At 38.9% G+C, this 72,089-nt stretch overlaps 1 long non-coding RNA gene across 1 annotated transcript; it reads left to right on the forward strand.

The window, feature by feature from the left end:
* Positions 1–20,015: 20,015 nt before the first annotated feature.
* On the forward strand, positions 20,016–33,872 carry LOC132605100 (uncharacterized). Its single transcript, XR_009569032.1, has 3 exons — positions 20,016–20,255; positions 27,286–27,334; positions 33,566–33,872. It is a non-coding gene; the product is annotated as an uncharacterized LOC132605100 (long non-coding RNA).
* The last annotated feature ends 38,217 nt before the right edge of the window (positions 33,873–72,089 follow it).

A 72,089-nucleotide genomic window follows, 5' to 3' on the forward strand; every position in this document is an offset into this window, starting at 1 on the left:
TATATGAAGCTCCCTCGCGGGTTTGAAAGTCCAGATCCTACGTTGGTGTGTTGTTTGCGCAAATCGCTGTATGGGTTGAAACAGGCCCCTAGATGTTGGTTTGCAAAATTGGTGACTGCTTTGAAAGGGTACAGTTTCCTTCAATCTTATTCTGATTATTCTCTTTTTACATTTACTAGAGGGAATATTCAGATTAATATCTTGGTTTATGTTGATGATCTTATTATTTCTGGGAATGATTCCGCTGCACTTGCACCTTTCAAAGCCTATTTGAGTGATTGTTTCAAAATGAAAGACCTTGGGTCTCTCAAATATTTTTTGGGTATTGAAGTAGCTCATATTTCATCAGAGTTGTTTTTGTGTCAACGCAAGTATACTCTTGATATTATCTCTGAAGCATGATTGTTAGGTGCAAAGCCAAGTGGGTTCCCTATTGAGCAAAATCATAAACTTGGCCTTGCAAATGGAGATTTGTTGTCGGATCCGGAGGTCTACCGTAGATTAGTCGGGCGTTTGATTTATTTGGGGGTCACTCGATCGGACTTGGCATATTCTATTCATATTTTGTCTCAATTCATGCAAGAACCCCGGATTGAACTTTGGGAAGCGGCCTTACGAGTGGTCCGTTATTTGAAAGGCACACCAGGACATGGTATTTTGTTACGTGCCGACAGTGAGTTGACTTTGCAGGGATGGTGTGATTTTGATTGGACGGCTTGTCCGCTTACTCGTCGTTCGTTGACAGGTTGGCTAGTATTTCTAGGTCAATCTCCCATCTCTTGGAAGACAAAGAAGCAGCACACAGTTTCTAGATCTTCTGCAGAGGCTGAATTTAGGTCCATGGCTGCGCTCACTTGTGAGTTGAAGTGGCTGAGAGGTCTGTTGTTGAGTTTAGGTATACAACATCCCAAGGCGATCAAATTGTTTTGTGATAGTCAGTCCGCTTTGCACATCGCAAAAAATCCAGTTTTCCATGAACGAACAAAGCACATTGAGGTAGATTGTCACTTTGTTCGTGATGCAATTAATGAAGGTTTGATTTCTCCATCACACGTTTCAACATCTTCACAATTGGCAGACATTTTTACCAAAGCTCTCGGCAAAACTCAGTTTGACTTCTTGCTTTCCAAGTTGGGCATTTTTTATTCCCATGCTCCAACTTGAGGGGGGTATTGCGATATAATATCTTTATATTATTTGATATTATTTGGTAGCATATTTGTAGGGATAAAATTACCATATATTAGTTAGTTTCCTTGTTTCACTAGGATCTTAGTTTCCTTGTTTCACTAGGATCTTAGTTTCCTTGTTTCACTAGGGTTCAAGATTGTATCCTATATATATTTTCTCTTGGTGAATGAATGGAACAAGTCAATATTGTATAGTTTCTACATTGATGTTGGAGTCTTTGCTTCATTGAACTATATGTGTCCAGCCCACAACTTGCTGAAACAAATCATGTGATGGTTTGATCAGTGTTTGTGAACAAAGAGTTGAGAAGATGAATAATACTTGTACTTACATGTATAAAAATAATCTGGAAAATAATCTCTATTCTGCATTAGCCTCTGAGTATTGAGAGACGAGCAAAGAAAATAGATGAACAAGAAAATTAATTTGCAAGAGATCTGGATTTGTCTTGTTACAATGGAAACCTAAGGTAGCAAAAAGGTACAGGGATTTCAATAGCAAAATTAAGAAAAAAAGTATTAATCCAGATTACGTACCTGATAATGTATGGGAAAGTTGGGTGCAACTTTGTGGATTTATTGTAGTATGATGGTAAGGTTTATATTCAAATTTGCTTGCAAAGCTGTCTTTTGACTGCTTTTCAAGAATAATTTTTGGGTTTATTCTAGTGTATCTATAAAGCTTCTGTTTTGTTGGTTTAAAGAAGTACCATCTCTTTTCCATCTGTTTGGTGCTTGTTATTGCTATTGTTGATAGTGTTATGGTCAAAGGTTGGATCTTTTTTCATTTCTTTAGGGACTTTAAAGTTATATCATCTATATGTAAGAACTTCATTAGAATTTGCTTGCAAAGCTACCAGCTTTTGACTGCTTTCAAGAAAGTTTAGGCTTATTCTGGTTTGGTTTTTTCTATGAATCTTCTTTTTTCTTGGTTTAAAGAACTCTGTCTTGCTAATTGGGGGATTTACTTGAGTTGGGATTTTTTTTTTTTGTTTCATACATTTTCTCAAAGCAAATCTTCAGTCTCGAAAGTCTTGATATTTCTGCTATTTTTTGAACTATAACTACTGCTTTTCTAAATGCATATCAGTTGTCTTTGAAAATGGGGACCTTGATTGACTATAGTGCACTCATTTAAGATGAATTAATGGACCCCTCTATCTATTGATTTGTTACTATTTAAGAAAATTATCGTTTTGTGGACCAACAAGAAATCTTCTATATCTGTCTCTTTGGACTTAATTTTTCTTGTTTTTCTCAAATTTCAAATGAAATCAGTAAAAAAAGATATCTGCACCAATTCTTGGCATTCATACTACTTTGCCTTTTCATAGAAATATACCTCTCCAGCTGGATCCTCTCCCAATTTTTGTTATCATCTTTTGAGAAATAAGACTGCTATACTATGCTGAAGGTACTCATTTGGTTTGTGCCTATACCTTTATTCCATCTTCCTTTTGCATTTCCATGTCATTTAAGAAAGATGGTCCCATGCTGCATCAAAGGATTTAAGTTCAGTACATTTACCAAAAATTATTTTTACTTTAAAAATCAACTACATGTACATATCTTAATAAATCTTGATACAATAATGTATAAAAGGAATTAATGTAGTTTCGAGACCATTTAATATAAGAAAATTGATATTTTTGTAACATTCTTGGCACTGTAATTTAGTCAACAGTTGGTCCAGGAAATTTTAAGGCAGGTTTGTTTTCTGTTGGCTATGTGAATTTACTTTTGGGATGGCCCAAATATGATTGCTTTAGATGATTTTGACCTATCATTTTGACTTTAAGATCTAATATCTCTAAATGCTACTGAAACTACCAAGTGGACTACTGTGCCCTTGTTATTGTATGTTCCATCTTCAGTGATAGGAGATATTGTAAATTTAATAACTAAATTTCCTTTTATGATCTGATGTATACCTCTTAAATAACTGATCGTCCATTCTATGTCCTTAAATTTCCATTTTATTAACCTTTCGCCAGCATTTACCAGATACTCTTAAATTTTAGTCTTCTGAAAGGAACATAGAGCGTTATCATGCTAACAGCTTAGTGAAACTCAAGCAGTGATCTAGGAGTGTCATAGCCTACGTCTGTCAAATAAATGTCTTGCTTACAAAATTTTACCTATAATATTCTTGAGAGAATCGAAACAGTAATATTTCTTTCTGAATGCCGGAGCTGGGGAATAATTTCCTTAACTATAGCTTATTTCTGGCAACTCTATACTTTATGTATCCTTGTTCAGCTGCATGAAGCAGTTCCCGGGAAGAGATACAATAGATATGTGGAACTTGCACAAGCAGCTTTTGGTAAGAAAATCAAGTTATAAATTTTTTAGCTACCAACTATTCAAAGTTGCCTGTCCAATCTAATTATCTCGTTCTGTTATCTCTGCTCAATTTATATCCTATTTAAGCATCTCAAACCTCACTTATCCGATACGTCAAACTCCATGTCTTTCAATTTATATGACAACCTTACCATCATAATGTTTAACACCATTTCATTTCCATCCAACTTCCACGAACTCAAAAACATTAAATTATTCATATTCTAAACTTTTATGTGAGGTTTTTCTCTTAATCTTTTTTTTACTAGTCCCTCCGTCCCAATTTATGTGAAGGTGTTTGACTAGCCACGGAGCTTAAGGATGAAATCAAGATTTTTGAAATTTGTGGTCTAAAATAAGCAATAGATATTTGTGTGGCTATAAATCATCTCATTGAGGATAAAATGGCAAGTATAAAGTTAGATTGTTACTAAATATAGAAAGGTGACATTCTATTTGTGACTGACTAAAAATAAAAGAGTGTCACATAAATTGGGACGGAGGGAGTATTTTCATTCACTACCACTATTAGAATACTTAAGTCCAAATGAATATCTTAGACTCTGTGACCAGTCAAACGGTGTCCCGATTAAATGTATGAAATGATGATAGAGTTATTTAAATCCTACTTGTTATTTAAGCGTAAGGAAATGAACATAGTTTCACTTTGCTTGCTAACATTGTCAAAATTGTATTCACTTGCACTTTCAGGTGAAAGACTTGGGGTTTGGCTTGCTCTCGTCCCTACTGATTACCTATCTGCAGGGACTGCGATAGCTTTGATTCTCGTAGGAGGTGAAACCATGAAGATGTTCTTTCAAATTGTTTGTGGTCCGCTCTGTTCATCGAATCCTTTAACAACTGTTGAGTGGTATTTGGTTTTCACTTTCCTCTGCATTGTTCTATCCCAACTCCCGAACCTGAACTCCATCGCTGGACTCTCCCTCGTTGGAGCAGTGACAACAATCACATACGCCACTATGGTGTGGGTCCTCTCTGTAAGCCAACCAAGACCGCCTTCAATTTCATACGAACCCTCTAAATGAAGAGGATAAATTCACTAACACCTTTGAACATCCTTGTTCTCTATTATGTCTGGTTTGATGGTTGAAGAAAGGGAAAAAGACTGAATTGGATTGAAATATACTACAAGAAGTGGTGTAAAAAGAGAGGAAAATATAAAGTGAGGATTTTGGATCAATGGGTATTAAGACTGAAGAGACACAAGACTTATCTTTTGTTGTGGGATAGAAATTCAAGTCTTATCATTCTAATGAGTTCTGTTGCAGGCATTGTTTTATAGATAAATGCAATTGCAGTGATCCATAAATTTGGTCACATTGTATTGACTGATATAGAAGAACTGTAATGTCTATGTCTTATTTCTCATTATTGTTGATAGCAAGTGCAACTGTGGCCTTTAAGTTAGTTTTTGCGCAACTGTTGGAATCATTTCTTGTTATGGAAATATCTCTGAAAAGAAGAGAATATAATTCTTGTTTTATATGTGTTGTAATAGTAGCTTATTGTTTTATGTATTTATTTTGGTGTATTGTTGGCAGCTATTTGGGCTCGTTTTAGTTGAAAGTAAAATTATTTTCATCTTGACAGGGAGGCAGCTGGAGTAACAGCTAGGTGCTACAATATTTTTTGCAGAATACCAACCTCATGAGGTCGGTTATGGGCAAAATTTACCCAGAAACTGCTAATTACCGACCTCATGAGGTCGATTTTCTGAAAATTTTTCCCAGAAATTGCAAATTACCGACCTCATGAGGTCGGTTTTCTGCAAAATTATCCAACATATGGAAAATTACCGACCTCAAGAGGTCGGTTTTCTGCAAAATATTCCCAGAAATTGCAAATTACCGACCTCATGAGGTCGGTTTTCTGCAAAATTATCTAGAAATTGCAAATTACCGACCTCATGAGGTCGGTTTTATGCATAATATTTCCAGAAATTGCAAATTACCGACCTCATGAGGTCGGTTTTATGCAAAATATATCATATATTCATATAAATTACCGACCTCAGGAGGTCGATAAACTCATATCATTATATTATTAATATAAGTTACCGACCTAATGAGGTCGGTATTTTATTTAATTAATACCCGGCTAAAAACACTTTACCGACCTCATGAGGTCGGTTTTTTGCGACCTCATGAGGTCGGTAATAATTCCGACCCACTGTTTTCCGACCTGATTTTGAGGTCGGTTTTTGACCAAAACCGACCTCATGAGGTCGGAAATAGTCATTTTTTGAGATCGATAAAACCTGTTTTTTTAGTAGTGATTTCTCCTGAGCACTACACTCCAGCTATTGCCACATCTATTCTGTGCAATTGTGGAGTTTTTGTCTCGAGCAATCTGAAACATGCTTGTTGGGTAGACTTCCATGAGAGTTTTTCTTCTTAAACGTGGACTTCTCTAAAAGAAGCTTCTTCTTGTGAATTAAATCGATTTATCTTTAGCATATACATCTCTAATAAAATCCTATTAAAATATCAAATTTAATAAACTTCATGTATTTGGAATAACATACTCCTTCCGTCCCAATTTATGTGATATAGTTTGACTAGGTACGGAGTTTAAGAAAGAACTAATACTTTTGAAACTTGTGGTCTAAAACAAGTTATAGATATTTGTGTGGCTAGAAATCATTTCATTAACGGTAAAAGGAGAAATTTCAACTTAAATTATTTCTAAATATAGAAGCGTATCATTCTTTTAGGGACAGACTAAAAACGAAAGTGTATCTCATAAATTGGAACAAAGGAAGTAATATTTTCATGATAATATATGTTTTATATGAGTTTTCGTTTTCGTGTATCGAAACATATTAGCTTTGTTAATAAAATTGTTTTATAAAGTTATTTTGAAACTAAATTTACGTAGTACTTCCAAACACCTCCTTCAGTTTATGGAATGAGAAAAGTAATTATGTAACTGCAAAGCATATCTAACGTAAGATAACAGATAAACCAAAAAGGAAGGGAACTAAGTATAAAGATATACTATTACATTTATAATTATAGTTTACAATGTATCTAATTTTTTAGGAATAATTAATCTATTTAGAGTTTGACATCGTAAAAATTACTCCTATACAATTTTGTGTACGTTATACCAGATTAATTTAATTTTCCTCTTGTGTATTATTATCGTTGGGCCCGCGCTGGCACGGGCATTATGTACCTAGTATCAGGGGCGTATCTAGCCTATTAAATGGGGGTTCAATTGAATCCCTAACTTTTGACACAGAGCATAAATTTATGTGTAAGTAATTATTAAAATTGTAATATATAGTAGATATGAACCCCCCAACACTTCGGATTATAATGTATCTATGTATATGTTGTTGTGTTTAGATAGTGATAATATATATACATATATATATGTACTATGTTCAAAATACGATTAATATAACATTATAGTTTGTGTTTCGTATCTAAAACTTTATTTTATTCGTGTTTACTACGAAAATTTATTAATATTTTTTAAAAGAGAAGACTTGTTTAAAAGAAAACTATTTTCCTCTCTTTGAGATAAAATAATAACAATATTTAAGCATCAGTTGATACTTTCAATTTTAATTCGATTAATTTAAAAGTGTAAAAAACTTATTATTTTTTATCAAATTTTGATTTGGATAATTGTAATTCAAATTATTAAATTAATTTTACATGTTTTTTTTTAGTAAATTTCACTAGGTTTGTGGCCTAGGGCTGCTTTTATATATTTTATCAAAAACAAAGCAAGGTAATGTCTTTACAAAGGTGGTCATATAGACCAATAGAAAGCATGATTAATCTAATGACCAGCTTAAGTCTAAAATGATGGCTTAAGTTGGTACTACAAATGACTCAAATAACAAAATAGTAAAAAAACTAAAATTTGAAGTAGAAATCTGCTAATCCAATCCTGTAAGCCAATGTGAATGATAATCTCCTGCCTGTCAACCAATTTGTGTCCCAAGTTTGAAACCTTAATGCACAACTTGGTCATCAGTCCATGTATATCAGCAGTATATTTGTGTATACCAGCATGATACATGTGTATATCAGCCCCTACAATCTTGCCCAACCTCATGTCTGCAATTATGTAACCTTTAACTAACAATAACTCATGTATGGCACTCAAAAAACCAGCTGATATACTGCAATATACACATGATATACTGCAGAATATTAGAGTGGTCCTATTGATCTGAGTGTTGATGAACAGCCTCCAAGGTTCCTTGTGTGACTTTACACCCTGTAAGACATGCACACACAACCTGTCATCTGTAAATGCAGAAAAACCAATTCTGCATGGCCATATAGCTGCTACTGATGTAGTTGTGTCCCAAGTTTGTCCTTTGCTTGTTGTTCTTCTGTTGTTCCTTGTTACCTTCCTGCAATTATGTATGCAGCAATGTAGGTGTATTCTTAATGCATAAATCCCTTTGATGCAGCCAAGGCAGTCTCCATTAGATGACAATTCTTCTGCAGATTGAGCACAAAGTGCTGATACCACTGTATGAAGTTTTGCCAACATATAAAGACTGGTTGACCAGCTGCCTGTACTTGAATTATCAATATCTATCCTCCTGCATTCAAAACGTTCATGAATCTCACCACACTCCCTCCTTGATACCAAAAATGCATTGGAATGAGCACCAAGTGCTAATACCACACACTGTAGCCTTGATACCAAAGAGTTCATGTGTGTGCAATGTTTCTGCACTTTCCATACTGCAATTATCAAAGGTGTCAGGTTCTCCAGGATATCCACATGTGAATCCATGAAAAACCAGCAACCTTGGCCCTTGGTACACTGATAAAAATGCATACTTATCATATTTTGTGCAAGAATCAAAGTAGCATTGATCTCTTCTCCATTGAACCACTTCTGTTCCATATCATGACAGATATGATTCAAAGTCTGAATCTTACTAATGCCTTGTACCTTGTTCCCTCTGCTAAGTTTGTAACCTGCAAAAAAGAACACCTGGTTAGAAATAAAACATCTCATCTTACTCTCCCCCAAATGGACTTGAGTAAAATAAGACATGATGGATTCCACATCAGACTCCATCCTTAATATTTCCTTTTTGTTCTGATTCTTAAATAGGGACACTGCAGCTTGTCACTATTAAGAATCTTTCTTCCCTTTGAATCCAGTTCTGAAAATGAGTTGGCCTCTACCTCTCCATGATCAAGGGAATAGTTAGCAAGATGATCAGCTAACTGGTTACCCTCTCTCATAATATGCAAAACCTGTACCTCTGCATGGTCCATGATATCTAGCAGCTCCTGCACCTCAAATGTAATGTTCCATGGAGGTTTCCACTCTTTATCCAAGATATTCTTTAATAATAAAGAATCAGTTTCCAGAATGAAGGAATAGACATGTTTAGACAAGAAATATCTTGTAGCCTGCAGCAGTGCTTTAGTCTCAGATTCAGTATTTGTACACTCTCCCATTTTCCTAGCCTCTACATATATCAGATCCCCTGATGCATTTCTCACACAAAAGGCAAAGGAACTTATGCCTGGATTACCTCTACTTGCCCCATCTGTGTTGCACTTCCAAACACCCCCATTTGGAAATTTCCATATGACCTTGGTGACTTGTAATTTTGGCACAAACTGTTCCAAAATCTTCAGAATGTCATGCCACCTATGTGGAATTGTTTTTATTCCAGGCTTCCTACTTCTCACCAACTGCTGAACATCAGTAGAAGCCTGATAAACAACTCTGCTAGTTGACACCTTGTCCCTATGCTTATCTCCATTTCTTTTCTTCCAAAGCTGCCAAACTATGATAGATGGGACAGCATAGAAGATATTCTGAAGTCTGGCTGGAACATCAGTTGTCCACCATTGCATAATCACTTGATGCAAGTGCATACCATCAACATTTATTCCAGCTGCTGCACAAAAATATTTCCATGTTGCTTGTGCAGTGGTACTTCTCCAGAATATATGAGGGACAGTCTCTTCCTTTGGTTCTACACAACAAAAGCACCTGGAAGGCATATGATATCCCCAGCTCTTTACTACCTCATCATGAGGAATTTTAAAGTGCCATACTCTCCACATCAGAAAAGCTATCTTGAATGGCAATCCCTTGACCCAAATTTTCTTGTACACCTCCTTCTTTTCACCTCTGCTCCTTAAATATTTCCATGCAGATTTGACAGTAAATTCTCCATTTTGCTCCAACATCCACCAAGGCTTGTCAATCTCTCCAGGTTTAGCAGGTGGCTTTACCTCATGCAAGATGTATTCAGCCAAATCCTCAGGAAAATTATTTCTGATGGCAAGCACATGTCACCTACCATCAGTAACTACATCAAAAACATTCTCTATGGCTTCATTACATTGAAATTCAGGAGGGACAATGAAATATAATGGACCTAGCCCAGTCCAGTTATCAACCCAGAATAATGAAGAGCCCATTCTCAGCTGCCACCAAATTTGATGATCCATCAGGTCCCTAGCCTACAACATTTTCCTCCATACATGAGACCCTTGTTTCCAAGGGACAAGAATTGAGTTATTTTTCTTTAAATATTTGTTTCTCATGAAAACACTCCATAGGGATTGTTTAGTCCTGGAATTCCATCATAACTTAGCAAACAAGGCCATTGACATGTCTGCAATTGATCTAAATCCCAAACCTCCCTCCTGCACAGGCAGACAGACCTTTTTCCATTTTGCCCAATGCCTGCCACTCTCTCTTATATTATTACTCCAGTAAAACTGAGCAAAGATCTTGTGCATCTTGTCTATTACAAAAGATGGAGGATCCACAGCTGCCAATAGGTGCATAGGCATTGCCTGCAGCACATGTTGTAGGAGTACTGCCCTTCCTCCAAAGGACAAAAGTTTTCCTTTCCAACTCTGCAACCTGTTTCTTACCTTTGCCAGCAGTTCTGAGTAGAATGCCATCTTACTCCTGCTGTAATATATAGGGCAGCCAAGGTATATCAGAGGAAACTCCTTCCTAGAAATACCAGTTACCCTTTCCACCTTTTGAAATATCTCCTCTTCTACCCTATCATGTAAGTACACAGAACTCTTTTCTTTGTTGATCAACTGTCCTGAGGCTGCTTCATACTCACTCAAGACCCTCATGATCAAGCCAAGTGAAATCTCACATGATGATGTGAAAATGATGGTATCATCTGCATAGGCAAGACGATTGATTTTTGGACTCCACTTAGGCAAGCCAAAACCAGTAAACCACAAGTTATTATGCAGTGAGTTTAAGGCCTTTGACAGAACTTCAGCTGTTATGATGAATAGTGTAGGAGACAAAGGATCACCCTACTTAACACCCCTAGTTGAGTTAAAGAAACCATGTGGTTGGCCATTGATAAGCACAGAATACCAGTTATTCCCAACTAGTTCATATAAGAAACTTATGAACATCTCACAAAATCCCATTTTCCTCATCACGTTTGTGAGAAATATCCATGACAGCCTATCATAGGCTTTTGTCATGTCTAGTTTCATCACTACATTAGGTACAACCTGATTCCTTTTCTTGGTTCTGAGTCTAATATCAGTAATAATCTCCTATGTCAACAAGATATTCTCTACTATACTCCTACCCTTCACAAAACCTGCTTGATTCTGAGAAATTAAATCAGGCAGTAGGTGAACCATCCTTTCATGTATAACTCTAGAGAAAATCTTATTAACAAAGTTGCTCAAGCTTATTGGTCTCATGTCACCAATGGTCTGCACATTCTGCTTCTTAGGCAACAGCACCAGATTTGTGTGAGTTATGTACCTTGGAAGTTCATGTCCTCTGAAAAAATCCCACACCATGCTGAATATATCCCCTCCAACAATTTCCCAACATGCTTGAAAGAACATGCCTATAAAACCATCAGGCCCTCCAGCACTTGTATTATTCAAGCCAAAAACTGCATGCTTGACTTCTTCCATAGTATGATCAGCAGTCAATTCTTCATTCTGTTCATCTGTGACCATGCAAGGGACATGCTTCAAAATGTCAAACTGAGTAGGAACTACTGTTTCATGGAATTGAGCTTGATAGAACCTAACAGCCTCCTCAGCAATTTGGTGTTCATTTTCAAGCCATTGACCTTGAGAATCCTGTATTCTTTTCAACTGCAGCCTTTTCCTCCTTCCTTTAACATATGCCTGAAAGAATTTATAATTTTTATCTCCTTCTTGGAACCATGTCATGCCAGATTTCTGTTTCCAATATTCCTCATCTATATGCAATGCTCTTGTCATCTCAGCTTGCACTTTTTGAAGTTTCTCCCTATTGGTATTTGAAGGATCTGCCTCAAACAATGCCTCATGAGCTTTGATGACTTCTTCAAGATTAGTGATATTCTGGAAGAAATCACCATATGTTATTTTACTCCACGAAGACAACACCTTCTTCAGCTTCTTAAGCTTGACATTAAAGGTCATGAAAGAATTGACCACCACATCTGTCTGCCAATTGTCCTTCACAAGCTGTAGAAAATCTGCATGCTTTGTCCAGAAATTTAAGAACTTAAAAGATTTCTTAAATTGCTGCACCTCCTGTTTACATTCTACTAGAAGTGGAGAGTGATCAGACCCCAACTTGATTAAGTGGCTAACATCCAGACCTGGAAATTGCTGTTGCAGTTCAAAATTTCCAAGGCATCTATCTAGCCTCTTGAACACACATTCATCTGCAACCCTTCCATTCCACCAGGTGAAAATGCTTCCTTTATAACCCAAGTCACTAAGATTACAGGACTGAATACAATGTCTGAAGTCCTCTACTTCATTCAAAGTTACAGGTAAGCCAACATATTTCTCCTCCTCCTCTACAATGACATTGAAATCTCCACCAACCAGCCAAGGGAGAGTCATGTCTGATGCAAGATTATACATGGAATCCCATAGTTCAATTCTCTCACTTCTATCACACTTAGCATAAACTAGAGTGACTATCATATCAAAATCAGTATTCCAATTGAATAATTTCAAAGTAAGCTGCTGGTCAGTGTCCATTAACACTGTGACTTCATACTCCTCATCAATGAAAGCCCATATTTTTCCAGATACATTGTTCATAGCAGTCTTAATTCCCAGCCTTCTCCTATAAGATTCTAACTTATAAGCCTTTTGAAATGGTTCCATCAAACCTATAAGAAAGAACTTATATTTTGTATGCATTGTTAAAAGCCTCTTAAAAGCTTTTTTAGTGTTTACTGATCTTATGTTCCAAATTAGTGCATTCATCACTAAAGTTGGGATTTAGATGCAGTTCTTCTTGTGTGCACCCCAATGATATGAGATGCATGATTCTCTTTGACAGGTTTCCTCCTTCCTTTTCCAATAAACTTCTCTACCTTCTTGGGAGATAAATCCCCCTCCCTTGCAACATTCATAAAGTTCTGAGCAATTGACTCCTCATCTAAGTCTATTTTGGGCTCTTCCCCTCCAACTGTTGCTACTTGCAAGTTACCAACCTTAGGAATAATAGGCCCTTCTGATATTTGTACTGCCAATTGATTCTGCTTTCCACCTATATTATCTTGGCTTTGTTGATGATTAAGAACTTCAGCATTGTCCTGTCCACCATACATAGACTGATTAGAGGCATAAGCCTGTCTCTTTGCACTTTTCTTAGCTTCATGCACTACATCTGTATGCATGACTTGTTGGTTTTTGGTTGGGCCTTTTAATGGAATTTGAGTGGCCTGTGTATTTTCTACATGGCTCAGCTGCATTGCTGCAGATTGCTCAACTTGAATTTGTCCCTTTGTCCCATCATGATTTTGATCCAGCTGCTTCTGATTGACATTGCTTTCCTCCACAGCATCATCCATCCTGTCAACCATCTTGTGGATTTCTTGGGAGGATGAAATAGAGTCAATAGACTGTATAACATCGGCTTTTCCTCCTACTATTTCACCTTCCTCCCCATCTTCCTCTACCTGATTAATGGTGACCTTATCTACTCCTGATTGAAAAACTGTTTCAACCCATTCTTTAGTCTTAATAGGTAAAGAATGTGGCTTACTAGGAGTAAATACAGCTGCATTGGTATTCAATACCCTCTCTGCCCCATCAGCTGCCACCCCATTAACCCCAGGTGCAACAACCAACTGTTTCTGAGTATCTACTGCATTTGCATGCTCTTGTTGTACTTGTATCTCATCCAAGGCCATAACAACATCTGCTTGTATACCATAATCATTTTCTAATGCTGCAAACTTGTTGATGGTTTGCACAGCATTAGATTTATGTACTTCACTTGCTTTCTTTGCACCACCATTCTCCTTTGCTATTGTCAAAGCTGCCTGGTTTTGAGCATTGCTGCCAATCTCAACCTGCTTCTTTCCATTCTGAGTCTTCCATTTATACACATTCTGCACATTACCAACTACCTTGCCACTCTCCAACACCTTAATTACTTGTCTGGGATTTTTATTATCTGCATGGTGTGACTGCTTGTTATTAACCTGTTTTACCTTTTTTGCCATCTTGTTTGGTTCCTTAACATTGTTAGGGCCTGCAGCATGCTTCCCTTTATTTCCATTAACACCATTAACTTCCTCCTCACTCTCCTTCTCTAGTAACAAATCAGGATGCAACTTCCAACATCCTTCTTCATCATAGCCTTGCAAACAGCATTCCTTACAATATTTAGGCATGAAATCATAGTGAATTTTCACCCACCTTGATTTAGTTTCTCCAGTTTTGCTATCCACAGCCTGTATTTGCACTCTTTTAGGATGTTCAACCAACAAATCCACTTCAACTTGCACACGAGCACAGCTTGGCCTTGTTTTATTTTTGGTTGCCACATCCAAAGTCAATGGCTTGCCTACTGCTGAGGCCATAGAGAACAGCTGCGACTGACCAAAATAGTTTGGTGCTAGTGTAGGAAACGAGATCCAAGCAATGGCAATGGAAGTCTCCTCTTCAGGATTAAACCATGGATCCCATTTGAGTGTCCTCATGGGATAATATCCTCCACTCTCCTTGATCCAAAAGGCTGGTTTCGACAATAATGTTACATAATCTTCGAACAACTCACACCTGATCAGAACATGTCTATTGCATAGCAGTCCTATGGTGGCAATACTCTTTAGTTCACATTGTTGTGGAATCAACATACGTAATGCATGCAGATCTGGCAGCCCATAGCTAAATTTCCCCACTACTGCATATTGTAGTTTCTCATGAATTATCATCCTGTCTATTTCTTCCATGGTATATTGTATTGTTGGTTCACCATGGTGATACACAATAGGTTTCATAGGAATAGGTAAAACAGTCATGGTAGTCGGCTGTTTTGAATCAGTAGCATTCAAAGTTGAAGGTTTCAATAGTTTGGCATAGTCTAGGGTTTGCATGGGATGTGTTGAAGGCAATGTAGGTTGCGCAGCCTCTTGTGGAGGCTGCATGGTGGCCGGAGAGGCCATGAATGGCCTGAAAGTTGTCCTCTCTCACTAGGTCAACAATCGCCTAAAGAGAGAAGCTCTAGGGTTTTTACTTATTTTTACATGTTTGAAACGAAACAAAGTAGAAATTAATTTTCTATTTAAACGAAGAAATGCTATTTTTAAATTTTTGGTAAATATTCTCGGTTTAACTCATTTTACTTGTCATGTTGTCTTTTGCATAGTTTTTTAAGGAAACGTGAATTAGAATTATAATTTGACTAATTTACCTTATTCAATATTTGATCTTCATTTGATATTAATCTCTTTTCACATTTATTAGAGTAAGAATAAAAATAAAAAAGTAATTAAATTGTATCTTATTTTTTAAATATATATATTTTAAGTATATTTATTTTAGTAAACATAACAAATAAATGACATGGCGGAATAGCAAATACAACAATTAAATATTTTGAAGAAAAGTAATAATATGAGGTCCATGTTTTTTGCTGTGCAATAATTTCATTTGCTCTCACTAATGGGTTAATATGCATGTGGCAATGAATCCACTATTATTGACTTGATGGGGATACTTTGGGAATTACATGAATATTGTTTGATTTTTTAGTATATGGGGTGCAGGTTTTTTTTTTTTTTTTGACGCTGCCTTTTTTTTTTTTTTAATATTGGGTCCATCTTTTTTTTTTTCATGAGTTTGGGGAGGGTGGGGTCCAGGTGTTTTTTTTAAGAGTGACTGTCGACGAAGCATGGGTAAACCGATGCTTCTATATAGTAAAAAAATAGAAATATAATAAAGTATTTCTATCTACTTTTTAGAAGAGTTGGTAATATAAAGTATAAAATGACATTTTTTGGCCCTTAAATAAAAAAGTGGGTGGGACCACAAAGGAATTTTTTACTCTTAAATAAAAAAGTAGGACCGAACACGGACGACGATCTTGCCTCTATAAACCGGCTCTTCCATATAGTAGTAATAGTGAAGTAATACATATAATTTTTTTTGTCAAATTGTGATTTGGAATTCTAATTCAAATTATTATATTAATTTTACATGTTTAAGATGAAACAAAGTAGAAATTTGATTTTTTATCTAAATGAAGAACTTCTATTTTTTAATTTTTAGTAAATATTTTTTGTTTAACTCATTTTACTTGTCATGTTGTTTTTTACACGATTTTTTAAGGAAACGTCAATTAGAATTATAATTTCACTAATTTACCTTTTTAATTATTTGATCTACATTTAATATTATTTTTTCTTTTATGACATTAATTTCTGTTTGCATTTATTAGAGTAAGGAAAAAATGAAAAAGTAATTAAATTCTATCTTATTTTAATATATAAGTATTTTAAGTATGTTGTTGTACAATAATTTCATTTGCTCCCACTAATGGGTTGATACGCATGTGGCAATGAATCCATCATTATTGATTTAATTGTTTGATTTTCTAAGCATTTTTTTTAACATTGTTTGTTTTTTTAATATGGGATTCCTTTTTTTTTTTTTTTTTTAATATTGCTTGCTTTTGTTAATATGGGGTCCACTTTTTTCCATGAGTTTGGATGTGGTGGATTCCACTTTTTTTTTTTTTAAATACTGGTTGGTGTTTAATATGGGGCCATGAAGAACTTCTATTTTTTAATTTTTAGTAAATATTTTTTGTTTAACTCATTTTACTTGTCATGTTGTTTTTTACACAATTTTTTAAGGAAACGTTAATTAGAATTATAATTTCACTAATTTAGCTTATTAATTATTTGATCTCCATTTAATATTATTTTTTCTTTTATGACATTAATCTCTTTTCACATTTATTTGAGTAAGGAAAAAATGAAAAAGTAATTAAATTCTATCTTATTTTTATATATAAGTATTTTAAGTATGTTGTTGTACAATAATTTCATTTGCTCCCACTAATGAGTTGATACACACGTGGCAATGAGTCCATCATTATTGATTTAATTGTTTGATTTTCTAAGCATTTGTTTTTTAACATTATTTGTTTTATTAATATGGGATTCACTTTTTTTTTTTTTAATATTGCTTGCTTCTGTTAATATAGAGTCCACTTTTTTTTTCCCGTGAGTTTGGATGTGGCGGGTTCCACTTTTTTTTTTCTTCTCTTTTTTTTTTAATACTGGTTGGTGTTTAATATGGGGCCCACAATTTTTTTTTTAACATTGTTTTTTTAATATAGGATTCACTTTTTTTTTTTAATATTGCTTGATTTTGTTAATATGGGGTCCATTTTTTTTTCCCGTGAGTTTGGATGTGATGGGTTCCACTTTTTTTCTTTTAATACTGGTTGGTGTTTAATATGGAGCCCATAATTTTTTTTAAATATTAGTTGTTGTTTAATATATATGGGGCTCACAATTTTTTTTGCTTGATTCTGTTAATATGGGGTTCAGTTTTTTTTTTTCCCGTGAGTTTGGATGTGGTGTGTTCCACTTTTTTTTCTTCTCCTTTTTTTTTTAATACTGGTTCAATTTTTTTTAATATGGGATTCACTTTTTTTTTAATATTGCTTGATTTTGTTAATATGGGGTCCACTTTTTTTTCCCGTGAGTTTGGATGTGGTGGGTTCCATCGATTTTTTTTTAATACTGGTTGGTGTTTAATATGGGGCCCACAATTTTTTTTTTATAATTTGTTTTTAATTTTTTATGGGCCTGTTTAATATGGGGCCCAATATATATATTTTTTTGGGATGACGACGGACGAGTGAACGACGAAGAGTGAGTAACAACTCACTCTTCTAAATAGTAGTAATAAAGGATTCAATACTAAAAATCTTAAAATTGAACCCACAAGATTTAAATTCTGGATTCGCCTCTGCCTTGTATAGTCATAAAAAGATTAAATTAGCATTCTCTTACACGCTTCATCTATCAACTAGTATAGTCATAAAAAGATTAAATATAATTGAAAATTTGAAATCATAAATTATGTGTAAAATATTTGACGGAAAGAATTTGATAAACACATTATAGGTTAAATAACATGAAGAGAGTGAGAAAATCAGTAGTTAGAAAGAGGAAAAAATTGATGATTTCTCTGAATCCCTAAAACACTCTTGGATATGTTGGATTTCATCACGTCCAATTACAAAATGCTACAAGACTGTTGGATTTCATCACATCTCAATTACAAAATACTGCAAAACCAGTCCACTCTCTGAAGTTTTAGGATAAGCAAGATGACATGCTATGACTCTCCATTTTCTTCGTTTACTATAATTCGTTGTTACATTTTTAACGTCTCTCATTGCCCTTATCTATACAACAATATTATATTTACTATACATTGAATTCACAAAAATGAATTAAAATTATCGTTGGTCAATTGACGAATTAATTAACATCCATCATATGGATGGAAAAGAAAAAAATTTACAACAATATTTGGAAGCCTGTATAGTCTTTTAAAGGCTATAGTAAAGATAGAAATTCAAGACATTATGTGTGTAGATTTTAGTGTTACTTAAGCTTATAATGAAGGATTTGTAATTCAAATTTCTTGAAAATTTTATATTTACACATTTTTATTTAGAGGAAGAAGGAAGAGAAATGCCAAAAAAAAAAAAAAAAAACAATGGGAAAAAAAAATTGTGTTTCTTGCTAAAGAAAGGCGGTTCATCACCTTCCTCATTCCCAGATTTTTTTTATATATCTCCGCTATCTCGTAATAAGTTTTCCTTAACCCGCTCTTAGGAAGCAAAGTCATGATCACGTATTTGCTAGATTACGTATGAGTATATTTAACTAAAATATCGAATGAAGCTAATAATTTATAGATAATAAATTTAAATATACAAGTGACAACCAACTAACTCTTCCGACCATATTGTGATTACTGTTTATATATCCGCACAACAAAGTGCAAAGTCTCATCATCATAATTTCCCCAACATCGAGACTACAAGTCTGAAAAAGTTACTTTGAGTCATAACTTGTATAATAGTTAATCACTTTTGAAATGAAATTGAAACAGGAAGAAGCAATTCATATCAATATTCAAACTAACCAAAGACGAAATTTCTGTCAAAAAATCTTTTGTCCGTCTCTCTATTCTCATATTGTCGCTAGCCTTTTTCTTTTCTTTGTTGTCCTGCGGGAAGTTTACCACAGATTTAGCGCCAACTTATCTAAATTTGTATTGCTGGAAATTACTCCAACTTGATTAAGAAAGAGTAAAAATACTCAAAAACTGGACAGAATATGCTATCCAAAGAGAGAAAATCAAGCTTATTTATGGAGAGGGAAATATGAAGAATGAGGCGGAATTAATCCTCCATTATCTCCACATTCAAAGATATATTAAAATCATATTAATTTATTTGAGGTCACATAACCTTCCATTTCTTTCATTCTAATCATTCACCATTACTCATTCTATATTAATCAGCCGTTTTAGCCATTGTTGATACTCTTAATAGCTTCACAAGTATTTAATTAAGAGACATGACTTTTGAGATCAGAAAGTTAAAGAAATGATATTTTAGTTTCCTAAGATATTATATTTTACATAATTAAGAGAGTTATGACTTTTGAGGTTCTTGAACATCGCACATAAATGAGAAAATAATAGAGAAAATATCAAGAAAAAGGAGAAAAAAGACAGGATCTTTGGCCAAAGAAAGATGTCACATCATCTTTCTATTGCCTAACTTTATATTATATATAGATATAGATAAGATTGAAGGAGGAATATTAAATTCCAATATACTAAATGAAAACAGCAGTAATCAATGACAAATATGTTGAACAAAAAGAATTGTGAACACTAATTGGGATACTATATATCCTAGAGCCAAATTTTAAGCCTTGCTCCACTCTTGTAGAAAAAGAAAATATTGCTTGCGGTTTCCTATAATGCCCATTTATTTCCCGTCCCCATTTGTTTATGGTTTTTATGTAAATGATCCTTCAAATCAAACATTGAGGAGAAGGATCGCTCATTGTAATGTATAGTTAGTACATTTTTTTTAAAAGCAAATCGTCAAGGGCTATTTTATTAATTATTTAACAAAGAAACTAGTCTTACTTTAAATAAAGATAAAACAAAAGACTAATCTAGAAAGGTAAAGGTCAAACGGGATTAGGAAAACCCTCATATTGGAAAGTGTAGAGCGGGAGCTCCAGCTAGGAGTTATGATCTTTCCTTCTCTCCGCCACTTACTCTCATAGATCTTGTTCCTGAAGCAATTGAGATTCTCCATTTGAAGTTGAATGGCACGAATGCTAGGCTTGCAAGTCCAATCGAATATCGTCCACACCCACCATTGATTTGGGTTTTTCAGGTACGATCTTTGATTTCTTTGTTGCTAAGTGTGTGGTTTCTTCAGATTTCCGCATTGTGTGAAGCTCTGTACTGTTTGTTTGGCCTGTATATGTCGTTTTTGGTGTCGATTTATCTTCTCCACTGTTAATTTCTTTTGAACTGTGCTTTCATTTTTAATTTATTTTGAACTGGGCGTTCATTTTATGATGTTGAAACTTGACAATCTGCCTTGCTGTCCTTCTAGTGATAAAACTCTGTGGTTGCTACACATTCAGTCCATCTAATTTTTGCTCAATAGATTGAGCACCATATGGTGCTAATACCATACAAAGAGCAATTACCAGAGAGTAAAAAATGTTGCATCTCACAGAGTTGTGTCCCTGTCTTGATGTCAATACTTGCTCCATAAAACTGAAATGTTTGTATGTGTTATGAATCTGGCTTGTTGCTCTTCTGCTGATTGTATGTTCCTGTCACGACCCGACTAGGGGTCGCGACGGGTACCCGGGGCTAACCACCGAGCACCACTCGTTCTATTGCTCATCTGCTCTCATTCATGCATCTTATGCTCATAACCATGGTAACTATTATCATTTGGAACATATTTACTTTATATACATGATCCTTTCGGCTATCAAAATAATATGCATACATATATACAATGAGGAAACTTGTGAGACCATACTACTCACATTACGCATCTACGAGCCTCTACTAGAGTACTAGACATATGGACGGGACAGGACCCTCATCGTGCCCAAACATACATATACATATATACCAAAAGAATAATCAATGGCACCTCCGGAGAATGGAGTGCTCTTCAAATCAGCTAATAGCTCCTACGAGTTTGGGTCGCCTCCCTGTCTACCTGTGAGCATGAACATAGCGTCCAAAGAAAACGGACGTCAGTACGAACATTGTACTGAGTATGTAAGGCATAAACAATAATGAAACATCAATGAAATGAGGAGGCATCAAATGAGGAGCAATCTGTAACTGACTGTGAATCATAAAAGAAATAATGCATGCTGGCTTACTTTCATAATCATCATCATCATCATCATCTCATGTATGCGTAAATATATATAAGTGTATAAGTATATAAATGTATGAGCTGCCTGTCCATATAGGTACGGTGTGATAATGTATAAGCTGCCCGTCCATATAGGTACGGTGTGATAATGTATAAGCTGCCCGTCCATATAGGTACGGTGTGATAATGTATAAGCTGCCCATCCATATAGGTATGGTGTGATAATGTATAACCTGCGTCTAGGCCTCCCACGTCCGGGATGTAAGCTGCCCACTAGTGGTGTGTTCATATATAAAAAGAACATATACTCATCATAATGCATGTATAATAACTCAAAGATAGCTATAGTTTATCTAGGTGACCTAAGGTCGTGAACCCCCGATTCCATTATCGAACATTTACAAGTATTCTGCCTCACCTTGAAGGAAATAGTAGATAAGGTGAGTGTATACAATAAACGACATCATTAACTTTATGATATTCTGCCTCACCTTGAAGGAAATAATATATATAAGGTGAGTGTATACAATAGACGACATCTTTAACTTTATGGTATTCTGCCTCACCTTGAAGGAAATAATATGTAAGGTGAGTGGATACAATGAAGGACATCATTAACTTAATGGTATTCTGCCTCACCTTGAAGGGAATAGTATATGAGGTGAGTTTATACATCATACGACATCATTAGCGTTATAGGAACATCATATCATGAACTCTAGAATCTTTATACTTAACTCATCATCATCATAATTGAACTCATAATGTATCTCTTATCTCATGTAGCTATTCATGGACATAGACTCTTAGGTTTTCGGGATATAGAAGATTCATAGAGAAGAAGGAAAATCATACCATAGGATTCATGCCATAGAAAGAACGGACTAGCCTCACATACCTTTTCCGTTTAACTAATCTATCGCTTGCTTGTTCTCCTTCAATACCCACGTTTCTACCTTCAAGAGAATTCACATTAACATTAGTTAATCGACTATAAGAACATGTTACTATTTCTAGGGAAAATTGGGAAGCATTTCCTTTGCTTATATGAGTTCCTCCATATTCCATATCAACTCCCAAACATCCGTAACATTATTCATAATATCATAAATAACAATCATCATTTATCTACATTATCCACATTTCACAATTTCCCTATAATCATGGTCATAATTCACTTTTACGTTCTTTCACGTATAATGCTCATTCCATTCTCTAAATGACATTCATAATCTACTTACAATCACAACATATCCATATTCATGATTCATTCCAAATTACTACTCAACAATAGCACTATTCCCACATTTATGACCCATTTTCTATATTCTTCATCAATCCAAGTGTTTTAACTTCTCAATATCTTAAACATCATGAAAATATCATAAAACTTACCATAGATATTTTAGGAATAAGCCTTGAGTAGCAATACTCTTCTTGCACCAAAAACCCTAACTCACTTCCTTTGAAATTTCTTGGCTTAGATGACTTTAATGGGTTTCATACTCTTGATCCTTGTTGGTTTGATGAAGTTGATCATCAATTTCCTTTGAATTCTTGTGGATGAAATGTATGGAACCTTCTAGAGGTCTTGAGAGATGAAGAAGTGTGTGGGAAATGAAATAAATGAAGTGGGATCACATATATATAATTGAACTTACTCAGCCCGTCGGGATTTCCACGGACACTTGTACGGTCCGTGGAATATTGTACGGCTCGTACATCTGGTCGTGGATCACCACCAGGAAACCATCATCCCTGCTGGGTATTCTACGGACCAGTATACGGTCCATGGAAAGTTTCACGGTCCGTGAAACATGGTCGTGGAACTCACAACTTTTTCCGAAGTTGTCCGCGTCTTTTCGTTTGATCTCCAATTCTTATACATCCTTCTTAACACTTGTCTAATACTTCATTAATGATCTAAACATCCCTATAACTCGTCCTCAAGACCTTACCAAACAATTCTTAACGCAATAATTTACGAAACCTTTCCTAAACCTCACTTTTACTCCACTTATCTTTATCAATCCTTATTCCATCAATTCATATAGCTTCAAGATCTTAACGTACGCATTCTAAGATCACCAAATACTCGTCTTATAGTCTTAAGAACTTCCTGTTATCCTTAAGCTCGCATTGGTTCATTCACTATGCGACGACATGAAATTTCCAAGGTGTAACAGTTCCATTGACCTGGTGATAAAACTCTCTGTCTGTCTCACATTTCTTCCATCTGGTTTTTGCTCAATATCTTGAGCAAGCACCAGTTGGTTGAGAATATTGTAAATCACAGAGTTGTCCCTGTATCCAGAATTTGCTCCTTGGAAGTGCAGTGTTTGTGTGAGTGTTGATGGAATTGTGTTTTCCTCTGCAAAAACTTATTTGACTCCTGATTGCTCTTTATAGGTTTTAAACCTGCAAAATGAACAAACCAATTATAAAATTCTTCATGCTCTCCTTCCACAGGATTTAAGCATAAAGAACACAGTAACTCCCTTCCATATTTATCTTTTGCATGGTCTCCTTCTCAAGTATGTAAACTATAACTTGTCATTATTTATCAACCTCATTCCTTCCACTTCTATTTTCTGAAAAGAGCTGTGACATACTGCCTCCTTATCTAAGGCTACATTTGCTAGATAATCAACAACTTTATTTCCTTCCCTAAGGATATGAGTCGCAGTGACTGTTAAGATCTTCATTAGGTCCCAAATCTCCTCTATCACTGTCACTATCTGCCATGGTATTTTTCAGGTTTTGTGCAATACTTTCTCAAGCAGTAGAGAATCTGTCTCTATGATCACCTGCTTGATATGTCTGCTTCTCAGATATCTCAATGCCTTTAGAATAGCCATAACTTCAACCTGGGTATTTGTGCTATAAGCATCTTCCATTTCCCTCTGCTTGAGCATGTATGATATCACCTTTGTCATCCCTAACACAAAAACCCCCATAAACGTCTTCCTGGATTACCCAGTGAAGCACCATCTGTATTACATTTGATCCATCCTATTTCAGGAGGTTTCCACTGTCTGATCTTATATATAGGGGAATAAGCTTGTAGTACAGGTACCAACTCCTTCCATTTATAAGGGGTATATTTAAAGTTTCCCCTTCTCTCCCTCATAAACAAAATAATGGTATGCATAATCTGATACATCAGCTTAGCATGAGACATCTTCCCTCCATGTTTGATAGCATTCCTCCTTTTCCATAATTCCCATAAAATAATTGCTGGAATAGCTTTAAAAACGTACACAGGGGAATCCCACCATAGATTAATCACTTGAATGATCTGTATGCCCTGTATGTTAAGTCTCACTAGTTCACAAAATTTCGTCCATATATACTGGGCTGCTGGAGAATGTAGGAAAGATATGATGAAAGTTTTCAATCTCTAGAACCTGGCAACAATAGCATCTAGAGGCAAATTGGAAACCTCGTGTCTTAACCACATCATCCAGTGGAAGTTCAAACTTCCAGAATCTCCACAAGAAAAAGGAAATTTTGCTAGGCAGCCCCTTAATGCATATATTCTTGTACAATATATTACTTCCTGCCTCTGTCTCACCAGTTGGAAGGTAGATCCAACTGTGAATTTTCCTCTAGACTCTGGCTTCCAGAATAGTTTACCAGTGACTTCCTGATTCACTGGGGCTGATACACTACTCACAATATGCTCCACTATTATATTTGGAAGTAATTCCCTTAACATTGATTCATTCCATCTCCCTGCTTCCACTGCCTCCTGAACTTGCACTACAGTTCTATCACAGTCAAAGTCTGCACCAGTAGCATGATATAATACCCCTAAACCAGTCCAGTTATCCAGCTAAAAAAGAGACATACCCTATTTTTGTTGCCACCAAATCTCATGCTCCACATGTTCTGTCATCTGTAACATCTTCTTCTAGACATAAGTACCCTTTTTCCAAGCTACTAGAACAACATTCTCCTTCTTGGTACTTATTGCTTAAGTACATTCTCCAGAGAGACTGTTTGTTCTGAAGTTCCACCAGAGCTTAGCAAATAAGGCTTTTGAGACATCTTGAAGACTTATAAACCTTATTCCACCTTCTTCATAAGGATAGCATAACACAGTCCAAGATGTCCAGTGCTTTCTAGAGTTTCCTACTGAATTACTCCAGAAAAATTTAGCAAACATTCTGTGAAGATTAGAAATTACCCCAGCAGGGGGGTCACATGCTGATAGAAGGTGAATGGGCATGCTTTGAAGAACATATTTTATCAGTGTGATTCTGCCTCCAATAGAAAGTAATTTCCCAGTCCAAGAGAACAACTTGTTACTCACCTTGTCAGTGATCTCTTTATAATGTGCAATCATTCTTCTGCTGTAGTAAATAGGCACCCCTAAATAAGTGAATGGGAACTCTTTTATAGGGATCTTTGTGATATTATTCACAAGATTGACAGCCACATTAGATGCCTTTTCATGGATATATACTGCACTCTTTGCCTAATTAATCAACTAACCACTAGCCTTTTTATATTCAGTTAGAGTCTACATCAGCAACCTCAATGAGTAATTATCTGCAGAAATGAAAATGATAGTGTCATCTACATATGCTAAATGGTTGATATAAGGACTCCATTCTGGCATTCCAAATCCTTTAAACCCCTCCTTCCGGTGTAAGGCATTTAGTGCTCTAGACATGCATTCAACAGCTAAAATGAATAAGGTTGGGGAGAGAGGATCTCCTTTCTTCACCCTCTTGTGTATTTAAAGAAACCCTGAGGCTGACCATTAATAAGAATGGAGTACCAATTATTTGAGACAATCCTGTATAGCATATCCATTATCATTTCACCAAAGCCCATTGTTACACTCGAGAATTTTTGCGTCGTTTGCGTTGTGAGTAAACTAACGTAAGCTCAGAGAGGTTATGAAACACTTATAAGGTTAAGGAATACTCTTAACAAGTGCTAAGCAAGTGTCTAAAGGTTCCGAGATTAAGCAAATCAAAGAAAATAAGTTTGTAAAAAATTGGCAGAATTTTGGACATAAATTTTGGGTCAACTTTAAAGAGGTATATCTCCTAGAATACGGGGAGTTATGGAATGCATAACCTATTTAAATTGAAGTTCAGCGAGTCTTCTTTCCAATGCAACTGACAGATCACAAATCCGAGACATACAGTGGAAGATACAGCCCGTACAAAATTGTACGATTTCTCTTGTAATTCGATGGTTGCACATTGACGAACCGTCGACATGTTGACGGTCCGTCAATGCTATCGTCGAATTGAGGCGGTGGAGATTTATTTCTTGATTAAAAATAAGAGGAGCACGACCTTGGTTTATTTTATCACCAAAATCAGATCTTCTAGACCCTTCCAACTCTCTCCCAACCATCTTAAACCTTCCATAAACATCCTAAGTTATTTCAAGAGAAGATCAAGCTTCAAATCCACAACGAGATTATAAAAGGTGATTGTTCTTGCTTATACTTGGAGTTGTGATGAACTTGGTCTTGAAACAAGTTGTGGGAGTTGAAGTTCTTCAAGTATAAGGTATGTTCTTCATCTTGTCTCTTATGTTGGGTTGTTTTGAAAGTTTAGCAAGTCTTAAAAGTGAGAATAGTTATGGAGGAAAGGTCATAAAGTGTTGTGTTGTAATTTTTAAGTTCATGGACAATTTTGAGCATATTGTGGCTATGTTATTGAGCTAATTTCCATGCATATAGATAGTATCTAATGTTGTTGGTATTGATGAGATTATGCTCCTTCATTTGGAAGAAAGAAAGAGTATATTGTTATTGTATATCGGTATACTTTGGGTTGTTTGGTGTATATTCTTTGTAAGGGCAGTGAGAGGAGTATTTTAGGACATTTGTAAACTTGCTATTGTTATTGTGGGTTGTTGTATATGTTGAGGTGATTGGAGAGTAAGGGGAAATGCTGCCCAAATTTTGTTAACTTACTTAATATCTTGGTTTGACCTCATAAGCATTTCACCGAATTAACCTTGGTGCGAATTATCTTGAATGTAGATTTGCAAGTTCGGGAGGATAAGCGTTAAGTAGTTAAGGAGACGACAAGGTATGTTAAGGCTAACCCTTTCTTTCTTAAGGCATGATTCCTTTGTTGTAAACCTATACGTGATATCCATAATATCCCTATTCCTAAAAATGTTAGAAACTCATGATCCACAAGGTTTTTATGATATTGTTGATAAATGTTCTCCATGATGATGATTCTATTTCCAAAGATACCAAAGCTTATAGTTCTTGATGTTCTCATGATATTATTGAGCTTGTTCCATGATTATTGATTTTATTCATTGTTGTTGATGATAGCAATGAGGTTAGGGAGATCCCAAATTCATAATTAAAATATAAGAAGTGCGGACGCAAATATAGAAAAGAATCTAAAAACTAGAAAATAAAAGATATGGGAAATTCGAAGGAACAATCCACGAATTTCCAAGAACATAAGTTCTAAAGTCTTGACAACATCCAAGTAACAACGTATAGATTTATAGGAAGAAATCTAACGCCTTTACTTGAGATAACAAATCAAAAATAGTAGATTCGGATCCTGACCGCTTTGTGAGTAACTTAAGACAACAATTAGTATTTAGAACTAATCGCCTTCGAAAGAATACCAAAAAGAAATCAAAGTTATCAAAGAAGAAATTATCTTACTACCTTGAACTAAGAACTAGTTAGGTTGAAAGATAAATCCTAAAGTAATGCTACAAAGGCTCAAAAGAACTCTCAATATAATATATTCTTCAAAATTTGAATTACAATGAAAGAACATGCTCCCCTTTATATAGTAGTAAAGAAGGAGCTAGTCAAGACTTCAATAAATGGGAATTATATTCCCTAGAAACATAGAAGACTACCCACACTTAGACCAATGTAGTCAACATGCACATAGACCAATGCAAGTCAACATAGATTAAAACAACTATTATATATATATTCTAGAAACTAATATTTGGGCTGCTGGAAATTTCTTATTTTGGGGATGATTTGGGCCTCATTACATCTCATTTTGGACTTTAATTTGGGCCTCCAAATAGATGTAAGATTTGAGCAAAATATCTTGATTGGGCTGGACCTATTCTTCCATCACAAGACACTTTTTAATTGCTAATTGAAGCCCAATGATCTTGGCATAAAAATGTTCTTGCCTTCAATGGAGTTGAGCTTCCATGACTGCTGTCATTCTCCCCCTCTTAAAGAAGATTCGTCCTCAAATCTTTGCATTGACCTACAACCAACATGATAGTCATAATAAGTAGGAAGTAAACAAAGGAAACAGAGCATGCATTTGGTAAACATAACACAAGGTAGTGACCATGCAACCACTTAACCCACTTAATTCTTTTATGCACAAACTCCTTTTAAATATCCAAGAATAACATCATCTAATAGAAAAATGTGATTACCAACACAGCCACTAAAAACACAATTCATAAGCTCTTTTAACAGTAGAGGATCATCCAGACCAAAAGCATATGAATACCAAGAAAACATACCATATTTGCTCTTTCTAAACAACTTAACCTCACCATTGGATATACCATAGTCAAGATATGGATCAAAAGTAATTTTCACTAGAAATGGCTTGGAATGAACCTGCAAAAAATGATCTACAAAACAAGATAAAGATATTGCGAGGTTAGCAACATGTGAGCACTTTTCTTTTTCCACACTTGAACTACAACATTTTGCATTTAGCTCAACTTCCTCAAAATCTATGGCGTCAAAATCTTCATGTGTCTCATTATCTTCATTGGGAACTTCATCATCTTTTCTTCCTTCAATGGTATCCCAAAGTGGACAAAATGGACTGTAAACTCATCTTTAGTATCCCACAATGGGTTATCACACAGTTTAAAACTTTGACCAATTAGATTTTCTTCTTCAAGTGAAGTGTCTTCATCCTTTACACAAGGTTCGTACTCAATTTTCTCACTTTCATCACATTTTGGTAGATTGTTCACATAAGAAGAATTGTCAACAAGGTCATGTTCACTCCAAATCAGAATTACACCTTCACTAACTTTGGCCTCATCAAATTGTGGCTCAAGTTCAGTTTTTGCATCTAAAAAGAGATCATCAACAAGGTCATACCACATGAGATCATCAAGCTCAAACTTATCTTCAACTTACAATTGTTTCCGAGAATCATTGGACTTTCCACTTTATGAATTTTCTTTGAAACTGAATTTCCTTGCTTCATGCAATTGTTGTTCCAACTCTTGATTGATTCCATCTTCAATAACCTGCACATTTGGAACAAAATACTAGAAAAAGAATGAGTTAATTGGTTAGAGTTTGAACAAGAATCTTTCACACTTATGCACTCTAATTTTTTTATCTCTTCTTTTTCCTCATCTCTCAAGTGCACTTGTTCACTCTCTATTTTACCTCTTGAACTCACTTCCTCTCCCTTTTCCTCTCTTGAGTTTCCATTTTCCACTCTCTTACTCCTCTCAATTTCGTATCTCGCTTCTTACCATTTTCTTTTTCACTCAATTCTTTTATTTTCTCATCTTCTCTTTTTTCTGCAGGAGTAGGAACTTTTACTTGTGTACGGGAAGTTACACACGAGGAAGAGTCACTCTCTTGTTCACTACTTGACTCCCCCTCTTAGAAGATTACATACTTCACCATCTTATTGGAATGAATAGGACTTTTGGAGTTAGCTTCATCTTGGGACAATGTTATAGAATGAATGCACCTCAATTCCTCCTTTCAATCACTCCACGTCAAAAATAGCCGATTAAATTTCACCCAATGAGGGCTACGATAATCATCGACTAACTTCCGTAATTTCAAGGACTAGGCCCTTGTGGCAAACTCCAATTTTTCCGTCTCCCAAAAATTGTTACAAGCAAATATATGCTCCACGTAATATTCCCATTAAAGGTAAGTTTCTTTACTAGCATACATGCACAATTTTGGTAGTACCACAGATTACTACCGCACTTCACCAATCCTTCATAATCATAGATTCTTGCACCTGTGAAAGACATAGTTATTTTTAGAAAATGTATCACACAATTATTTATTTTTTGCCTTTTTTCGATTATTCTCACCTACTCTTGCCTTTTCCCACTCAAATAACCTTTGGGAAAACACTTTGTGGATTTATAATTAAACCCTACTAGAATCAAACCCTTAGTAGTAAAATAAAGAATTTTGGAGCACTAAAGAAAGTGAAAGAACCAAATCCTAGAAAGAATTAGAATTTAGTTGAAACAGGACTCGAACAAAAAGGACTTTTTTTTAAAAAAAAAGAAGATAAAAGGAGTAAGAAAAAAAATTGACTATTTCTTATCTTTAAAGATCTAGGATTCCCTCTTCTTGTTTTCTATCTTAATCTTTAGAAAAAAATAGATGAAAGAAATTTCTTGGAGAGCAAACACCAAATATTTTGTCACTGTTCACTGCTACAGTACTTTTTTTTTTTGCTCTTTTTTTTTGTTCAAGAAATCCCCAAGATTATCAAGAATGGAATCTTGGTAGAACCGCTCTGATACCACTTGATAACAACGAGGTTAGGGAGATCCCAAATTTCTAATTAAAATATAAGAAGTGCGGAAGCAAATATAGAAAAGAATCTACAAACTAGAAAATAAAAGATATGGGAAATTCGAAGGAACAATCCACAAATTTCCAAGAACGTAAGTTCTAAAGTCTTGACAAGATCCAAGTAACAACGTATAGATTTATAGGAAGAAATCTAACGCCTTTACTTGAGATAACAAATCAAAAACAATAGATTCGGATCCTGACCGCTTTGTGAGTAACTTAAAACAACAATTAGTATGTAGAACTAATCGCCTTCGAAAGAATACCAAAAAGAAATCAAAGATATCAAAGAAGAAATTATCTTACTACCTTGAACTAAGAACTAGTTAGGTTGAAAGATAAATCCTAAAGTAATGCCACAAAGGTTCAAAAAAACTCTCAATATAATATATTCTTCAAAATCTGAATTACAATGAAGGACAATCACCCCTTTATATAGTTGTAAAGAAGGAGCTAGTCAAAATAGAAATAAATGGAAACTATCTTCCCTAGAAGCATAGAATACTTCCCACACTTGGACCAATGCAGTCAACATAGATTAAAACAACCTAGAAGACTACCCACACTTGGACCAATGCAAGTCAACATAGATTAAAACAACAATTAAATATTTATTCTAGAAACTAATTGTTACACCTCGGAAAATCTTCCGTTGGTACGCAAGTGATTGAACTAGTGATGGGTGCGAGTGTATGATGTTTCACGAGTAATAAATGACGTTTGATGGCCCTAAGCGAGATTTCGAAGGCATCCGATGTAAGGCGAGAAAGTTGGCTAAGGTAAGACGAGCTGTGAGATGAGCAATGTATGTAAATGGATGTGAATGATTAGAATGAGAAGTCTATAGATGTGAAAAGTTACAGGTTTGCAAACTGGCCAGTTGGTCGTAAAGTGAAATACGGACCGTAAAATGGTATACGGTCCGTAAACTGGCCAGTCGTATTTTGGCATTCAAAACTTCAACTTTCTGCCAATTGATCAAATGGTAAAATACGACCTGGAATACGGACCGTAAAGTGATTTACGGCCCGTAAACCATGGTTGTAAATCACCATGTTGCTGCCTGAGTTTCTGGTTCTATTATGGTTAAAAACGATCACGAAGGACGGTCCGTAAACTGCAATACGGACCGTAAACCACATTTACAACCACTGTGCACTTCAAAATCATATTTTCAAGTCATTAAATAAGGGGACCAAGGCCTATTTCATTTCACTTCTATATCACACCCCTTCTCTCTAAAACATCTCTCTACATTTATTATACAAGTTTTCAAGGATTATAAGTCATCAACAACACAAAACAAGTGAGTCAAGAGTAAGCAAGCCCATTAAAGATCATCCAAGTCAAGGAATCCAAATGGAGAAAAACTAGAGTTTCTGCTCAAGTGGAGTATTATCAACAAAGGCTTGTTCCTACAACATTTAAGGTAAGATTCATGGTACTTATATATTGTTTAAGGTATTTGGGAGTTGAAATTCTTGGTCATTAGAAGAGTATAGCAAAATGGGTTATGAATGATGAATAGTGACGTTTTGAGACTTAGTTTGAGTTGAATCATGATTGTTGTTGTGTTGTGACATGAATGTGTTATAAATGACGTTAAGACCATGAAATAGACGTGTAAATGAACGGACGAAGTTGGGTGTTGTGACCATGAACATGGACAAATGAAAGTAAATTGAGAAACCTAGATAATGTGGATGATTAATGGCTATTGTTATGATACTAAGAATGTATTGTTGACCCTTGGGAGTTGAATTACGATATGGACAAATGTTGCATAAATGAAGGAGATGTTGTCCGATTTTCTCTAGCTTTAGTCATGTGTGCTAGTTATCGATTCTAATGATAGTATGACCTTAATGAATGTAGAAACGTGAGCATCGGAGGAGTACGTGCAAGTGTAGAATAGTTCGACGAAAAGGTATGTAAGGCTAACCCTTCTTTCATAAGGCATGGTTCTTTGGCCAAATTTCTAAATCCTCTATACGAGTATGTTGTCTTCAAATGATTGATCTTCCGAGCTCGTAAACTCATAATCCTTGATATGTACTACGATTGTACTACGCTCCTCATGTGACGAGTAAGCCTATAAGATAGACGTAACGATAATAATGATGATAGAAGTGTTAATGATAATAATAATGATGCTAAAGGTGCCTATGGGCTATTATACTTATGTGTGCCTATAAAGGGCTATAATGAAACCCCGAGCTTATAACGCTGGGTAGAATATATGTGTATCTATGTATACGATTACGTAACGCGCGCACACTCTGCAGATGGTACGAATAACCCTGAAGCCTTGGTAGGGCCAGGTAGATATAACCTTGAGCCTTAGTTGGCCAAGTATGTATGAAACACCGAACCTCTATGGTCGGGTACGCTATGTATGCCTGTATATATATATATATATATATGTATATGCTATGTATATGACATCATTAAGAGTACGAATATGTTATGAATATGAGATGTAAATGATCATGAGGGTAACCAAGTACGGATATGGGTATATGTATACGGATACGCAGTAGAAACGGAATGTCTCTATGGAAATTAAGTAAGTGCCATGATGATGATATTATTGTCTCATCCCCTATGCAACTTCACATGTTATTCATTATGCTTCTATATTGATGTTGATCATGCTTTACATACTCAGTACATTCTTCGTACTGACGTCCTTTTGTTTGTGGACGCTGCGTCATGCCCGCAGGTGCACAGGGAGACAGACTTGATCCATAGCTACTTTCTCAGAGATTTCATAGCAGAGCTCCATTTCATTCGGAGCCGTAGATTTTGGGTACTTATTCTTTTGTGTATATAATTATGGGCATAGCGGGGTCCTGTCCCGCTCAGGTAATATGTTATACTCTTCTTAGAGGCTCGCAGTTACGTGTATATGGGTAGACATGTCCGGCCTTGTCGGCCTATATTTTGTATATCTTTTGGTAGCCTTGCCGGCTTATGTACAATTGATGTGGCATAGATGTCAATGATGATTTAAAGATGTTGTCGTCCAATGGGACTAATGCGATTGATGCATAGGAATGCATGTTAATTTATGTGGTTCACCTAGACGTAAGTATAAAGGGAGTCAAGGGGTGCCCGGGTGGGCTAGCACCGGGCGCTCGTCGCGGCCCTCTAGATGGGTCGTGACACTAATAGTTGGGCTGTTGGAAACTTCTTCTTTGGACTTTAATTTGGGCCTCCAAACAGATGTAAGAATTGAGGAAAAAATTTGAATTGGGCTGGAGTTCTTCTGCAATCACGAGACACTTTGAATTGTTGATTGCAGCCCATTAAGCTTGTCTTGCAATTTCCTTGTTTGAGATCTCGTCATGGGTCTTCTTGGAACTTCCAAATCTTCATCCATGTCCTTCAATGATTCTGAGCTGCCATGGATGCTATCAGCTGATCTCATCTTATGGTAATTGTTCTTTCAAGGTGAGATGTAGCGATGATGATGATTCCATAATGATATATCAGAGGTTACCGACCATACGTCACTCCGATGGATTTATAGCTTTTATTTGGGCTCTCATGTATGCTTTATATACATGTATGTATTTTCTCACACCGTGCCGCGCTATAGTCGGCCGGGCAAGCATGTAAATGTGTACACCACTATAGTGGGCAGGTTATGATGATGCCCCGGACGCGGGATGATATGATATATGGATCGGGCTGCACGTTCCGCAGGACTAACGTTTATGGATCGGGCTGCATGTTCTGCAACACTAACAGTTATATTATATGTTTTTTTGAAAAGGCTAAGTATGCTTGACATCCGCCTAAGAGGTATTCAGAGGTACAGGTTGATGTTGCTTATCTTATGTTATCCTTATATTTTCATTATGCTATTATTCATGCCCTACATACTCAATACATTATTCGTACTGACGTCCTTTTGTTTGGGAACGTTGCGTCCATGCCCGCAGGTAGACAGGGAGACTGTTCAGACTCATAGGCTACCTTCTCAGTGGATGTACTGAGGCACTCCACTTGTTTCGAAGTTGCAGTCCAGTTGGTATGATCATTTTGTGTACGAATGGGTACGGCGAGGTCCTGTCCCGTCCTTATTATGTTTGCAATTCAGTAGAGGCTCGTAGACAGATTTGCACAGTTAGATATTCTATGACCTTCTCGATCCTTATTTTGTTGTTCCATTGTTTGATAGCCTTGCTGGCATGTATACTTGGATCAGCTTGATGATGTATGTATATTATCTTTTGGGCTTATATCCCATACATTTATGATATTTATGAGTTAGCATGATGGCCCACTCAGGTATGGATATGAGATGTATGTATGTACTGCTCAACAGGTTAGGGCCGGGTGCCCCTCATGGCCTTCCGGTTGGGTCGTAACACCCATTTTCCTTAATACTTTAGTCAAGAATAGCCAAGATACTCTTTCATATGACTTTTTCATATCAAGATTAATTACCACATTAGCTGGCTTTCCCTTTATCCTGATGACATGCACAATTTCTTGTACCAACAAAATATTCTCCACAAAGCTCCTACCTTTTACAAAGCCAGCTCGTTGAGGTGAGATCAAATCTGGAAGTAACTTTACCAACCTCTCATGAATGATTCTTGAGAAAATCTTGCTGGTGAAGTTACTTAGGCTAATAGGTCTCAAATTAGAGAAAGTAATAATCTCCTTCTTCTTAGGAATAAGGACCAAATTAGTGCAAGTGATATATCTAGGCAATGCATGCCTACAAGAAAAGGATTGTACCATTTGCAGTATATCATCTTCCATTATTTCCCTTGCATGCTAGAAAAACTTTCATGTGAACCTATCTGGACCGCCTACATTGTCAGCATTTAGCCCATTCTCACCTCATCAGCATCTAGAAATTCATGAATCATCCTATTCTATTTGCACTGACCATCTTAGGAATATTTTCCAGTATCTCAAAATCTGATGGTTATTAATCTTCAGAGAATTTCTCTCTATAAAATCTGATTGCCTTTTGAATAATCTCTGTTTCATAGTCCAGCCATACCCCATTAGGGTTTTGAATCTTCTAAATCTGCAACTATTTCTTTTGCCATTTACATGGGCATGGAAGAACCTAGTGTTCCTATCACCATCTTTAAACCATTGCATGCCAGCTTTCTGCTTACAGAACTTTTCCTCCACTGCATTAAACCTGATAAGTTCAGCTTGTACTTTTTATAATCTTTCTCTATTTGCATTGGATGGATGTTGTTCAAACTCCATTTCATACACCTTCACCACCTCTTCCAGAGTTGTAATTTTCTTGAATATGTCTCCATAGGTATCCCTGCTCCATTTAGATAGGGCCCTACTAACCTGCTTCATTCTATTGTGCACTTTAAAGAAAGGATCATGACCAAAGTTCCCTGCTTGACCACCTCCAAGAAACTCTCCTGTTCCACCCAGAAATTAAGAAATCTAAAAGAATTCTTGATGACTATGTTGTCTTGTTTATAGCTAATTAGGAGAGAGGCATGGTTTGAGCCTTGTTTAATCAAATACTCAACTTCCAGGTTTGGAAACATGTTCATCAGAGTTTGATTTCCCAAACATCTATCTAGTCTTTTGAATATACAAGCCTCATCTGATCAGCCATTTCACCAGGTGTAGATGCTACCACAGAAACCTAAATCTGATAATAGCACACATTCAGACAATGTAAGAAGTCTTTTGTTTCTGAAAATGATACTGGCAAACCACCACACTTCTCAGCATCATCCAAAATTACATTGAAGTCACCACCCACCAGTCATGGATTCTGAATCTGAGTTGATAGCTTATACAAAGCATCCCATAGCTTTATTCTAATCTCCCTCTCATTATTAACAAAGATCAATGGGACAATAATCTCCCGAGGGCCATCTGTAACACCTCGTACCTCCTAACTAAGTTACGTTCATGATTTGAGGCTTAGAAACCAAGACGGAATGTGTTGAGATTGAAAAATTGCTTGCAATGTTAAATGTACGGGTTATGTCAAATTGTACGGGCCATACATTTTGGGCGTACATCTTGGGGGAAAAATTTGAAGTCACTGGAATTTGCCATACGAGGTACGACTTAAGATGTATCGGACGTACTTTTGTCCAGTACAATTCAGGCAACAATACCAAGTCACTAGATTTTGACAATCCAGTTACGGGCTACAAGTACGGGCGATACTTCAAAGTACGGGACGTATAAGTTGCCCGTACTTTTCCCGCTTTAGTGAACTGTATAAATACGTGGGTTCAGTTTTATTTCCACTTTTCACATTCTTCAAGCCCTAGAACGAAGTTGTTATATCCCGTATTTTTGAACCTCGGAGTATCTGCTGGGGTAGGGCCCACACACCGAGATTTTTTTTGGAACATCTGAAAAGTCATATGAATCACATATGTAAAGTTAAACACAACTCATGAAGTACCCTTGGACCAAATCAAAGTGGAAACCCTCCAAACGAATATTTTTAAGAAAACGTTTTCGGGTGACCTGACTTTGGGGGGCAAAAACTGTATTATAATTTTGGAATTTCGAAAATACCTTGAAATAGAAGTTGTAGATAATTAAATTAGCTTTCCATCCATAGGTCGTGGGTTCCCAGGTGACGTCGGTACAAGGAGTTATGAACGTTTTAAGGTCGAAAGGTCAGTGGGCTAGGCCCAACTCGGGACCAACCGAGTTGGCCCAAAAAAAAAAAAAAACAAATTTAGGCCCAATGTTTAAGGGGTGGCCGGCCAAGTGAGGCCCAACCCATGGCTTTAATGAATATTTCCATGTGCTAATTAATTATAAAGGGATCACTATCCCTTAGAAGGTTCAAGAGACTTAGAAGAGAAAGAAGAGCAAAACAAGAGCAAAAAACAGAAGGCATTTCGGGTTTGGTGTGGAAAATTCACCACCAAAAATCTTGTGTTAAAAATTTGTATTTTGTGGTTTCCTTACTAAGTTGAGTTCCCTCTTCAACTTGGTGTAGTTGGTTTGGAGAAAGGAGGCCTTGGTTCACCAAAGTGATCACAAATTCAAGTAAAGAAGACTAGAGGGAAAGGTAAGAATTTATCCTTTATTCTTGTGTTATGGAGTTTTGTTTGGGTTGTAGTATATAGAAATGTGTTGATTGTATGGAGAAATGGAAGTTTGCAAAGTGGGTGTGTGGTATATATGTGTAGCCATGTGTATTTGTATATTGTATAGCCAAAAATGTATAGAATTCATGTTGTATTCTAGTTGTGAATGTGATGGAATTTATGTTGAGAATGAAAGTGGAATAAATTTGATTGAATGGAGAAAAATAGCATATGGCCGTGTGGTATATTTGACTTGGGAATGAAATGGATTAAGTTTGTTTAGAGTATTGGAGTGTTGTTGTAATGCTTGATATGTAAATGAAGTTAGAATGATATAAGTTTGTATTGAATTGGAATGTAGAAACTTATGTCGTTTTAGTATGGTTTTTCCGACATTAAGGAAATGAAGTTGTTTGGTTGTTAGTTGTGATGACCATTGATGAATTTGGAAGTTGGAAACTTGTTATGAAGTTGTATGCCAAAGATTTGATGTTTTGCATAAGTTATGATTTTGGCGGAAGATTGTATATCATGTATATCGAGTGTATATCTTAAGGAAAACGATATGAAATGTTTCTAGAACTATATGGTGATGATCATGATGGTTGTTGAATATGAAATTATTGATCTTAGTTGAAAGTTGGGTTGAATTGAAGATTATGTCAACTTGTGAGAAAAATGACTAGTTGAAGGATATTTGTGTTTTTAATGTTCATTGTTGATATTGTTGTTGTCGTTTGGGTTGTTGTTGATGATTTATAGCCGAGTTGAATTCTCGGGGTGTCATATGTATAGGGGAAGTGCTGCCGAAATTTCGGTAGCCAAATATGCCTAAAGTTGAAATAATGGCATTAATAATTCACAATTGGTAAACTTGACCAATTGCAGTTTTTCGACGAAACGGGAAGTGAGTTTGGAAAGGCTTAAGGAGCGCGAAAGGTATGTAAAGCAAACCCAATTCTTCCCTTGGCATGCCCTTAGTGTATTAGGGTCGGATCCGGGCCTCGAAGGACCTCTTGGCCCTCGGAATCCGCAAGACAAAATTTCAGTTTTTCCTTCAGTAGAATTGAACCATTTTGATACGTTTTTTTCTGAAATTATGCAATTTTGCTCTAAATTATTCAGAAAGTCATAGAATGTTTGTATAACCTTTTTAGGTGATACTATATGCTTAGAGGGCACAATTTGAGCCCGCCGCCTTGTTTGTATCAAGGCGGGCCCGCTATTTACGGTTTTGCCCCTAATGTGTTAAAGCTTCCTTTTTAAGCGATTTTTGAAAGAAATGTTTTAATTACCCTACTAATCGCTTAACGAATATTATTTTAAATATTTTGTTAAATATTATAAATTATTTTGACACTCGGAATGACTTCGGGAAAGTTATACTTCTGTAATTTATTATGATATCCGAAATACATTTATTATGATTCCGTCCGACCCCATTGGATTTGTTTGTCTTTGATACGCTTCATCGAGTCTTTGAAAACATTTATTATATTTTTAAATTGCATTAGTCTCTCACTACTCCATTCGTGGATGTCCCAATGTTTCCCACACTGAGCCCGGGCCAGGATATGTTGTCAAGCGTAATTCTCTGCATTGTTCGCCGCGTCCCGATGTGAGGGGGCAGGTATACGCGTACATGGGTTTGTGGAGTATGATGTGCCATGTCCGCCAATTCTGATCTGATCTGTATGGCCATTTTGATATGACATTATATGATACGGGGCCACGCCCGTTTTTCTGATTCCTCTGTATAGTGGCACCAGCGTCGGGAGGGTGGCCACATTCTGTCTGCCGAGTCCCGTGTCAGGGACCGGATATGATATGATATGACATATGTTTCTGTACGCATTCTGTCTGTTTTGGAAATATGCATTTGACACTCTGGATTCTGTACTCATTTTCTGTAACCATTATGATTTGACTTCTGTGATTCCGCTTTACATATTCAGTACATATTTCGTACTGACCCCCTTTCTTCGGGGGCTGCGTTTTCATGCCGCGCAGGTACTGACGACAGGTTCGCTGATCCACACGTTTAGGATCCTATTTCTGCTATTTGGGGCGCTCACTTCTACAGAGCCCATCTTTTGGTACAGTCTGTCACTGCTATCTGGATATGTACTTTGTTCAGGGTATGACGGGGCCCTGTCCCGTCTTATGATTATGATATGTTCTGTAGAGGTCTGTGGATACATCTGTGTGGGTTCTGTACATATGTTTGGGATATTCTGTTCTGTGATGGCCTTATCGGCCTATATGTGCCAAGTTTGCTTTTCTGCTAAATTCTGTAGCGACCACTAATATTATTATTATATTATTATTCTGTTAATATGCTAATTTGGGGTATCGGGTACGTATAGGTTCCCAGCTCGGGCACTGGTCGCGGCCCACGGGGTTGGGTCGTGACAAAAGTGGTATCAGAGCAGTTCGTCCTCGGAATGTCCACAGACCGTGTCTAGTAGAGTCTTGTTTATCGGTGTGTTGTGCACCACACCTATAAACAGGAGGCTATAGGGCATTTAGGATACTACCCTTCTTTCTGTCTTAGATCGTGCGATAGAGCTGTGTTATCAGGATGACCCCTCCCTAACGAGTGGCTATATTTGCAGATATGCCTCCAAAAAAGGCAACCGCGGCCCAAAAGGCCAAGTCAGCAGCCTTGGGAGAGACTAGCCGGGTCCAGAGGATTACCAGGGCCCAGGCACATATTGCTCCGGGGACTTTGCCCCAGACAGAGGGTTCGTCTACACCGCCACTCGTGGAGGAGATTGGGGCGGCCGCAGCCGCAGATCGGGGGGCGGCTCCACCGCCAGCTCCCGCAGTTCTAGTACCTGAGCCTCCAGCTCCACGGCCAGGCACTGAGGATCAGTCTATGAGGGAGGCAGTCCAGTTGCTGACTAGACTTGTGGCAGGGCAGGTTCAGGGGCATGGACTGGGAGGTGACCGGGCAGTCAGGCGTGATTGTTCGAGAGCCCGTGAGTTTTTGACTTGTAACCCTCCAGAGTTCTTCGGGACAAAGCCCGAGGAGGATCCCGAGGAGTTTATCAGGAAGATGCGGCGCACTCTAGATTTGATTAATGCTTCCGAGACAGAGTCAGTCGCGCTAGCTTCGTACCGGTTATATGATGTGGCGGCAAACTGGTACGAGTCATGGGGGCTATCCAGAGGGGACGGCGCTTCCCCAGCAGTTTGGGGCGATTTTTCTCAGGCATTTCTTGGACATTTTCTGCCCCCAGAGTTGCGACGAGCCAGATCTGATAGATTCTTATTATTGAGGCAGAAGGGCCGCAGTATCTGGGACTACAGTTTGGAGTTTGATTCCTTGGCCCGATATGCACCTACTGTGGTGGCTACTATAGCGGACCGGATGCACAGATATATTATGGGGCTGGATCGGTATTTTGTTGATAGCTGCTTAGTATTGGCTGCTCAGCCCGGTATGGACATTGCCCATATCCAGGCCCATGCCCAGGGCATGGAGGATCGGGGCAGAGGAGGACACCAGCCTGACAGGGGCCAGGATCGGAGACAGCCCAAGAGGGCCAGGTCATCTGGAGATTTTCGGGGCAGACAGCCCCAACAGCCGCAGAAGCCTAGCAGATTTTCATCTCAGCCGGCGCAGAGCGCGCCTCCCCAGCCTACCGGTCGCAGATTTGATAGCCCAGGGTATTCAGGAGCAGGCCAGAGCTCCAGGGCTTCAGGTTCGCGGACAGATAGGGGTTCTGGTCAGATGAGGCCACCCAGGGTTCAGTGTTCTTTTTGCGGCAGATACCATACGGGAGAGTGCTACAGAGCCACCGGTGCATGCTTTTCTTGTGGCCGTTAGGGCCATTCTGTGAGAGATTGCCCGTATAAGGGTAGTTCGGGTGGTGCAGCGCAGCCTACCGGATCAGCCGCTGGGTCTTCATCGTCGTCAGTGGCTATGCGCCCTACGGGGCAGGGTTTTCCAGCATCAGCAGGTCGCGGCAGAGGCCGTGGTGGAGCTTATGGTATTAGCGGTCCTTCGAACCGCATTTATGCTTTGGCCAGCCGCCAGGATCATGAGGCATCTCCTAATGTCGTCACAGGTACTTTATTGGTCTTTTCTCGATCTGTGTATGCACTAATTGATCCAGGTTCGACTTTATCATATATTTCACCCCTTGTTGCCGGTAAAATTGGTATTATGTCGAACCTATAGAGCCATTTGAGGTAGCCACACCGATAGGGGATTTTGTTGTAGCGAAACAGGTTTATAAAGCCTGTTCTGTGATCGTTTGTGACCGTGACACTAAGGTAGATCTGGTAGAGTTAGATATGACTGAATTTGATGTTATTATGGGTATGGATTGGCTAGCTTCCTGTTACGCTAATGTTGACTGCCAGAATAAGGTAGTTCGCTTCCAGTTTCCCGGGGAGCCAGTTATAAATTGGGCTGGTAATACAGCATCGCCGAAAGGTAAGTTTATTTCATACCTTAAGGCAAAGAAAATGATTAGAAAGGGTTATATCTATCATCTGGTTCGGGTGCAAGACTTGGACGCCGAGACGCCGACACTTCAGTCAGTCCCCGTGATTAATGAGTTTTCAGATGTTTTCCCCGACGAGCTTCCAGGTCTTCCTCCAGAGCGGGAGATAGACTTCTCTATTGACTTACTCCCAGACACTCAGCCTATCTCTATTCCTCCGTATAGAATGGCGCCTGCAGAGTTAAAGGAGTTGAAGGAGCAGCTGAAAGATTTGCTGGATAAGGGCTTCATCAGACCCAGTACTTCGCCTTGGGGAGCCCCGGTATTATTTGTGCGTAAGAAGGACGGGTCGCTGCGTATGTGTATTGATTATCGGCAGCTGAATAAGGTAACTATAAAGAATAAATACCCCCTCCCCAGGATTGATGATTTGTTTGATCAGCTGCAGGGCGCTAAGTGTTTTTCGAAGATAGATCTTCGATCCGGCTACCACCAGGTTCGAGTACGAGAGGCCGATATCCCTAAGACAGCTTTCCGGACTCGATATGGGCATTACGAGTTCAGGGTTATGTCTTTTGGGCTGACAAATGCTCCCGCAGTATTCATGGATTTGATGAACCGGGTATTCAGGCCATTCTTGGATATGTTCGTAATTGTATTCATTGATGATATCCTGGTTTATTCTCGGTCTGAGGCGGAGCACGCAGATCATCTGAGATCGGTATTAGGGGTACTCCGGCATCAGAAATTATATGCCAAATTTTCTAAGTGTGAATTCTGGCTGTCTTCAGTGGCTTTCTTGGGGCATGTTATTGCAGCTGATGGTGTCCGTGTGGACACACAGAAGATCGAGGCCGTGAAGAATTGGCCCGGACCTACGACGCCCACAGAGGAACGCAGTTTCCTGGGATTGGCAGGTTATTACAGGAGATTTGTGGAAAAGTTTGCTTCGATTTCAGCGCCTTTGACAAGGCTGACTCAGAAGGGAGCTAAGTTCCAGTGGTCTGACGCTTGTGAACGGAGCTTCCAGTTGCTGAAGGAGAAGCTGACTACAGCCCCAGTTCTGACTCTTCCAGAGGGACCGGACGGGTATGTTATTTATTGTGACGCTTCTGGTATGGGGTTAGGCTGTGTATTGATGCAGCACGACAGAGTTATAGCGTATGCTTCCCGGCAGCTCAAAAAGCATGAGAAGAATTATCCTACCCACGATCTGGAGCTCGCAGCGGTGATTCATGCTCTGAAGATATGGAGACACTATTTATATGGCGTTCTTGTGGATATCTATACTGATCATAAGAGTCTCCAGTATATTTTTAGACAGAGAGAGCTTAATTTGCGGCAGCGGAGGTGGCTGGAGCTTCTGAAAGATTATGATGTAGATATTCTGTATCATCCGGGCAAGGCTAATGTTGTTGCAGACGCGCTCAGTCGGAAGTCTATGGGCAGTTTAGCCTATTTACAGCCAGACAGGAGAGAGATAGCCCGTGATGTTCAGCAGTTGGCTAGTCTCGGGGTTCGTCTGGCCGATTCTGGAGATACCCAGATTTCTGTTCGAGGGGTTTCTGAGTCATCCATCAGGGACGATATTAAGCGGCATCAGCTCGAGGATCCTGTCTTAGCTCGGTACAGGGACACAACCTATGATAAGGAGAGGACTTCGTTCGAGTTTTCACCGGATGACACTATGTTATACAGAGGCAGGTTGTGTGTACCTGATATTGCAGGCCTTCGGCAGCAGGTCATGAGCGAGGCACATTATGCTCGCTACTCGGTCCATCCTGGGTCTACGAAGATGTACCATGATCTCCGATGCTTATACTGGTGGGACGGTATGAAGCAGGATGTTGCAGAGTTCGTCGCCCAATGCCCTAATTGTCAGCAGGTCAAGATTGAGCATCAGAAGCCGGGTGGACTGTTGCAGGAGATGGAAATCCCGACTTGGAAGTGGGAGGTTATTAATATGGACTTTATTACAGGTTTGCCTCGCACTCCACGGAAGTATGATTCCATCTGGGTCGTCGTTGATAGGCTGACGAAATCAGCCCATTTTCTTCCCGTCAGGACTACCTATTCCGCCGAGGATTATGCCAGGCTCTATATTAAGGAGATTGTGAAGCTTCACGGAGTTCCTATATCTATTATTTCTGACAGAGGCGCCCAGTTTACGGCGCATTTCTGGAGATCTTTTCAGGAGGGACTAGGGACTCAGGTGAGTCTGAGCACCGCATTTCATCCTCAGAGCGACGGGCAGGCCGAGCGCACTATACAGACGCTGGGGGATATGTTGCGGGCCTGCGTTATTGATTTCAGAGGCAGCTGGGATGATCACCTGCCGTTGATTGAGTTTGCATATAATAACAGTTACCATTCCAGCATCCAGATGGCTCCGTATGAGGCTTTATATGGCAGGAAGTGCAGATCGCCGATCGGCTGGTTTGATATTGGCGAGACAGAGTTGATTGGCCCAGATATGGTCCAGCAGGCCGTGGACAAGGTGAAACTTATTCGAGAGCGACTGTTGGCAGCCCAGAGTCGACAGAAATCATACGCGGATAAACGGCGTCGACCGTTGGAGTTTCAGGTAGGCGATTGGGTATTTCTGAAGGTATCGCCTATGAAAGGCGTGATGCGGTTCGGCAGAAAGGGTAAGCTCAGTCCGAGTTATATTGGGCCTTATCAGATTGTTCGGAAAGCTGGAAATGTCGCCTATGAGCTAGATTTGCCATCTGATTTGGAAGCGGTACATCCGGTATTTCACGTCTCTATGCTTCGTAAATGCGTCGGTGACCCTTCCAGAATATTTCCTGCTGATGATATTCAGGTGACGGAGCAACTATCGTACGAGGAGCAGCCCGTATCTATTTTGGATCGTCAGGTAAGGAGGCTTCGGAATAAAGATGTAGCCTCTGTTAAGGTACTGTGGCGGAACGATAATAGGGAGGAAATGACATGGGAGGCCGAAGAGGAAATGAAGTAGAAATATCCTCATTTGTTCCCTATGCCCACAGGTAATCTAAAATCCTTGCTTAATTATATTCAATAATGAATGTGTAACATATGTGCTGACCATAAAAAGAAACTCCCCCGAAGCATTTTCAGACCCTATAAGATTAATTTAACATTCGAGGACGAATGTTCTAAAGGGGGGGAGGATGTTATATCCCGTATTTTTGAACCTCGGAGTATCTGCTGGGGTGGGGCCCACACACCGAGATTTTTTTTGGAACATCTGAAAAGTCATATGAATCACATATGTAAAGTTAAACACAACTCATGAAGTACCCTTGGACCAAATCAAAGTGGAAACCCTCCAAACGAATATTTTTAAGAAAACGTTTTCGGGTGACCTGACTTTGGGGGGCAAAAACTGTATTATAAGTTTGGAATTTCGAAAATACCTTGAAATATAAGTTGTAGATAATTGAATTAGCTTTCCATCCATAGGTCGTGAGTTCCCAGGTGACGTCGGTACAAGGAGTTATGAACGTTTTAAGGTCGAAAGGTCAGTGGGCTAGGCCCAACTCGGGACCAACCGAGTTGGCCCAAAAAAAAAAAAAAAAATTAGGCCCAATGTTTAAGGGGTGGCCGGCCAAGTGAGGCCCAACCCATGGCTTTAATGAATATTTCCATGTGCTAATTAATTATAAAGGGATCACTATCCCTTAGAAGGTTCAAGAGACTTAGAAGAGAAAGAAGAGCAAAACAAGAGCAAAAAACAGAAGGCATTTCGGGTTTGGTGTGGAAAATTCACCACCAAAAATCTTGTGTTAAAAATTTGTATTTTGTGGTTTCCTTACTAAGTTGAGTTCCCTCTTCAACTTGGTGTAGTTGGTTTGGAGAAAGGAGGCCTTGGTTCACCAAAGTGATCACAAATTCAAGTAAAGAAGACTAGAGGGAAAGGTAAGAATTTATCCTTTATTCTTGTGTTATGGAGTTTTGTTTGGGTTGTAGTATATAGAAATGTGTTGATTGTATGGAGAAATGGAAGTTTGCAAAGTGGGTGTGTGGTATATATGTGTAGCCATGTGTATTTGTATATTGTATAGCCAAAAATGTATAGAATTCATGTTGTATTCTAGTTGTGAATGTGATGGAATTTATGTTGAGAATGAAAGTGGAATAAATTTGATTGAATGGAGAAAAATAGCATATGGCCGTGTGGTATATTTGACTTGGGAATGAAATGGATTAAGTTTGTTTAGAGTATTGGAGTGTTGTTGTAATGCTTGATATGTAAATGAAGTTAGAATGATATAAGTTTGTATTGAATTGGAATGTAGAAACTTATGTCGTTTTAGTATGGTTTTTCCGACATTAAGGAAATGAAGTTGTTTGGTTGTTAGTTGTGATGACCATTGATGAATTTGGAAGTTGGAAACTTGTTATGAAGTTGTATGCCAAAGATTTGATGTTTTGCATAAGTTATGATTTTGGCGGAAGATTGTATATCATGTATATCGAGTGTATATCTTAAGGAAAACGATATGAAATGTTTCTAGAACTATATGGTGATGATCATGATGGTTGTTGAATATGAAATTATTGATCTTAGTTGAAAGTTGGGTTGAATTGAAGATTATGTCAACTTGTGAGAAAAATGACTAGTTGAAGGATATTTGTGTTTTTAATGTTCATTGTTGATATTGTTGTTGTCGTTTGGGTTGTTGTTGATGATTTATAGCCGAGTTGAATTCTCGGGGTGTCATATGTATAGGGGAAGTGCTGCCAAAATTTCGGTAGCCAAATATGCTTAAAGTTGAAATAATGGCATTAATAATTCACAATTGGTAAACTTGACCAATTGCAGTTTTTCGACGAAACGGGAAGTGAGTTTGGAAAGGCTTAAGGAGCGCGAAAGGTATGTAAAGCAAACCCAATTCTTCCCTTGGCATGCCCTTAGTGTATTAGGGTCGGATCCGGGCCTCGAAGGACCTCTTGGCCCTCGGAATCCGCAAGACAAAATTTCAGTTTTTCCTTCAGTAGAATTGAACCATTTTGATACGCTTTTTTCTGAAATTATGCAATTTTGCTCTAAATTATTCAGAAAGTCATAGAATGTTTGTATAACCTTTTTAGGTGATACTATATGCTTAGAGGGCACAATTTGAGCCCGCCGCCTTGTTTGTCCCAAGGCGGGCCCGCTATTTACGGTTTTGCCCCTAATGTGTTAAAGCTTCCTTTTTAAGCGATTTTTGAAAGAAATGTTTTAATTACCCTACTAATCGCTTAACGAATATTATTTTAAATATTTTGTTAAATATTATAAATTATTTTGACACTCGGAATGACTTCGGGAAAGTTATACTTCTGTAATTTATTATGATATCCGAAATACATTTATTATGATTCCGTCCGACCCCATTGGATTTGTTTGTCTTTGATACGCTTCATCGAGTCTTTGAAAACATTTATTATATTTTTAAATTGCATTAGTCTCTCACTACTCCATTCGTGGATGTCCCAATGTTTCCCACACTGAGCCCGGGCCAGGATATGTTGTCAAGCGTAATTCTCTGCATTGTTCGCCGCGTCCCGATGTGAGGGGGCAGGTATACGCGTACATGGGTTTGTGGAGTATGATGTGCCATGTCCGCCAATTCTGATCTGATCTGTATGGCCATTTTGATATGACATTATATGATACGGGGCCACGCCCCTTTTTCTGATTCCTCTGTATAGTGGCACCAGCGTCGGGAGGGTGGCCACATTCTGTCTGCCGAGTCCCGTGTCAGGGACCGGATATGATATGATATGACATATGTTTCTGTACGCATTCTGTCTGTTTTGGAAATATGCATTTGACACTCTGGATTCTGTACTCATTTTCTGTAACCATTATGATTTGACTTCTGTGATTCCGCTTTACATATTCAGTACATATTTCGTACTGACCCCCTTTCTTCGGGGGCTGCGTTTTCATGCCGCGCAGGTACTGACGACAGGTTCGCTGATCCACACGTTTAGGATCCTATTTCTGCTATTTCGGGCGCTCACTTCTACAGAGCCCATCTTTTGGTACAGTCTGTCACTGCTATCTGGATATGTACTTTGTTCAGGGTATGACAGGGCCCTGTCCCGTCTTATGATTATGATATGTTCTGTAGAGGTCTGTGGATACATCTGTGTGGGTTCTGTACATATGTTTGGGATATTCTGTTCTGTGATGGCCTTATCGGCCTATGTGTGCCAAGTTTGCTTTTCTGCTAAATTCTGTAGCGACCACTAATATTATTATTATATTATTATTCTGTTAATATGCTAATTTGGGGTATCGGGTACGTATAGGTTCCCAGCTCGGGCACTGGTCGCGGCCCACGGGGTTGGGTCGTGACAGAAGTTCCTCTTCTCCCATCAATCCAAGACATTAAGGTAAGCCATTCCAAGTCAATTCTAACATGTATTCACGTAATCTAATAAGGAAATCATTGTTCCTAACCTAAGGTTTTCAAGAAAACCCATCACAAGGATTCAAGATTAAAGCGTTTGGGATTATTCTCAAGTTCAGACCATTAGTTGAAAGTTTTGGAGCATTGACAGGTATGTAGAGTTTCTATCTATGTGTGGGAACATCATTGTTCTTTCCCATGCCACGTACTTTTGTCACGACCCGTCTAGAGGGTCACGACGAACGCCCGGTGCTAGCCCACCCGGGCGCCCCTTGGCTTAAACTTATGCTTACATCTAGGTGAGCCATACAATTAAACATATGAATCTATTCGTTCATCATACTAGTCCTATTGGACGACAATGACTTTATATAATGATTGGCATCTGTGCCACATCAACGTACATGAGCCGACAAGGCTATCAAAATGATATACAAAATATGGGCCGACAAGGCCAGACATATCTAACCATATATAAGTGACTACGAGCCTCTAAGAAGAGTATAACATATCACATGAGCGGGACAGGACCCCACTATGCCCATAATTATATACACAAAAGAATAAGTACCCAAAAGCTATGGCTCCGAATGAAATGGAGCTCTACTATGTAATCTCTGAGTAAACAGCTATAGATCGAGCCTGTCTCCCTGTGCACCTGCGGGTATGACGCAGCGTCCACAAACAAAAGGACGTCAGTACGAAGAATGTACTGAGTATGTAAAGCATGATCAATATCAATATAGAAGCATAAATAGCAACATAAGAAATAACATCGAATGGGAGATGGCAATATCATAGTCATATGCATTTGCTTGCCTTCTTAGGAACTTTCCATGTCTAATACGTGTTTGTATACACACATCATTATTCGTATTCATAATAGTACCCGTACCCTATTTGTACTCGTATTCGTATACATGCCCTTATTCACATTCATATACATAGTCATATCATATTCGTATTCATATCCCATACATAATCATATCATATACATAGCATTTACATAGCATACCCGACCCCGAAAGTTCGGTGTTTCGCGTACCCGGCCATAGCTAGGTTCGGTGGTCATACATACCTGGCCAACCAAAGCTCAGTGTTACACATACCTGGCCCTACCAAGGCTCAGTGTTATCCGTACCCAACTGCAGTGGTGTGCGCGCGTTACGTAAACATACATACATATACATCTATACATATACTACCCGGCCATATAAGCTCGGTGTTTCATAGTAGTCATACAGGGACATACATACATATAGCTCGTAAGCATCTTTATTATTATCATTACTATCATCGTCGTCATCATTATCATCATCGCTATTACCATTATAATCGTCATCAATATCATTATCACAATTATCATCATTTATCACACTTATCTTTATAGGCTTACTCGTCATACAAGGAACTTAGTACAATCGTAGCACATCAAGAATCGTGAGCTTAATAGCTCGGAAGATCGAATCATTTATGAGACATCACAGACTTATGGAAGATTCAGATGTTTGGCCAAAGGACCATGCCTTATGAAAGAAGGGTTAGGCTTACATACCTTTTCCGTTCGACTATTTACCACTTGCACGTTCTCTTTCAACGGTTGCGTTTATACCTTCATTAAAGTCATACTATCGTTAGAATCGACAACTAGCACACATGGCTAAAGCTAGAGAAAATCAGACAGCATCTCCTTTATTTATACAACATTCCTCCATATTGTAATTCAACTCCCAAACTTCAACAATACATTCACAATACCATAACAATGGCCATTAATCATTTACGTTAACAACATTATCTAGATTTCTCAATTCGCTCCCAATTCACCCATATTCATGGTCATATCACCCGACTTCGTCCATTCATATAAAATGCACATTTTCATGATCTTAACATCATTTATAACACATTCATATCACAACACAACAAGAATCATGGTTCAATTCAAACTATCTCTCAAAATGTCACTATTTATCATTCATGACCCATTTTTCTATACTCATCCAATGTCCAAGCATTTTAACTCTCAAATACCTTAAACGACATATATATACCATAAATATTACCTTAGATGTTGTAGGAACGAGCCTTGGTCGAAATACTCCACTTGAGCAAAAACGCTAGTTTTCCTTCAATAAGATTTTCTTGACTTTAATGATCTTAATGGGTTTCCTTACACTTGATTCACTTGATTTGTGTTGTTGATGACTAATAATCCTTGAAATCTTGTGGAATAAATGTAGAGAGATGTTTTAAAGAGAAGGGATGAAATGTGGAAATGAAACAATAAACTTGGTCCCTTATTTAATAACCCAAAATCTGATCTTAAATGAACAGCACAGTGGTCATAAACTTGGTTTACGGTCCGTATTCCAGTTTACAGACCGTCCTTCGTGGTCGTGTTTAATCATATCAGAACCAGAAACTCAGGCTGAGACGTGGTGATTTACGGACACAGTTTACGGGCCGTAAACCACTTTACGGTCCGTATTTTGGGTCGTATTTAACCATTTGCTCATTTGGCAGAAAGTTAAAGTTTTGGAAGCCAAAATACGACATGGCAGTTTACGGGCCGTATACCACTTTAGGGTCCGTATTTCATTTTACGTGCAATTGGCCAGAATGCAAACCTGCGACTTTTCACATTTCCAAAACTTATAATTAGTCTTTGTGGAGCATAACCTACCTTTCATTGCAATTGCCTTTGAAATCTTACTTAGGGTCGTCAAACGTCGTTCCCTTCTTATTAAAACCTCATATACTCGTATTCTTCGTTAGTCTATTCACTGTACGTTCACGGGGGAATTCCCGAGGTGTAACAGTTCTTCCATGATTATACGAAATTTCACCAAAACTAGGGTTTCCAACCATGCTCATGATAACCCTAAGTACATGTACCATGATATACCATGTTTGTATAATTACTTTGTTATTGTGTTCTTAATATTCCATTCTAGTTACTGAGAATCTGTCTGTAATCCATGAAAACCCTTACTTTGCATTCCATGGGTTCTTAAATGCAAGATATGAACTTTTATGTTATTTTCATGAACTTCTACATGTTTCCATGCTTTTATACAAGTTATGTTATATATATTTATCTTCATGTTACAATACAATCACGAATCATGTTTACAATTAAGATTATATAATTCATGTGCTACTAAGCCAAATGTATCCATGTTCATGTTTTTAGGAGCTATACAGATTACCGAGAAGGCTCATATAGCCTGAAACTACGTATGCCAGCGTAGGATAAGGATCGATCCGCCCAGTTAGGATGATACCTTTATGTTTACCCATTGCGGGTTATTGGATCCATTCATGTTCACATTTATGTCTTGTACCCCGGAAAGGTACAGTATGGCTTTGTTAGTCGGGCAGAGATCAGACGCCACATACTCATATGGTGGTTACATGTCGGTTATACTAAGGCATTCCCACTTAAAATGTTTTACTCATGTTATATATATATACACTCATATCAGATATGCTTATGTTCACGATCATCTTACAGTTTCAGTTTCAGTTCTATTATTTCATGTGTCATGCTTTATTTCATTCAGTTGCATTACTTACTAGTACAATTCATGTGTACTGACATCCTCTTTATTTTCCCGGGGCCTTGTATTTCACGATGCAGATTTACAGGACGACAGATCAGCACGTTAGGATTTGCTCGTATTAGCTTTTAGTGAGCCCCATTCTATTCGGGTGTTATCTTTATTTATGTTTATTTCATTCATGCAGTTAAGATATGCCGGAGGCCTTATCCCGATAAAAAGTTTAGCAGTCAGACTCATGTCAGAGGTTTCATAGACTAGTCAATTATGTGATGTGAAATGTTCAGAGTCGTATAGCCATTTTGGCTCAGTATTATCATGTTTATTCAGACTAGTTCTACTTCATATTTCAAACAAGTATTTTTAGTACTATTATAAGACTTAATGCTTACTCGGATTATCCATGTTTTAAAGTGTATTCCACATCAGCTCATGCCCCATGTTGATTCATCATGCCATGTGGTTCGCTCGGTCATATGCACCAAGGCACCGAGTGTCGTGTTACGCCCAGGCCATGGTTCGGAGTGTGACAAAATATGGTATCAGAGCCTAGCTTCAAGTGTCTTAGGGAATCTATGAAACTGTGTCCTGTGGGGTCACTTTTATATGTGCGTGCGCGCCACACATATAAATAGTCGACCACCAAGACATCTAGGATTGTCTCACTTCTTTCATACTCTAGATCGTGCAGTTAGAGATATGCTTTCAGGAATTCTTATAACTCGTGCATATTACGTATTTCAGACAATGCCTGGGAAAATAAAGTACACCAAGAGTACTGACTCTACCAGCCACAGGGCTACCACTAACGTTACTCCAGAAGTAGAGCCTCAGATTCAAAGGGTTGCATCAGATACTGCACCCCCAACTACAAAGAGGCCTGCGAGGTCCATTCCACCGCTACTCCGCAGCTCGATGCTTCATATATGGATGTTAGAGGATCTATCCAACTGCTCACCCAAATTGTTTCTAATCAGGCACAACGTCAGGAAACGGCTCCTAGCACAGGTGCTAGTGGACGGCATAACAATTCTAGGACCAAGGAGTTTCTGAGCATGAAGCCTCCAGTGTTCATAGGGTCTATTAAGGGAGAAGATCACCCGAACTTTATCAACGGGTTTCAAAAAGTCTTTTGTGTTATACATGCTACTGATACAGAGGCAGCAGAGTTAGAAGCTTATCAGTTGCAAGATGTTGCACATATATGTTATGAGACATGGGAGCAGTCCTGCAGGGAAGATGCATCTCCAGTAACTTGGGATGAGTTTATTGACGCTTTTATTGACCACTTCTAGCCGATTGAGGTCAAAGAGGCGAAGGCCTATGAATTTGAGAGACTCCGGCAGAATGGTATGAGTGTGAATGAGTATTATCTCAAGTTTGTTTCCTTGTCTAAGTTTGCTCAGTAAATGCTTCCTGACATGAGGGCTATAGTTAGGAGATTTGTGTTGGGTCTTATACCCGACTTGTATGGTGATGCAAATATTGCGGCTCAGAATGGGACAATGACTATAACCAAGATGGTTGATTTTGTTCAGGGTATTGAGGACCGAATGAAAGAAGAAGTGGCTCTTCAGAAAAAAAAAAAGGCAGGGAATTTAATTAAAGATCTAAGTTTGTAGGTAACTTTAGTCATGGGGGAGGTGGAGGATGAATATTCTTCAAGAATAGATCATCAGGACCCTCTCCATCTACAGCCAGTGCCCCAGCCCCAACGTTTAAGAATGATCAAAAGAGATGGAATTTCAGGCCAACCTACTCCTATTCTCAGGCTAGTGTGGGTCAGAAGACTTATGATAATCCGGCCTGCAGTAAGTGTGGTAAGAGATACCCAGGGGAGTGTCGCATGGGTATAGATATATGTTATGGGTGTGGTCAGCGGGGCCATTTTTAGAGGGACTATCCATCAGCGAGACAGGATATTGGTGGTAACGTGGCTCAATCCACTAATTCAGCAGCTCCTCGAAATTCTCAAGCCTAGTCAGGGCATAGTGCAGCTAAGTCTAATAATCCAGGCAGAGGTCGAAAGCTCTTGTATGCTTTAGCAGTTCGTCAGGATACAGAGGCACGTGCAAATGTTATCCCAGGTACACTAACAGTTTTCACTTTCGACGTTTATGCCCTTATTGACACAGGATCCATCCTATCTTATGTAACCCCGTTTATTGCTAACAAATTTGGGATAGATCCAGAAAAGTTGCATGATCCCTTTGAAGTGTTCACACCAGTTGAGGAGTCAGTTATAGCTAGACGCATTTATAGGGGTTGCCCAGTTCTAGTCTATCACTGCAAAACCAAAGCCGACTTAGCAGAATTAGAGATGGTAGACTTTGATGTAATCATGGGTATGGATTGGTTAGTTTCATGTTATGCCACAGTGGGTTGTAGAACCAAAATTGTAAGATTTGAATTTCCTAACGAACCATTCATGGAATGGAAGGGTAATTCAGTAGTACCTAGGGGTAGATTTATTTCATACCTTAAAGCTAGAAAGATGATTCCCAAGGGGTATGTCTACCACTTAGTTCGAGTCAGGGATACAGATACCCAAACCCCAACTCTCCAGTCCGTATCAGTAGTTAATGAGTTTCCTGAAGTCTTTCCAGAAGATCTTCATGTAGTTTCTCCCGACAGGGAGGTATACTTTGGAGTTGACCTACTTCCCGGCACTGAGCCGATATCTATTCCGCCATATAGAATGTCTCCAGCAGAGTTAAAAGAGTTAAAAGCCCAGTTGAAAGATGTCCTTGGTAAGGGATTTATTAGGCCTAGTGTCTCACCTTGGGGTGTGCCAGTCTTATTTTTCTGAAAGAAAGATGGTTCCTCACGCATGTGCATTGATTACCATCAATTAAACAAGATCACCATTAAGAACAGATACCCTCTTCCCAGAATAGATGATTTATTTGACCAACTTCAGGGTGCCCAGTGTTATTCCAAGATTGACCTCAGATCAAGATACCATCAGTTAATGGTTAAGGAAGTTGATATTTCTAAGATCGCTTTTAAAACCTGTTATGGTCATTTTGAATTTCTTGTCATGTCATTTGGGTTGACAAATGCACTAGTTGCTTTCATGGACCTTATGAATAGAGTCTTCAAGCCTTATCTTGATCTATTCGTCATTGTTTTCATTGATGATATTTTGGTGTATTCCCTTAATGAGGCTGAACATGCAGAGCATCTTAGAATAGTGTTGCAGACACTTCAGGATCGTGAGCTTTATGCGAAATTTTCCAAGTGTGAATTTTGGCTTAAGTCAGTGGCGTTTCTCGGCCACATGATTTCAGGGGAAGGTGTGAAAGTTGATTCTTAAAAAATAGATACCGTAAAGAATTGGCCCATACCTACCTCAGTTTCAGATATAAGAAGTTTCTTGGGTATGGCAGGCTATTATAGGCATTTCGTAGAGGGAGTTTCCTCTATCCCAGCTCCGTTGACTAAGTTGGCTCAGAAAAAGGTCAAATTTCAGTGGTCAGATGGTTGTGAGAAAAGCTTTGAGGAGTAAAAGAAGAGGCTGACTTCCGCTCCACTTTTGACGCTACCAGAGGGAACTGAAGGGTCGTAGTTTATTGTGATGCTTCGGGAATTGGTCTCGGATGTGTCTTAATGCAGCATGATAAGGTTGTAGCTTATGCATCCAAACAACTTAAGGCTCATGAAAAGAATTATCCGACTCATGATTTAGAGTTAGCAGTTATGGTCTATGCACTTAAGATTTGGTGGCACTATTTGTATGGAGTGCATGTTGATATCTTCACCGATTATAAAAGCCTACAGTATATTTTCAAGCAAAGAGAGTTGAATCTTCGGTAGAGAAGATGGCTCGAATTGCTTAAGGATTATGATGTAGATATTCTCTATCATCTAGGGAAGGAGAATGTTGTAGCCGATGCTCTTAGTCAGCGTTCCATGGGAAGTTTAGCTCACATTGAGGTAGATAAGAGGACTATGACCAAGGAATTTTACCACTTAGCTAGCCTAGGAGTTCGATTTTTGGACTCCGAAGATGGTAGTGTTGTTGTTTAGAACAGATCTCATTTTTCCTTGGTGGTTAAAGTTAAAGAGAAGCAGTTTAGTGATCCCTACTTATTGCAGCTGAAGGAGGGTATTCACAAGCATAAGACAATGGATTTTGAACAAGGGGGAGATGATGGTACCTTCAGGTACCAAGGAAGATTATGTGTTCCAGATGTTGATGAGCTTAGAGAGCGGATTATGTCAGAAGCTCACAATTCCAGGTATTCCATTCATCCAGGTTCCACAAAAATGTATCATGACCTTAAGGAAATTTATTAGAGGAATGACATGAAAAATAATGTAGCAGATTTTACAGCTAAGTGTCCGAATTGTCAGCAAGTGAAAGCCGAACACCAGAGGCCTGGTGGGTTGGCTCAGAATATTGATATTCCTGTTTGGAAATGGGAGATAATAAATATGGACTTCATAACAGGTAAACCTCGTTCATCCCATAGACATGATTCGATTTGGGTGATTGTGGACCGACTTACTAAGTCAGCGCACTTTTTTGCCAGTTAAGACCACCGATTCAGCAGAAAATTACGCCAAGTTGTACATTCATGAGATTGTCAGATTTCATGGGACCCCAGTGTCCATCATTTCATATCGTGGTGCTCAGTTCACTGCGAACTTCTGGAAATCCTTTCAGAAGGGATAAGGTACTAAGGTTAACCTCATCACAACTTTTCATCCGCAGACAGACGGCCAAGCAGAGTGCACTATTCAGACTCTGGAGGACATGTTGAGAGCATGTGTTTTAGATTTCAAAGGTAATTGGGATGATCATTTTCCTCTCATTGACTTTGCTTATAATAACAGTTATCATGCTAGCATCAAGATGGCACCGTTTGAAGCTCTGTATGGGCGAAGGTGTAGATCACCCATTGGTTGGTTTGAAGTTGGTGAAGCAGAATTGTTGGGACCAGATTTGGTCTATCAGGCCATGGAGAAAGTCAAGTTGATTCAAGAACGTTTGAGAACGGCTCAAAGTCGTCAGAAGTCCTATACAGATGTGCGGCACAGAGACATATATTTACAAGTTGATGATTGGGTGTTCTTAAAGGTTTCACCTATGAAATATGTGATGATATTTGGCAAAAAAGGAAAGCTCAGGCCCAGATATATTGGACCATATAGAATCCTGTAAAGGGTTGGTCAAGTAGCTTATGAGCTTGAGTTGCCATAAGAGTTGTTGCTATTCACCCAGTGTTCCATGTGTCTATGTTGACAAAGTCTGTGGCAGACCCGTCGTTAGTTAGTCCTACTGATACTGTAATGGTTAAGTATGGCCTAACCTATGAGGAGATCCCCGTAACAATTCTTGATCGTCAGGTTCACAGTTGAGAACTAAGGAAGTAGCCTCAGTAAAGGTCCTATGGAGGAGGCAGAAAGTTGAAGAGGCTGCATGGGAAGCCTAAGAAGACATGAAATCCAAGTACCCGTATTTGTTTGAAGACCAAGAAGAAAACGTTCAAGCTAAATACCTTCAGTATCTACATCATGTCCCTTACGTATTCATGCCTCACGTTTCACGTTCATGTTCATGTATTCTCTATTCATGTCTCATGTTTCAATGTTGATGTTTTCATGAAATCATCTCATGTCAGTTCAGTTCCCATGTTCCATTTCATGTTTCCTTCACGTTCATGTATTCGAGCCATGTTCAGTCACGTTCTTAATCATGACCTATCATTCGAGGACGAATGATCTCAAGAGGGAGATATTGTAATACCTCATACCTCCTAACTAAGTTACGTTCATGATTCGAGGCTTAGAAACCAAGACAAAATATGTTGAGATTGAAATAATGCTTGTAACGGTAAATGTACGGGTTACGTCAAATTGTACAGGACGTACATCTTGGGGGAAAAGTTGAAGTCACTGGAATTTACCATACGAGGTATGGCTTAGGATGTATGGGACGTACCTTTGTCCCGTACAATTCAGGCAATAATACCAAGTCACTGGATTTTGACAATCCAGGTACGGGCTGCAAGGACGGGCCGTACTTCAAAGTACGGGACGTACAAGTTGCCCGTACTTTTCCCACTTCAGTGAATTGTATAAATATGTGGGTTCAGTTTTATTTCCACTTTTCACATTTTTCAAGCCCTAGAACAAAGTTCCTTTTCTCCCATCAATCCAAGACATTAAGGTAAGCCATTCCAAGCCTTTCCAAGTCAATTCTAACATGTATCCACGTAATTTAATAAGGAAATCGTTGTTCCTAACCTAGGGTTTTCAAGAAAACCCATCACAATGATTCAAGATTCAAGCTTTTGAGATTTTTATCAAGTTCAGACCATTAGTTACAAGTTTTGGAGCATTAACAGGTATGTAGAGTTTCTATCTATGTGTGGTAACATCATCGTCCTTCCCCATGCCACGTTCTTCCATGATTATACAAAATTTCGCAAAAGCTAGGGTTTCCAGCCATGTTCATGATAACCCTAAGTACATGTACCATGATATACCATGTTTGTATAATTACTTCGTTATGTGTTCTTAATATTCCATTATGGCTATTGAGAATTAGTCTGTAATCCATGAAAACCCTTGCTTTGCATTCCATGAGTTCTTAAATGCAAGATATGAACTTTTTTGTTATTTTCATGAACTTCTACATGTTTCCATGCTTTTATACAAGTTATGTTATATATATTTATCTTCATGTTACAATGCAATCACGAATCATGTTTACAGCCAAGATTATATAATTCATGGGCTACTAAGCCAAATATATCCATGTTCATGTTTTTGGGAGTTGCACAGATTACCGAGAAGGCTGAGATAGCCTGAAGCTATGTATGCCAGCTTAGGAGAAGGATCGATCCACCCAGTTAGGAAGATACCTTTATGTTTGCCCATTGCGGGTTATTGGATCCATTCATGTCTTGTACCCCGGTGTCACGACCCAACTGGAGGGCCATGACGGGCACCCGGTGCTAACCCACCCGGGTACCTTTTATCGTATATGCGTATTCACATTTAGGTGGACCACATAGCGTACTCATGAATGCTATACATCAATAATGCTAAACTCATTGGGAAACCACACATTTATACCATCATTAACAACTATGCCCATATCAATATACATAAGCCGACGAAGCCATCAAAATGATGTACAAAATATAAGCCGACAAGGCTAGGGACATCTAATCATACACAACTATCTACGAGCCTCTAAGAAGAGTAGGTAACATCATATAGGCGGGACAAGACCTGGCAGAGGTTACTCATACCTGGCCCTACCAAGGCTTCAGGGTTATCCGTACCCTCTGCAGAGGTGCGCGCGTTACGTAATCGTATACATACTTATTTACATATCATACCCGGCCTCATAAGCTCAGGGTTCTATAATAGTCGTACATATACATAATAGCTCATAATCATCTTTACTTTTAATCATCGTTATAGTAATCGTCATCGTTATTATCATTATAGTCATCATCAATAGCATTATCACTACTATCTTCATCAACCTTTTCTACCTTAATAGGCCTACTCGTAATACGGGAAACTTAGTACAATCGTAGCGTATCAAGAATCATGAGCTTACAAGCTCGGAAGATCAATTCATTTGGAAGACAACATACTCGTATAGAGGATTTAGATGTTTGGCCAAAGAACCATGCCTTATGAAAGAAGGGTTAGCCTTACATACCTTTCCGTCGCACTATTCTACACTTGCGCGTTCCCCTCCAACGTTAGCGTTTCTACCTTCACTAAAGTCATACTATCATTAGAATCGATAATTAGCACACATGGCTAAAACTAGGGGAAAATCAGACAACATTTCCTTCACATCATAATTCAACTCCCAAAGGTCAACAATACATTCACAATATCATAACAATGGCCATTAGTCATTCACATTATCCACATTCCTCAATTTACTTTCATTTGCCCATATCTATGGCTATAACACATGATTTCGTCCATTCACATACAATGTCTATTTCATGGTCTTTCAACGTCATTTATAACCCATTCGTGTCACAATATAACAACAATCATGATTCGATTCCAACTAATTCTCTAAATGGCATTATTAATCATTCATGAGCCATTTTACCATATTCTTCTACACTCCAAGTATTTCAACTCTCCAATATCTTAAACAACATATAAACATCATGAATCTTACCTTAGATGTTTTAGGAACAATCTTTAGTTGATAATACTCCACTTTGAGCAAAACCCTAGTTTATCTCCATTTGGATTTCTTGACCTTGGATGATCTTTGATGGTTTTCTTACTCTTGATTTACTTGTTTTATGTTTTTGGTCACCAAATATCTTGAATTCTTGTGGAGTAAATGTAGAGAGATGTTTTAGAGAGAAGGGGTGTGATGTAGAAGTGAAATGAAATAAGCCTTGGTCCCCTTATTTAATGACTTAAAAATCTGATTTGACGTGCACAGTGGTCGTAAACATGGTTTACGATCTGTATTCCAGTTTATGGACCGTCCTCCATGGTCGTATTTAATCGTAACAGAACCAGAAACCCAGGCTGAAGCATGGTGATTTACGATCACGGTTTACGGGCCGTAAACCACTTTACGGTCCGTATTGCAGGTCGTATTTAACCATTTGATCATTTGGCAGAAAGTTGAAGTTTTGGAAGCCAAAATAAGACATGGCAGTTTACGGACCGTATACCACTTTACGGTCCGTATTTCATTTTACGAAAAACTGGACAGAATGCAAACTTGCAACTTTTCACATTTCCAAAACCCATAATTATTCATTACGGAGCATAACCTCTCTCTTATTGCGATTGCCTTCGGAATCTCACTTAGGGTCGTCAAATGTTATTTCTTACTCCTGGAAACATCATACACTCGTGCTCATCACTAGGTCATTCACTTGCGTACCAACGGAAGATTTTCCGAGGTGTAACATTCTTCCCCCCTTAAGAACATTAGTCCTCGAATGTTAAAGCCTTCGGGAATTCTATAAAAAATTCGCCAGAGTTTCCCCTATAATATGGCACTACCATCCTGCCACAACAACCCATAATATTGATGCCTCACAGGGCCACAACACAATAGCCTAAAAATTTGGCCACACACGACCCAAAAAGCATAAAAGGAAAACATGCATACCTTATGATCTCGACGTGTCATCTTGGACTTCTTCCAAGGGCTGAAATAAATGCGGGTATTTGGATCGCATACTCGCTTCGGCTTCCCATGTCATCTCTTCTCATTTACTGCTTCTCCATAGAACCTTAACCGAGGCCACTTCTTTGTTTTTCTAAGCCTCCGTACTTGCCTGTCTAATACGGCAATGGGTACCTCTTCGTAAGATAGCTTTTCTGTCACTTGAACATCATTTACTGGGACGATCCTAGTGGGATCTCCAACACATTTTCGAAGCATCGATACATGAAATACTGGATAGACTGACTCCAATTTTGGAGGTAGGTCTAATTCATAGGCCACTCTGCCTATCTTTCGTACAATCTCATATGGCCCAATATATCGGGGACTAAGCTTCCCCTTTTTGCCAAATCTCATTACACCCTTCATAGGCGACACTTTCAAGAATACCCAATCTTTCACTTTGAACTCCAAGTCTCTTCGACGAATATCCGCACAGGACTTTTGACGACTTTGGGCTGCTAACAACCGATCTTGTATGAGCTTCACTTTCTCTATAGCTTGCTGGACCAGGTCCGGCCCTATCAATTTAGTCTCCCCTGTTTCAAACCACCCAATTGGGGATCTACATTTTCGCCCATATAAAGCTTCGTACGGTGCCATTTGAATACTAGAATGATAGCTGTTATTGTAAGCAAACTCAATGAGTGGCAAATGGTCATCCCAGTTTCCTCCAAAATCTATCATGCATGCCCGTAACATATCCTCAAGAGTCTGAATGGTGCGTTCAGCTTTCCCATCGGTCTGCGGATGAAAGGTGGTGCTAAGGCGCACCTGGGTCTCTAGACCCTCTTGGAAAGACTTCCAAAAGTTAGTCGTAAACTGAGTCCCTCTATCGGAGATAATAGATACCGGAACGCCATGGAGTCTCACTATCTCTTTAAGGTAAAGCCTTGCATAATCTTCTGCCACATAGGTCGTTCTGACCGGTAAGAAATGAGCTGACTTTGTGAGTCTATCCAGAATCACCCATATGGAATCATACTTACGTCGAGAACGGGGTAAACCTGAAATGAAGTCCATGTTAATCACTTCCCACTTCCAAGTTGGGATTTCTATAGCTTGCAGCAATCCACCCGGCTTTTGGTACTCGATTTTCACTTGTTGACAATTTGGACATTGAGCTACGAATTCCGCTATATCTTTCTTCATTCCATTCCACCAGTATATGGACTTAAGGTCATGATACATTTTCGTCGCTCCGGGTTGAACAGAATAACGAGAACAATGAGCTTCTCTCAAAATCTGGTGGCGTAAACTTGCCACATCAGGAACACATAATCTGCTTCGGCATCGGAGAACTCCGTCTCCTGAAATATCAAATGATGACTCCTCTTTCTGAGGGAGTGTATCTCTGTACTGCATTAGCATGGGATCCTCATATTGTCGCTCCTTCACCTCTGCTACTAGCGACGAGACTGCAGAATTCTGAATAGTAGCTCCGCTGCTACCTGAGTCCACTACTCGGACTCCTAGGCTAGCTAACTGTTGGAGCTCACGGGCCATTTCCCTCTTCTCTGGTCGTACATCACATAGACTTCCCATCGATCTACGGCTAAGAGCATCAGCCACAATATTTGCCTTTCCGGGGTGATACAAAATATCAACATCATAGTCTTTTTACAATTCTAACCATCGTCGTTGCCGCAGATTCAACTCTTTCTGCTTGAAGATATACTGATGGCTCTTATGATCTGTGTAAATATCCACGTGAACACCATATAAATAATGTCTCCATATCTTTAGTGCATGAACCACCGCGGCCAATTCTAGATCATGGGTAGGATAATTCTGCTCATGTTTCCGCAATTACCTTGAAGCATACGCAATCACCTTGCCTTGTTGCATCAATACACAACCTAGCCCAACACCTGAAGCATCGCAATAAACGACATATCCTTCCAATCCCTATGGAAGTGTCAAGACTGGGGCGGAATTCAATCTACCCTTTAACTCTTGGAAACTACGTTCACAAGCATCTGTCCATTGAAACTTTACTGATTTCTGGGTCAATCTTGTAAGTGGTGCAGAAATAGAAGAAAACCCCTCAACGAATCTCCTGTAATAACCTGCTAAGCCCAGAAAGCTACGTACCTCCATAGGGGTTGTGGGCCTTGGCCAAGTCTTCACGGCCTCAATCTTTTGACTATCCACTCGAATACCGTCGGCTGCAACAATATGCCCTAGGAATGCCACTGAGTTCAACCAGAACTCGCATTTGGAAAACTTTGCAAACAACTCTCGAGTTCGAAGAACTCCAAGGACAATACGCAAATGATCTGCATGTTCTGTCTCGGATCTAGAATACACCAAGATATCGTCGATGAATACAATCACGAACAAATCCAGAAAGGGCCTGAACATATTGTTCATCAAATCCATAAACACCGCCGGTGCATTAGTTAGCCCAAATGACATTACCCGAAACTCAAAATGACCATATCTTGTTCTGAAGGTTGTCTTAGGGATATCTTTCTCCCTAACTCTCACTTGATGATACCCAGACCTCAAATCGATTTTTGAAAACCATTTGACACCTTGCAATTGATCAAATAAATCATCAATCCTTGGGAGAGCATATTTATTCTTAATCGTCACCTTATTAAATTGCCTATAATCAATGCACATTCTCAAGGAGCCATCTTTCTTTTGGACAAACAATACGGGTGCTCCCCACGGGGATGAACTAGGCCTAATAAAGCCTTTCTCAAGCAAGTCTTTCAATTGCTCTTTCAATTCTTTCAGTTCTGCAGGTGCCATTCTATATGGGGGAATAGATATAGGCTTAGTGCCTGGCAACACATCAATAGCAAAGTCAATCTCCCGCTCGGGAGGAAGGCTTGGAAGCTCTTCCGGGAACACATCCGGAAATTCATTTACTACGGGAACCGACTGAAGAGTTGGCGATTCAACTTCTATATCTTGAACTCGCACTAGATGATAAATACAACCTTTTGTGGTCATTTTCCTTGCTTTTAGGTAGGAAATAAGCCTACCCTTTGGTGACGCCGTATTCCCTTTCCATTCTAAGACTGGTTCTCCCGAAAACTGGAAACGAACCATTTTCATCTGGCAATCAACATTGGCATAACAAGAAACCAACCAATCCATGCCTATAATAACATCAAAATCCACCATTTCTAACTCATGCAGGTCAATCATGGTACGACGATCACAAATCACAATCACACAATTTCTATATACTCGGCTAGCTATTACCGATTCAACCACGGGTGTAGACACCTCGAAAGGTTTGATCGACTCCGGCTCGACTCTAAATCGACCAGCAATATATGGAGTAACATATGACAATGTGGAGCCCGGATCAATCAAAGCATAAACATCATGAGATAATACCAATAATATACCTGTGACCACGTCAGGAGAAGACTCAAGATCTTGGCGTCCAGCCAAAGCATAAATACGGTGCTGAGGGCCGCTAGAACTGGGAGCTCTGCCTCTGCCTCTACCATGGCTGACTGGCGCATGTGAACCTGGCCCCGTAGGGCGTACAGATGCTGAAGATCCGGCTACTGACCCTGATGGCTGGGTCCTACCTCTACCATGTACTGAGGGGCAATCACGCACGATATGGCCTGGTCAGCCACATGAATAGAAAACATCTGAACCTGATCGGCATTGACCCCAATGCAACTTCCCACACTGGGAACATCGTGGCACGGGCGGCCTCGCCTGACCCGAATCACCCCTAAACTGGGACCCTGAAAAACTCGGACTCGGCCCTGAATGAGCAGATCAATCAAATCTCTGGCCTGAAACCCGTGGAGGTGCACTGGTCATAGAATAGCCTGAATGCCTGGGAAACTGCTACCGGTGCCCACCTCTAAACTCGCTCATCGGACCCGAAGATCTAGCCCTCTTGTTATGTCCCCGATCTTGCTCACGTTCACTCCGCTGCTGTTGTAAAATTGCTTCTAAGTTCTGAGCATGGGCCTGAATGCGTGCAATATCCATACCGTCCTGAAAGGATGCAGTCAAACACCTATCCATCAAATGTGGCCCTAGGCCTTTAACAAATTGGTGTACCCGGTCACCCATGTCTGCTACCATGGCTGAAGCATACCTAGCCAAGGAGTTGAAGCGGATATTGTACTCTAGAGCACTCATGCTACCTTGCCTCAAATTAAAGAATTTATCGGCTCTAGCTCGCCGGACTTCTGGAGGCATATAATGACGGAGAAAAGCATCAATAAACTCTTGCCATACCGGGGGAGGTGCATTGGCCCTCCGTGAAGCCATCCAAACTGTATACCATTGGATCGAGACATATCTCAATCTATATGACGCTAGCTCCACCGATTCGTTGTCCGAAGCATGTATCAATCGAAGCGTCCTCAACATACCATCAATAAAATCCTGAGGGTCCTCCTCCGGCTTTGACCCAAAGAATTCCGGAGGGTTTAAAGTAATAAAGTCACGGGCCCTTGCACTAACAGCCCTATCACCTCGCCCTGAACTTTGCCTCTGAGTCTGGGCCGCAACCAATTGAGTCAGCAAATTAATGGTCTCTTTCACATCTTGGCCCGAAGCATCCGGTGGAGGAGCTGGAGGTGCTGGAGCTGGGGCTGAAGCTCCCTCATGCTCCTCAGTAAGAGGCACTGTCTGGGAGGACTAAGATTGAGCCGCACTCTAGGACTCACTTACCTCTACTACCGGTGGCGGTGCTCTTTCAGCCTGCTTTTCTGCCACCGTCTTGCCCTTTTGGGCTGCTGTAGCCTTTCTCTTTTTTGGCATCTCTGAAATGCACAACACACGATTAAGGGACAAGAATTTCTTACATCATAGCTCTATCGCATGATTCTTATGAAGAAAGAAGGTCATTTATTCCTTAAATGTCCGCAGCTTCTTGTTTATAAGTGTGGCGCGCAACAAACCCATAACTAAGACTCTACTAGGCACGGCTCGTAGACACACCCTAGGACTGAACTGCTCTGATACCACTTTTGTCACGACCCGACTAGGACCGCGACGAGCACCCGGCGCTACCCCACCCGGGCACCCCTTTAACATACTTTCATATAACGTCTAGGTGAGCCATAAATCAAATCATGCATTCTAGCCATCAATCACACTAGTCCCAATTGGACGACAACATTTCTTATATCATCATAGGCATCTATGCCACATCAATGTACATGGGCCGACAAGGCCAACAAAATGACATACAAAAATATAGGACGACAAGGCCAAACACATCTAACCACATACACATGTCTACGAGCCTCAAAGAAGGTTATAACATATCACATGAGCGGGACAGGACCCCGCTATGCCCATAATCATGTACACAAAAGAATAAGTACCCAAAAGCTATAGCTCCGAATGCGATGGAGCTCCGCTATGTAGTCCCTAAAAATATAGCTATGGATCAAGCCTGTCTCCCTGTGCACCTGCGGGCATGACGCAGCGTCCACAAACAAAAGGACATCAGTACGAAGAATGTACTGAGTATGTAAAGCGTGATCAATATCAATATAGAGGCATAATTAGCAACATAAGAAATAGCATAGGATGGGAGATGGCAATATTGTTGCCATATGCACTTACTTGCCTTTCATAGGAACTTTCCCTTGCTAATACGTATTTGTGTACATACATCATTATCCGTATTCCGTGATAGTACCCGTACCATATTTGTGCTCGTATTCGTATACATGCCCTTATTCACATTCATATACATAGTCATATCATATTCGTACTCATATCATATACATAGCATTTCCATAGCATACCTGACCACGTAGGATCGGTGTTTCATACATACTTGGCCAATCAAGGCTCAAGGTTACTCATACCTGGCCCTACCAAGGCTTCAGGGTTATCCCTACCCTCTGTAGAGGTGCGCGCGCGTTACGTAATCGTATACATACTTATTTACATATCATACCCGGCCTCATAAGCTCGGGGTTCTATAATAGTCGTACATATACATAATAGCTCATAATCATCTTTACTTTTAATCATCGATATAGTAATCGTCATTGTTATTATCATTATAGTCATCATCAATATCATTATCACTACTATCTTCATCAACCTCTTCTACATTAATAGACCTACTCGTAATACGAGAAACTTAGTACAATCGTAGCGTATCAAGAATCATGAGCTTACAAGCTCGGAAGATCAATTCATTTGGAAGACAACATACTCGTATAGAGGATTTAGATGTTTGGCCAAAGAACCATGCCTTCTGAAAGAAGGATTAGCCTTACATACCTTTCCGTCGCACTATTCTACACTTGCGCGTTCCCCTCCAACGTTAGCGTTTCTACCTTCATTAAAGTCATATTATCATTAGAATCGATAATTAGCACACGTGGCTAAAACTAGGGGAAAATCGGACAACATTTCCTTCACATCATAATCAACTCCCAAAGGTCAACAATACATTCACAATATCATAACAATGGCCATTAGTCATTCACATTATCCACATTCCTCAATTTACTTTCATTTGCCCATATCTATGGCTATAACACATGATTTCGTCCATTCACATACAATGTCTATTTCATGGTCTTTCAACGTCATTTATAACCCATTCGTGTCACAATATAACAACAATCATGATTCGATTCCAACTAACTCTCTAAATGGCATTATTCATCATTCATGACCCATTTTACCATATTCTTCTACACGCCAAGTATTTAAACTCTCCAATATCTTAAACAACATATAAACATCATGAATCTTACCTTAGATGTTGTAGGAACAAGCTTTAGTTGATAATACTCCACTTTGTGCAAAACCCTAGTTTATCTCCATTTGGATTTCTTGACCTTGGATGATCTTTGATGGTTTTCTTACTCTTGATTTACTTGTTTTATGTTGTTGGTCACCAAATATCTTGAATTCTTGTGGAATAAATGTAGAGAGATGTTTTAGAGAGAAGGGGTGTGATGTAGAAGTGAAATGAAATAAGCCTTGGTCCCCTTATTTAATGACTTAAAAATCTGATTTGACGTGCGCAGTGGTCGTAAACATGGTTTACGGTCCGTATTCCAGTTTACGGACCGTCCTCCATGGTCGTATTTAATCATAACAGAACCAGAAACTCAGGCTGAAGCATGGTGATTTACGATCATGGTTTACGGGCCGTAAACCACTTTACGGTCCGTATTTTGGATCGTATTTAACCATTTGCTCATTTGGCAGAAAGTTGAAGTTTTGGAAGCCAAAATACGACATGGCAGTTTACGGACCGTATACCACTTTACGGTCCGTATTTCACTTTACGAACAACTGGACAGAATGCAAACTTGTTGCGATTTCACATTTCCAAAACCCATAATTATTCATTACAGAGCATAACCTCTCTCTTATTGCGATTGCCTTTGGAATCTCACTTAGGGTCGTCAAATGTTATTTCTTACTCCTGGAAACATCATACACTCGTTCTCATCACTAGGTCATTCACTTGCGTACCAACGGAATATTTTCCGAGGTGTAACATGGCGTCTCTTCCTGAGTCTCCTCTGAGGGTGAAAATAAATGTGGGTACCGGAATTTCATGTCTACTTTGGCTTCCCAAGTCATTTCCTCTCTATTATTATTCTTCCATAAAACTTTAACTGAAGCTACCTCTTTGGTTCTGAGCTTTCGTACTTGCCTATCTAAAATGGCAATGGGGACTTCTTCGTATGACATTTGCTTAGTAACTTAGACATCATCTATTGGTACAATTCTAGAAGGATCTCCAATGCATTTATGAAGCATCGATACATGAAAAACTGGGTGAACTGACTCAAGATCAGGAGGTAGATCTAATTTGTAAGCCACTTTGTCTACCTTGCGTATAATCTCCTAAGGTCCAATGTACCAGGGACTAAGCTTCCCCTTCTTGCCAAATCTCATTACGCCCTTCATCGGCGACACCTTTAAAAATACCCAATCTTTCACTTGGAACTCTAAGTCCCTTCGACGATTATCCGCATAGGACTTTTGACAACTCTGAGCTATTAATAATCGATCCTGTATGAGCTTAACTTTCTCTATAGCTTGCTGGACCAAGTCTGGCCCTATCAATTTAGTCTCTCCTACCTCGAACCATCCAATTGGGGATCTGCACTTTCACCCATATAAAGCCTCATACGGTGCCATTTGGATGCTAGAATGATAACTATTATTATAAGAAAATTCAATAAGTGGTAAGTGACCATCCCAACTACCTCCAAAATCCAATACACATGCCCGTAGCATATCCTCAAGGGTCTGAATGGTACGTTCAGCTTGTCCATCCATCTGTGGGTGAAAAGTCGTGCTAAGACTCACCTGAGTCCCCAAACCTTCTTGGAAAGATTTTCAAAAATTGGCTATAAACTGGGTCCCTCTATCGGAGATAATAGATATTGGAACATCGTGAAGCCGCACTATCTCCTTAACATAAAGCTTTGCATATTCTTCTGTTGCATATATAGTTCTGACCGGTAAGAAATGATCTGACTTCGTAAGTCTATCCACAATCACCCATATAGAATCATACTTACGTCGGGAACGGGGTAAGCCTGTAATGAATTCTATGTTAACTACTTCCCATTTCCAAGTTGGAATTTCTATAGCTTGCAACAACCCGCCCGGCTTTTGGTGCTCGATTTTCACTTGCTGACAGTTGGGACATTGGGCTACAAATTCCGTTATATCATTCTTCATCCCATTTCGCCAATATATATTTTTAAGACCATGATACATTTTCGTTGCTCCTGGGTGAACAAAATAACTGGAACAATGGGCTTCTCTCATTATTTGGTGGCGTAATCCTGTCACGTTAGGAACACATAATCTGCCTCGGCATCGGAGAACTCCATCTTCAGAAATTTCAAACGAAAACTTCTCTTTCTGAGGGAGTGTATCTCTGTAATGAGTTAGCATGGGATCTTCGTATTGTCGCTCTTACACTTCCACTACTAGCGACGAGACTGCTGAATTCTGAATGGTGGCTCCCATACTACCTGAGTCCACTACTCGAACTCCTAGGTTAGCTAAATTCTGGAGCTCACGAGCCATTTCTCTTTTCTCTGGCTGCATATCGCATAAACTTCCCATGGACCTACGACTAAGAGCATCAGCCACAACATTTGCTTTTTTGGGGTGATACAGGATGTCAACATCATAGTCTTTCAATAATTCCAACCACCGCCATTACCGCAAATTCAATTCTTTCTGCTTGAAGATATACTGAAGGCTCTTATGATCTGTATAAATATCCACATGGACACCATACAAATAATGTCTCCACATCTTTAATGCATGAACCACTGCAGCCAATTCAAGATCATGGGTTGGATAATTCTTCTCATGTTTCCGTAACTGTCTTGAAGCATACGCAATCACCTTACCATATTGCATCAACACACAGCCTAGCCCAACGCTTGAAACACACAATAAACAACATAAGCTTCCAATCCCTCTGGAAGTGTCAGGACTGGGGCAGAAGTTAATCTATCCTTTAGCTCTTGGAAACTACGTTCACAAGCATCTGTCCATTGAAATTTAGCTGATTTCTGGGTTAACTTCGTGAGCGGTGCAGAAATAGAAGAAAAGCCTTCTTCAAATCTCCTGTAATAGCCTGCTAAGCCCAGAAAACTACGAACCTCCATAGGAGTTGTGGGCCTTGGCCAAGTCTTCAAGGCCTCAATCTTCTGTGTATCTACCTGAACACCATCAACTGAAATAATATGCCCCAGAAAGGTCACTAAGTTCAACCAAAACTCAAACTTAGAAAATTTTGCAAATAACTCTCGAGTTTGAAGAACTCTAAGAACAGTACAAAAATGATCTGCATGCTCTGCCTCGAACCTAGAATACACCAAGATATCGTCAATGAACACAATCACAAATAAATCTAGGAACGGCCTGAACACATTGTTCATCAAATTCATAAATACTGTCGGTGCATTAGTTAGCCCAAACGACATTACCCGGAATTCAAAATGGTCGTATCTTGTTCTGAAGGCTGTCTTAGGAATATCTTTCTCCCTAACTCGCACCTGATGATACCCGGATCTCAAATGTATCTTTGAAAACAATTTGGCACCTTGTAATTGATCAAATAAATCATCAATCCTCGGAAGAGGATATTTGTTCTTGATCGTCACCTTATTCAGTTGTCGATAGTCAATACATATTCGCAAGGAGCCATCTTTCTTTCACAGAAACAACACGGGTGCTCCCCACGGGGATGAACTAAGCCTAATAAAGTCTTTCTCGAGCAAGTCCTTCAATTGCTCCTTCAACTCTTTCAACTCTGCGGAAGTCATTCTGTAAGGAGGAATAGATATGGGTCTAGTATCGGCAGCACATCAACAGCGAAATCAATCTCCCGCTCTGGAGGGAGGCTTGGAAGCTCTTCCGGGAATACATCCGGAAACTCATTCACCACGGGGACAGACTGAAGAGTTGGCAATTCACCATCTACATCTTGGACCCGGACTAGATGGTAAATACAACCTTTTGTGATCATTTTCCTTGCCTTTAGATTGGAAATAAACCTACCTTTTGGGGACGCGGTATTTCCTTTCCATTCTAAACTGGTTCTCCCGGAAACTGAAAACGAACCATTTTCA

The sequence above is a fragment of the Lycium barbarum genome, chromosome 8 (genome assembly GCF_019175385.1).
Source record: "Lycium barbarum isolate Lr01 chromosome 8, ASM1917538v2, whole genome shotgun sequence".
NCBI lineage: Eukaryota > Viridiplantae > Streptophyta > Magnoliopsida > Solanales > Solanaceae > Lycium > Lycium barbarum.